General features: G+C 36.3%; 2 protein-coding genes across 10 annotated transcripts in view; both read right to left on the bottom strand.

Moving 5' to 3' along the window:
• LOC109727349 (tRNA(His) guanylyltransferase 1-like) overlaps positions 1 to 6,238 on the bottom strand; it is a 22,065-nt gene extending 15,827 nt beyond the window's left edge. For 4 of the 6 annotated variants that reach the window (XM_020257439.1, XM_020257441.1, XM_020257442.1 and 1 more), the window contains exon 1: positions 5,768 to 6,238. The gene's annotated coding sequence lies outside the window, so the exon portion shown is untranslated. Of the gene's footprint in view, positions 1 to 4,204; positions 4,288 to 5,767 lie in introns of all 6 variants that reach the window. The other 2 variants (XM_020257438.1, XM_020257437.1) reach the window with 2 other exon arrangements.
• Positions 15,980 to 50,748, bottom strand: LOC109727260 (SPX domain-containing membrane protein Os06g0129400-like). 4 transcript variants are annotated; one of them, XM_020257300.1, is made up of 11 exons: positions 50,319 to 50,748; positions 49,118 to 49,200; positions 48,355 to 48,475; positions 46,399 to 46,710; positions 42,191 to 42,295; positions 41,636 to 42,090; positions 40,368 to 40,672; positions 38,943 to 39,124; positions 36,156 to 36,346; positions 34,371 to 34,504; positions 15,980 to 16,541 (listed from the first exon to the last, which is right to left on the bottom strand). In XM_020257300.1, the coding sequence occupies exons 2-11, from the start codon at positions 49,168 to 49,170 to the stop codon at positions 16,303 to 16,305; spliced, it is 2,097 nt and encodes a 698-aa protein (XP_020112889.1). In that variant the 5' UTR covers positions 49,171 to 49,200; positions 50,319 to 50,748; the 3' UTR covers positions 15,980 to 16,302. The 4 variants fall into 4 exon arrangements, with proteins under 4 accessions (XP_020112889.1, XP_020112890.1, XP_020112891.1 ...); XM_020257301.1 differs by lacking the exon at positions 50,319 to 50,748 and adding an exon at positions 49,459 to 49,874; XM_020257302.1 differs by lacking the exon at positions 50,319 to 50,748 and adding an exon at positions 49,363 to 49,522.

Raw genomic sequence — 68,320 nt, 5'->3', positions numbered from 1 at the left:
CTCCTCGTCCATCTCCCACCTACCACCGGTGCGCGAGCCGTGCCGCGCCCCGCCGCACCGCGCGTCTTCGACCGCACCCGCGGTGAGGAGAAGGAGGTGGAGAGAGCGAGGGTAAGAGGGATGGTGGGGAGGCCCTCGGCCCGCGCCCTCCCTTGTCAGGGCGGGAGTCGCCACACGCGGCGCGCCACCACCGCCCGATCGTACTGGGAAAGGGGAGAGGGGGGGGAGAGAGAGAGCAGGCAAGGGAGGGAAAGAGGGGGAGAGAACTGGGGGAGGAGAGGAGAAGGAGAGGGAGAGATGGCTGGGGTCAGGGGGAAGAAAAGATGGAAGAGAGAGGGGGCCGCGCAAACCCGCGGGAGCGGGTCGTCACGCAGGGCGCGGGGACGGGCACCCGCCAGGCGCGGACTGCGCGCACGCCGGGGCGCAGGATCGAGGGCAGTAGGGAGAGAGAGGGGGGGGGAGAGGAAGGAGAGGTGGGAGGTGGAGGGGGCTGGGGATGGCGGAAGGGAGATGGGGAGGAGAAAGAGGAGAGAAGAGAGAGCCGGGTGAGGGGGGGGGGCGCGGGAGGTGCCCATGTGCGGGAGGCGACACCCGCGCCCCGAGCAGAGAGAGAAGATGGAGAGAAAGAAGGAGGGTATGGGGAGGGAGTGGGAGTGGGGAGAGACGAGCAGGAGAGAGAAGGGAAGAGACCAAAGAAAAAAAAAGGGGTGCCACCGAGCCTCGCAAAACGCGGGAGCCTCGGTGAGAACTCTCGATTTAATTTATCTATAGTGCCCAAGTGCATGTCGTCAGCGCCTATCTCATGAGAGCCCGCCCATACGATGTGCCCGAAGGGTGCCCTTGCGAGCTTGCATAAAAAAAATTTATTTATTTATTTTTTATTTAAAGATAAAGTGATGCGTGTTAAATATCCTATTATATCTATATATATATATTTATAGCTAGATATATATTATATATATTATATATATATATATAATATTATCTAACTATATTTAGAGTGAGGTCTATGCTTCGGAGCGGTGATATCTTCCTGTTCCAGCTCTGTTTTCGATTTGCGACTTTCGAATGTCGATCGGAGCCTCGTTAAAACTTGATCTAGAGTATTGGAGTATCTGCAAATATTTATTATTTTTTGATTATCATTTGCTAGTGTAAGAAGGCTGCTCAATAATCAACGGCTGAAAATAAAATCTTACAAAATGTAATATATGACATTAAATTTTAATCAAAGTATGGATCTTATTTTTATAGTAAAAATTTCTATCAAAAATTTCACATGATTTGGATTTTTGTACCCAGTTTAACTTGCAAACGGCTCATACGGTCATTGAATTTGTGATTTTGAGCATTGATCTCTAGGCAAATGATGTATCGAAATAATAAAATTTATTTTTAGGTACTCCAATACTCAGATCAGTTTTAACGGAGCACGATGATTCGAAAGTCGCATATCGAAACGGAGTTTGGTAAGTCACGAAGGTCCGTATTTCCCGATAGCATAGTAAGTCATCTATATATATATATATATTATAGCATGGCTTACTTATAGTATTATAAGTTTGGAGCCGACGTTAGTACTATACTTGTTTTCAATGATGGAGCTTTCGAATCGACGATCCACTCCGTTAAATATAATCTGAGTATTTGAAACTTCTAGAAAATAAATTTCGTAATTTTCGAATATAATAAAGTCCATTCAATGGGGATAAAAATGAAGCGGTCAATCGAACGACGTCCTAAACAGGGATGATCGGATCTTCAATTCAAGATAGATTATTGATCATTTTTATGTAGTGAATAGATTTTTTATCAAAATTCAAACAAATTTCGATTTCTTTAACTTACCCGTTAACTGCAGTAAAAAAATAGCCAAGTATTCCCTACGGCCGCTTAAAAATTGTCAAATAAATATTTGTGACCTCTTGAGCGATAGGTAAATGAGTCGAAAAATTATATTTGATTTAGAAGTTGGTTAAATGCTGTAAATAACGTTAACGGTGTGGATGTCGATTCGGAAGCTCTTCATCGAATAACAACTTATGAGTATGAGGGAGATCGTACTGATCATGTATAGTAGCCGGAGCCCATATATAATTATATATATGATATTATGCAGTCGGCTGTATGCTATCGATAGCACCAGTTGTTGGTGCTATCAAGTTTGTCTGCGTCAGATTAATTCTGTTGATTATTTTTACGTTAGATTATACTTGAAACAAGCAACACTAACCCAAGGGGCCCATTCATCCTAACCGTACCCAAGGACGAAAACTTAATAGCACCAAGTCATTGGCTGCTTTACTAGTATTCACATACTAGTTATTTATATAATATATTATATATATAGAGAGAGAGAGAGAGAGAGAGAGGCTCCTTCTTCGAAGTCGAAGCTTTGTGCTTGTAAGTTTTTTCAATGATGGGGACGTTCCGATTCGGCATCGGTTCCGTTAACATGATCTACGCTATTGAATATCTTAGAAACCAAATTTCATAATTTTTTAACTTCGTTTGCCTAGTAAACGAGTAGCTTCGAAATGACGGGGGCTGAAAAAAATCTTCATAAAAATCAGTGAGAATGACTCAATTCAAATCGGAAGTATTGTTCTTTACTCTTTGATATGTAGTAGATTTTTTTATTAAAGTTTCAATGTAGATAATTTGAATACTTCCACAATGTTGAATTAAACATTGCCACATCGCCATTAAATAGTCATTTTGAGATCTTTTTGATCGCTTAGTAATGATGTCGTGAAAATTATGAAATTTTGGTTTCTATTATGTTCTGAATAGTGTAGATTATGCCTACGAGCCGATCGCGATCCGGATGTCCTGTCATTTGAACAACTTACAAGCGTAGCCTCCCGTGACTTTGAAGCACGGGAGACTATCACACCACACACACACACTCTCTCTCTCTCTCATCTCTCTCTCTCTCTCTCCTCTCTTCTCTCTCTCTTCTTTCTCCTATATATATATATGATATTTATATATATTATATATATATATATATATTATAGTAGGGCTACTATACTCTTATGAGCATTGGGCCCTGTCGTACTCATAGTTACTTTCGATGATAAAGCCTGCATCGATGATCACTCTGTTAATATGATCTAAATATTGTAAAACTTCTAAAGCAATAATTTCGTTTTTCGATCATTATAAGGTCATCAAGGCGGGCATAAGAATATATGTGTCAAAATTTTTTTGAACGACGTTTCGCTCAAATGGTATGATGACGGATTCTTCAATTGAGTTGGTTATATTGATTGATTCTTTATTTAGCGGTAGTGAAGTAGTTTTCTATAAAAAAAATTCAACTGATTCCGGCATTTTTTACACGTTAAACTAGGCCAAGTATTTCATACGTCGGTAAAAATTAGTCAATTTGTAACTTTTGATTGATAGGTAAATGTGTCGAAATTTATCAATTTTGATTTTTCTACAAGTTTTAATGCTCGAGATTAATGTTTAGATGGTTGGATCGTCGATTCGGAAGCTCTATCATCGAAAACAACTTTGAGTATGAGGGCCATCGGTAACTCATAAGAGTATAGTAGCCGGACTCTACTATATATTATATTATATATATATATATGTATGACCAGCCATAGCATCAATAACTCGTGTGGGCCAACCACGGCCAAAATGCTTAAGCCAGTTATTATTACTAGTGTCTAAGTCTTTATACACCCAATGCAACCCCCTTCCCAATCGATGTTGGGACTATGGGGTGTCACAGACTCCCCTATTAAGGCGATGACGTCTCGTCAGTCCAATCCACACAGCCCAGATCACAGGCTATGTGAGACTCGTTCGCTAGCGCATCCAGACCTGCTCAGCAGACTCGCCAAACATGTCCGCTGTGTGGACGCTCTGATACCATTTCAGATCAGTTTTAGCGCTAACCATTAATCCCAAAAGCTCAGAGAAGCTGTTTAGAAATACGCAAACCAATTCACTGTAAAGTGTATTAGAAACATCGCGCCCACAGGTCCTCGATTGTTGACTCGGACCCCTGGTCTCACGCCACTAAAATATATATATATATATATATATATATATATATATATATATATATATATATATATATATATATATATATCTTGATTAGTATAGTAATTATATGTTATTAGAAATAATGATTCATGGGATTGGCAACAATAGTTTAGAAAATGGTTAAGAAATAAGAAACAATCACATTTGTGGCTCGAGAAGTGTGGAGTTTAGCCAATGCAAACTGGATAAGAATCAACCAGGTCCCATGTTCCTAATCCAAATGGCCTAGATAAATAGGATTCATAGGTGAGAATTAGCTTTGTTGACGTTGGAGAGCACAAGTTATTTCACAAGAGAAAGAATAAAGTACCATACTAGCATTCAATAAAAGAATGATCACAACTCAGTAATCTTGTTTTGCACATTAACAGAGATCAAACAGTAGGTGCTAAAGAGGAACAATTTATTGGTTATAGCAGTGGAATATGAATATAGGATTAGTGGATTACAGATATCATGCCCTTCTCTACTTTTTATAAACCTTTCCTTTTACAACCTACAATTGAAACAATCGAGTGATCCCAAAATGCACTGCAAATTCCTAAAAGTGTTGATCCATCTCTTTTATCTTGGAAACTCGTTTCCATCCCATGATCAAAAACTGGGTGACATCAGATAGGTAACATACACAAAAGAGCCATTGAGGTTGAGAGCTACTTTGATAACACAGGACGACTTTGATAACACAGGACAACCCAACTAGCGACCATCAATTGAAAGAACTCAATCACATCTTCCAAAATGCTCAAACTTAATCGAACCAACAACTAATACAGTGCTTTATGGAAGCTTTGACATTGTGTCTGTAATGTAGGAAAGCAGAACACAAGGCCTTTATTTTCTTTATAACTATTGCACGATGGCAGAGATGCATTAGTGAAATGACATTGGTATTTGGCCATAATGTATTGGTATGAAGGTATCATGCAAGCAGTGAGGAGGATAGGAAAATACATGTTAAAGAAATTAAATTGGATCATTCAACTTTGATGATCCAACTTTTAGTGGAGATGATCAATGATTTAAAACTTAAGAGCATTACAGTCTTATGGGATTCCATTTGCAGGACTCAGAAAACAACCCCTTGAGGAACTTGATTTGTTTGACCAGTGATCATCCAGTATGATAGTGGGCACTATATCTATTTTGTGTTATGTCGAGGTGCATACTAATTCTCTTTGTGCTTGGTGATCAACCCCAAAGAAAAATGTCCAACAGTTTTGACTTCCATTTGAACATCCTCAGGGATTTTTTTTTTTTCTTTTTTATATCCTTCCTCCCATCAATACCAACATACACAACTAGAAGTGAGAATTCAATGACAAGCATATTTCTTGGGATTCAACCTCGCAGTAATTTTTCCATGGAAAAATAAAAATAGGGAAACCTCAACAAATTAAACAAACTGATGGGGACAAAAAGGAGACTTTATATGGTTGGCGGCAAAAACGAACTATCAGATTTTTCATTCAAAAACTCAAATAATCAAAACAAAAAACATAGCAAGCAATACAACTATTAAAAAAAAAGAGAGAGAGATCTACGCTAAACCAAACTATGATAAGAGTAAGAAAAAAATGGGGCTTATTTAAGACAGATAGGAAGTCCTATGGTGGTGATATTGCAGTAATTGTAAGATAACACCTATTCGGTTAGGGAAATCGATTCAATACACCTCTAAACCATCGAAAAAGAAAGCAAATACCCCATTTTTAGCCTCAACGTGGTGCTCGTCATTGATGTTGCAACAAAGCCCCACTGAAATCGAAATCCTCAGCACAAAAGGGGCAGTTGAACTCCGCCTGCGAATCGTCGTCCTCGCCGTCCACCTGTTCGAACCCTAGGGACAAATCTAGGGCTCCAAAACCCCAATCGAAAGATTCAAACCACATCAATCAATCGATCGATTCGAAACGAACCATAAAGGAGGTAAAAGGTGGAAAATTCAGCATTGAAGTCGAAAGGACTCTGAAAAGCTCAGGAGAGGAAGGCCGCGCACTGCAACGGAGATGAACGGAGGCGCAGCGCGGTGTGGACGAAATGGTGGATGGGCCCGCCCTGCAGTTGACGTAGCGTGTGGCCGGAGCACTCGCTGGGCGGGAAGGGGAGCAAACCTCGACGGGCGGTGTTCTGCGGCAGGAGTGGAGGCAACCGTGCCCTAAGTTGTGGGAGAGGGGGGGGGATAACGAGCAAAATTTCAGATTTTGGGGGGAGAAGAAAACTAATTAGGGTTTTGATTTTTTTTTTTTTCCCCTCCAATAAATTTGAAGGCGGACTTCAAGAACCGGTAAATTGCACAGGTATCCTGTGAACTTTTGACGAAATTTTACTTTACATTCCAAACTTCTAAAATGAATATTTAACATTATAAACTCTATAAGGCACTGTTTGGTTGTGGGATAAAAGGGGAATAACTAGGGATGTCAACGGGTCGGATTCGGGGCGGGTTTTTAAAAATCCGAACCCGAACCCGACTACTAAATCCGAACCCGAACCCGATGGATTTTAAAAATCCACATCCAAACCCGAACCCGAACAAAAACCCGAAATCCAAACCCGAATCCGACCAACGAAACCCGATTCTAAACCCGAAACCCGATTCATATGTTGATCATTCAGGATGGTCCATCGCAGTAGTGGGATGAACGCGCAGTTTTGTCACAAAAGTTGAAAACTTGACTAGACTTTCCAAGATCCATAATTTCTTAGTCCAACATCCATAAGAACTAAAAGATTATTAATTAAAAAAAATAAAATAAAAAATTTTGCTCAAAAAAATCATAAGAAAAAGGGGGAAAAAAATGAACACACATTTTTGCTCAAAGAAACCATAAGAGAAATGGGGAAAAAAGATGAAAATAAAAAATGAACGCACATTTTTGCTCAAAAAAACCATAAGAAAAATGGGGAAAAAAAGATGAAGATAAAAAATGAACACACATTTTGCTCAAAAAAATCATAAGAAAAAGGGGAAAAAAAAGATGAAGATTAATGGAAGACGAAGAACGAAACTGCTGAAAGCCGCTGCTGGGAGTGTGCGAATGGCGACATTGGAAGAGCACGGCGTGCGCCACTGCCGGGGGGGTCTTCGCCTTTTCAAGCGTAGTCGCGGCCACAACACAGAGAAAGCAAGAGGCCCCTGTGCGTGAAGGTCTTTTGGAGAAAGGAAGGAATTAGGGTTAGAAAAAGGTGAAGTTAAAAGTTGATGGAATATTAGCCGTTAGATTTTGATCCAACAGTTGAAATTTTAAATATATAGGTGGGCCCTTTTATAAATAAGTTGGGCTTTAAGTTGGGCTAAATATTTTAAAAATAATAATCTATATTATTTATTTATATACAAATATAATTATAAAAGTGTAAGTATTTTTTTTTGGCCTTTAGATTCAGATCTAAAGGCTTGAATTTTTTTTATATATTATATCATATTAAATTTGTTCGGGTTCCGGTTCGGGTCGGGTTTGGGTCGAGTACAGTCAATATCCATATCCGAATCAATATCCGTCGGATTTTTATTTTTGATATCCATATCCAAATCCATATCCATTTACATCGGATAAAATCCACTCCGTTCAGATTTGCATTCGGATAAAATTCGGGTATCCATATCCATTTACATCCCTAGGAATAACCCCTTTTATCCCACTATTCCTGCAAACATGAAGAAATTTTTTAGGTTTAGGATATCCTCAGCTTAACGGGTTATTCAAGGATAACCCGTTAACCCTTATTCCTTAGGACCTGTGGAATAATGATGCAAAGGCGTTTTATCCCAAGCGCATTGCTTAGAAACTAGGTAGCATTTTTCTTCGTGTTCAACATTGCTGCTCCTACCTACCTCCAGCTTTTCCCATCTCCTCGATTTTGCTATTACCTTCCTCTTCTCTTTCCTTCTCACCTCCATACTCAACTACTGTAGTCAATGAAGGAGATCTGAGCGAGATCTCCTCTTCCTCGTTGACATTACTGCTCCAACCCACCTTCACCTGTGCCTATCTCCTCGATTCTATCGTCATCTTCCTCTTCTCATCCCCTCTCGTGTCCTTCCTTAAATACGGCTATTAAGGAGGAAGATCTGAGCTAATAACTTGCCTCTTCTACTATAACTTCTCTAATTTCTCTCATTTCTCGGTTCAGACACCTCCTCCTCTCCACTCATCTCGTCTCCTCTCTCAACAGCTGCTATCATTGAGCAAGATCTCATCCAGATCTATCTTTATTGCGGACGACCCTCTCAAAATCTTGCAGTAACCACTATTAATAGATTTATATTTGTGAGGCAACCCACACCTCTTTGGTTGCCTGGTTGTCTTATCAAATCAACCATTTACTGCTACTATTGGCTCTTCAAGTAAAGACATTGTTGTTCAAGTGCTTTCCCCTTATAAGGTCAAGCAAATAGAAGGTAACGCTTTTTTCAACTAGTTGCTCTGAAACTCCAGCTTCTTTGCCTCTAATACTATTTTCGTAGTTGTACTATTATTCTCTGTCGGTTATTGAGCATATTCTGTTGTGATCACAACAGATTTGAAAGGAAACTGAGGTGAGGCTTCTAGAGCTACTATTAATATAGATATATACATTATTAAAGCTTCTATCCTATTAAGATTACTTATTTGTTTATGTTAAAATTCTTAAATTTTTTGAAAATATTTTATTATTCTTGAAATTTCAATGTATTTGTCTCCAGTTGCAAGTTTTTTATTTAATGCCCCAATTTCGATTACGATCCATGGTATGGTAAGAATCAGAAAATAGCTGTAGGTTAGAAGATAAGCTAAAGAGAGGCGAACTTATTCTACTAATCAATTCAATCTTGATTGTGGCTGAAATAACTTTCAGTTTCACATGGGATAAGGAAACAATGGGCAAGCCCCGAATGATGATTTAGAAATTGTTGGTTTGGATCTGAGTATGTTTGATTCGATGGAAAGTTTATAAAAAAAGGTAATGAAATAGGGGCAGGGGATTGAGGGGTATCTATGGTAGGGTGGCATGTCTTTAAAACGATTGCAGCCGCTATGGTTTCATATTGAACCTTCCCCCTAAGCCTTAAAAAAAAGAAAAATCTCATTTGAGATCTTTCTTTTCTCCGCAGCATGTGTTTGATACATTTATAATCTAATAATTATTTTTTATTACTCTCAAATGGCTCCTCCCAAAAAGACGGTGCATCTTTTTGCTAAAAATAAAGCCCCAATAATCGATGTCCCCTCAACCAATAGCCAAAGTTTAGAGTGCCTTCTGCAAGAGTCATCAAAAACTAGAGTTTGATCTGAGAACTGTACTGAAAAAATGGATTCTGCAATGTTGAACTTAATGACAGAGGAGCATGCTCTTGAAAATTTTGTGAATGAAAATTTTAACCCGTTGGCATGGACTAGGATAGTTCACGACTTCAACTAAAGGACAAATTTAAGTTTTACCAAAGTCCATTTACAAAATCAGTGAAAGTTTTGAAACGTCAATATCTAACCTATCAAACTCTAGCCAACAAAAAAGGATGGGGGTGGGACTACACATGCAACATTCCAATAGCCAGTGACCCAAGTGATTGGGAAGCAATCATAGCAGTATGTTTTGTTATATTACAACCTCTTTTCTACAGGTATTTTTTTTTATTTTACTATAATATATTTATGTGCAAATTTATTTGTTGATTCAATAATATAGGAAAATCCGGCATATGCGAAATGTAGGGACAAGGCATTTACTGCATATCAAGCTATTGAGTTCTTATCTGGAAAGGCAACTACAACCGGAAAACATGGGTTTACTTCCATGATGGATGTCGAGGATGTTCGCAGCACCTTCTCGTCCTCACCGGCTACACAAAAACTTGACATGGAGAGCTTAGGAAAGAATTTGGAAGATATTAATGATACAAATTCAACTTTCCCAACCCCGACTCCGGCCAAATTAATAAGCCAGTACACTGATAGTGCCTCTAGCCCGACTTCATCGATGAAGAGGCTTCGTGTGTCATCACCAAATCCTATCTTCTCCTCTAACTCTTTTTGAGTTATCTTCTTCTCAGTTTCGGCCGGAATTGGCCATTCTATCTTCGATTTTAACCAAGGAACGGGCGATGAACGACCCGCTTCATGATCATTCCGCATCAGACGAAAGGAATTTTGTGGTTCCGTAGGTCGTCTTCGTACGTTCAACCTTAACCCTTTCGCTTTTTTATAATGTTGTCTTGCTTTGGCTTGCAATCTCTGTTGCCGACACTTCTGAGTTTTTGTTAACATCGGCCCATGCCATTTGGCCGATGGTTTCGCTTCATGCCATTGATTAATCGGCACGTTTGCTGGTACCTTCACTGTCCTGAGATGATTTCTCAAAATTTCTCTTCTTTTCCATGGTCTCGGCCAAGGTTGTATGCCGAGCTCATTGACTAACCTTCGACCGAGGAATTCTATATCCCCCTCGGTCATCCCCTCAAACTCCGGTTCAAGTCTCGCCCTGGCCTGATGTTGCCAGTTTGGCAGATATCCTAGAAATCTCTGTTTTGAGCCGAATGGTTTCTCTGGGTAACTCCACTCTTCTCTTCTACTATTGTAGTAATCATTCAAGACTTTTTGCATCAATAAGTCTTTTTTGTTTTTCATCGAGTCAACTTCTGGCTCGGATTCAGTGGAGGCTTTATCTGAGCCATTCTCTGACTTGTTCTCTGCTTCGAAAATTTCCTCCCATTCCTCCGGGAACGCCATGAATTCTCTCCATTCATTATGCGTCTTTTTCTCGTGGATAATTACTTCCCAATCTTTCTTGATCATTTCAGCCTTGCACCTTATGCAAAGCCGAAGTGTTCTCTTGGTGTAGGCAATGCTTTCGTTAGTCTTCTTATCCGCAATTGCCTTCCCTTTGATGTCCACCATATTGACCTGCGATGGAAACGGATTCTTGTCAATCTCCATATTTTTATTTTCTTGGTCGACAAATATGAGCCAACCTTCGTTTATTTCTTTTTGAATCTGCCTTTTAAAGGCAGTGCATTCATTTGTTCTATGGCTCCATGAATGGTGCCATTTACAATATCTTATCATTTTCAATTCCTCTCCAGGAGGTATAGTTTGACCCTCCTGCAGCTGAATTCGCACATCTTTTAGCAACCGATCAAAAATTAAATCGGTTTTAGAAACATCAAATGAATAAGTGTATGCTAATACTCGTGTTTTTGCCTCGCTTGATTTAGCAGGCTTTAACAGGGCACATTTATATGGCTGGCGGTTTTTCACTATCTCTGCCACATATATTTCGGCTTCGTCAGCCGAATCCTCTGTTTCTTTTAATGTATTCGGCTCCTCTTGAGCCGAAGATTCTTCAAGGAAAGATATATTCTTCTTTTTTTTCTTTGCTGTTTCGGCTCCATCTGGGCCGATCTTCATTGTTTCCTTTTCGAAATTGCTCATATTAAGCAACCCGAACTCCCAAATCAAAAAGATTTGGAAAATATTTGTCTTCAAAATGATCTTTAATTTTGAAGTATAACCAATTAAATACCATCTTGGCAAATTCTAATTCCAGCATTCTTACAAAACAACGGCTCCTTGCCGTCTTAAATCGGTTCAAATACTCTTCAACCGATTCTCCTATTCTTTGCCTAAATTGAGCTAGATCAGCAATCGAAAGTTCTGGTTCTGATCTATAAAATTGTTTATGAAATTTTTTTTCTAATTCGTCCCAATCTCAGACAGAATTAGCTGGTAAACTTATATACTAAGTAAAAGCTGTTTTGATTAACGAGGTATTAAATAATCTAAGTTTTAAGAACGGATCTGCAGCAGCTTCTCGGCATTGTGCCGTAAACCACGCAACATGTTCGACCGTGTTTTCGGTCTCATCACTAGAAAATTTATCAAACTTCGGCATTTTTCAATTTGCCGGATAAGGATGTTCTGTATCTATATTTGCAGGATAAGGAGATCTAAACACAGGCCGCATTGCCGGACTTGCGCCAACTCCGAAAGTATTTTGGATGGCTTCTTCAATTTGAACGTATATTTCATTGTTGTTCCCCTGCAAAGGAACTGGTACCTGTGCTTGCACTTCCTGGTGGTAGTCTGAAGTTCTGCACAATAGGGTTAACCCCTTGTATATTCGGAGCCTGCCCCCCAGCCCTAGCTCCTATATTTTGGGACTGATATCCACCATTGGTGGGGGAGGTGGTAACCCCCAGGCTATTTCTGGTTGTTGACCGACGTTTGCAGCAACTGGTCTGTAAATTGCCTGAAATGGTGCCCCCTGGTGTTGGGGTTGACCGCCTGCCGGTGTTACAAGATTTTGTAACACCGGTGTAACTACAGGCCCTTGCAGACCTGTTACAGGTTGTTCATTACGAGTCAATGATTGCCCTATTCGGGCAGCATTCTTGTTAGAGGCCGTGATTGTGGCCAGTACTGCATCTAAACGGGCAGTATTTCTATGACTATTTTGGTCTAGTACTTGTAAGACCTGTGTATTTGTCCAAGCGCTTGAGCCAAATTAGGCTCTTGTTGATCAGATTGACCACTAGTCTCACCTTCAACTGGCAAAACTGCTTGGCGTTCGCCAACATTATCTAAATTACTAGGTTGATCGTTCCTGGAATTTCTAGGAACGACCCTATTGCGCAAATTCATGGCATTATCACTGGCCATAACTTCAGTAAGAAAGTAAATTTACCTAGACTGGTGTCCCACCGGGCGTGCCAAAAAATTGTTAAGAGCCGAATTCCCTTCTCTTTGACCCGATCAAAGATCTTTCTCTGGAAGCGTGTCGGGATACGGAACGGCTACGATTAGTGACCCTCGAAGTTTGCGCCCTTCGACTGGATCAAGCGATTCGGCTGATGAGGGATCGGATCAGCCGAGTTCAAAGACTTTTATTGTAGACTCGGTTCAGCTGGATGAGCCGATTGTACAGAAAGCACGGGGTTTTGGGTCGGCTGATGAGCCGAATGCCTTTATATATTGGAATTAATGTGCAAAAACAGTACAAGGGACGAGTGTGCCTGAGGGCATACAGACTCGGTTGATCTACCTTAAATTTACTCCTAGGAAAACGGTAAATGCGGGAAAGTAAAAGATTACAAGTAGACTACTCCTAGAAAATGCAAGAAAATTGCAGAGGAAATAAAGGTAGTTTTCTGTTCTTGGAAAAAAGACCACTTTTCTAGACGTTATTTGCCTATTTATAGATCGCCCCTACAGATCCGTTATTCCCTATCCATGATCGGCCACTACTATTTTTTCGGGCCATTTCCAGCCGATCAGAACCGCTTGTAACCACTCGCAGTTACTATAACTTCCCTCGGTTATACTCGGTGGTTACTCAATATTATTGTTGATGCTTCCGGTGCACATCAAAATCTTTTTTAATCCTTGCTTCTTAAAGATTAGGATTGAGTGGAGCACCAGCATACCACCTGGCCGCACATTATTGGCCCAACAGAGATGTTATCAGATGTAATTGCAAGTTTCTTCTATTATGTTGCATGTTTTTTTTTTCGTTTAGTGGGGAACTGAATGTTTTTTAAATCCTAGAACTTTGGACCAATAGTTAGTTAAAGTTACAACCTGCTTGCATTATTTTATTTATGCTTGAATCATGTGTAGTTGTAAGTTTAATCTACTTTTTCATCGTTACTTTCTGTCATGTGCAACTCAAAGAAATTTCATCTCTAAATCTAAGTATGAGTCAAATGTTAGGTTGCATTGTTCTTTTGTATAATATTGATTAATAATTTCCATAATTTATTATGAAATAGAATTCATATTTCATAAATACAATGCAAGGGCAAATTTGGCATTTTAAAAATTTACCGATCATCTTTTTACACTATTCTCCACTATTCCATAACATCAACCAAACACAATTTCATTTCATCAAAAAAATAACCGTTTTACAAACCAAACACAAATTTTTAACTATCCCGGAATAGCAAGCTATCCCAGGTATAAAAAAATTAATACATATATTCTTTATACCCGAACCAAATGGTACCTAATATTTCATTTATGTTATCTTTTTCGTCAGTTTTCAATTAACGGAGCTTTATAGGGGGTAACAGTGCAATTTACCCCTTTAAAAACCATCTCTAAAATGCCTCTAATGTAACACAATCGTCTCTACATCCACTATTTTAGGGCATGTTTGGTTGGTCGAAAATAAATCATCGAAAGTGGTACTTTTAAAAAGTGACATTTTATCAGTTATTTAGTTTGCGAAAGTGATATGCAAGTTACTTTACAAAAGTGGGCTTACTTTTTTGACTTCGGCTTAAAAAATTTAAAGTTACCAAAAATGTGGAGCTTAGCTAATAAGTTATATTTGGTTTTAGCTTTAATCTTTGAATTTATTTTTAAAGTTTGAAGTAAAACCATGATCACATTTTGAATTATATTTGTAAATTCAAATTCAACATAAAATTTTTGAATTCAAATTTATGACTTTATATTTAAATTTAAAATTTAAAATTTTTATTTTATTTAAATTTGAATTCTAGAATTTAAATTTAAATTCAAATTTTAGAATTTAAATTTTAATCAAATTATATTTAGCTATGAAGTTCAATTTGAACTTTGAATTTAAATTGTTCTAAATATAAATTCAAATTATTGACTGAAATTTGAATTTAAAATTTAAAATTTTAAGTTGAAATTCAAATTCAAATTTAAATTTGTTATTTATATTTAATTTCAATAATGAGTTTCAGTTTGAACTTTGAATTCGAATTATGAATTCAAAGGTTCAGTTCGAATTGTGATTTAAACACAAATTTTAATTTTAATTTAAATATTAATTCAATTGTGAATTCATATTTGAATTCAGAATTTAAGGCCAAAGAGTAAATTAAAATATGATTCAAATTATGAATTCAAATTTGAATACATGTTCTAATTTCTTTATTGAACTTTTATTTTAGAATTTAATTTCAATTATGAGTTATAACTTAAACTTTAAATTCAAATTGTAAATTTAGTCTTAAATTTTAATTATAAATTCAACTCAGATTTAAGTTTAAATTTAAATTTTAAGATATAATTTTGAATTATGAATATAAATATAAATTTAAATTTAAAATTTTAATTTAAATTGCGAGTATGAGTCGTTTATTTATAGTTTCACTTCTTTATATAGAATTAAAGAATAAAAAAATGACAAAACTAGAGTTTTTCATATTTCACTTTATAACCAATCAAACAATTGAACTGAAAATCACTTTTGTGAAAGTTACTTTTGCTAAAAGTGACTTTTTTTTCACTTGAGTCACTTTCGGCCAACCAAATATGCTCTTATAGTATCGTGCTCTATGATTTCAAAGCGTGTAGGTGATTCTTTGATGCTGCCTCATCTTTTAAAAACAAGAAGCAGCCTCAGCTTCTCTAGCCAATCTTGCTCCGAAACACAGGCTACCGCATCGCCATCGAATCGAGTTGAAACCCCTCGGGTGAATAGGGATGCTATTCTAAAGGCCTTAGTACGAAATAATCGGGTGTGGAAGAACATCGGCTAACTTTTCTAATGTTTTTGGTAGAACTCTTTTTTTTTTTTTTTTTTCCGATCTGGGCAGCATTTGAAGAAAAACCCGAAGAGGGCGGCGAGACCACCGTGCAGACTGATCTCCGTCCTCCTGACGTCGGAGGAAAGATGATAGGATAAGTGGTGCACTAAGGAAGAGCTTCAGCTAGCAGTTTTACTAGTTAACAATAATCACATTATTCGTCCATCAAAAACAGTCTGATTAAATTTGATAGAGTGTGACCTGATTAAAGTAGAAATAGAAGCCCCGTATCACGATTGCAGAGCAACCCAAACAAAAACTTCACAATAAAATTCAATTATCAATGGTCTAATTAATTAATCTTACACACATGAACGGAAATAGAAATCACCAACCATACATCCGAAATACCAACAGTCAAGACAGGAATTAAACCCATAGACAAGAGCCATTTATTAGAATTCCAAACTTCTAAAGCAACGGGACCACAGACTGATCAAAAGGTGCCGCCGATCCAAAAGAACAACCCCAACATCCAGAGTCCTTCGGTAAAATAATTGCAGATACTTCAAAACTTAATGGAACAAAACGTCAATCAATTACAAGTTTTTGTAATTGAACACAATCAAGAGCTTCCGCGAGGGCATCACAAAAAAATATTTCAAACTTCTATTGGACATGAATGAATCAAATCGATCTTATTCAGAGAGCACAAAGCTAAGCTAAGCTAAGCTAAGCTAAGCTGCCTTTCATTAGAAAAGAGAGTTGTATGTACAGACTGTGGCGACAATTGAGGCCACACAGATGACCAAGGACGGGAGCAAGGTGACGTTGAGGAGCTTGTCTTCACCCAAATAACCAGCCAGGGTGATCGTGCCGTCTGCTACCACTCGAGCAAAGGTTCCAGCTTCCGTCGACAGAAGCCCGCCGTTGTAGGTTCCGCGTGCAAGGCGCGATGACATAACATTGGAGAGAAGGGAGAGATTGACACCTGCATTGGCCAATATATTGTATTTTATGGGGAAGAAAATGAATCCAAACTTCATTCGAGCAAATCAATTCAACGAAGAACATCCTGCGAAAAATATATATTTAGATACATTGCTCACCAATTTCTAATTTGAGAAAAGGGTATAGGCAAGGTTGTCTAACCGTCGCCATACCATCTATGTAAACTTCAAAGTCTCAAGGAGTTCAATACAAGTTCGAACAAAGGTAAGCAAATATGCAAAAGTTTTTGTATACTTTATTTTACCTTATCCTGTTTTCTCAAATTAGACATTATGCAGCAATAGACCTCTTGTGGGTCATATTATCATATACACATAAAGTTCCTTTATTTTGAGGTGAAGGTAACTCTGTCGTGTCGGGACACAACCACGGTTAGATTTGAATCTTTCTAAATAAAATTAAATCCAAATCTAATTAGCAAAGGGAACCTCCAAATGGTTGCAAACCCAGCTGAAATTCAAATTATTACTTTGCTATCTGATATATGCACTATATATATTAAAACCTAGAAACTAAGTTATTTCTGTTAGATGTATGCCCTAGAAGCCAACCAGGCCGACACATATATTCTTTCTAGGACATAAATTTGTATTTGACTTTTAAATATTATGAATAACTTTGGATTTTTATTTCCATTCATGTTATGTATGTGTCCATGAATCGTCCAAGGAATTAATAAGATGATGACATATATTCTCAAGAGTTGAGAATTTGAGACATGTGTCATTGGTGGTTAATTCCTAAATACTCCCGATCAATGGATCATCACGGGGACGGTGATTGATCCAGTGAGATTGGTGCATAGGTCGCTTCCCTTTTGGGTAGACGAGTCTCGAGTCGACAGTGTGGGGACACTGAAGCGAATATGCAGGTGGTTGTTAGAGAACAAGGGTACCGAGCGTGACCAATGCGAGAAGTCACTTGGATGTCTACTCACTCGTCAGTGACTTACTCGAAGAGATGAATACAAGGTACAGAGAGAGAAGAGAGTCTGGCTACTTAATTTATGAGTCACGATAAGCCTTGTACTAATTAAGCTTGTTTTCGGTGATAGAGCTTCCGAATCGACGATCCATTACGTGTAAACAGTTTATAGAGATCGATTAAACTCTAAATAAATTTTATAATTTTCATGATATTCATTTTACCTTACGTCAATAAGCTCACAAGATTGACAATTTTTAATAACAAATATGGGATACTTAGCTAGTTTGACGGATGTAAGAATCGAATAGGTTTGAATTTATTGATTAGAAAATATATTCGAACTAATTAGAATAATGATCAATAACTACGTTAAAGTTAGGATCGATCATGCCATTTTTAAAGGATGTTCGTTTCAATATTTAACATTCATTTTATACAGCATTTGACTGGATGGTTATAATGAATTTTCGAAAAATAGCGAACTTTGAAATTTTTTTGGTTTCAATTACCTAGATAATGTTGGTAACGGTGTGGCTTTCGTTCGTTCGGAAACCAACATCCGAAAACAACTTATGGAGTCTACGAAGCGGTCCTATATAAAGAGTATGTAGCCCTACTAATATTATCTAATATAATATATACTTTATAGTCATAATAATATATATAGAGTAGCGCGCTAGGGATGCTTAATTATTGGAAGACGGGGGGCTCCGGTGCATTTTCACTTTGTTTTTCGTAGTTCGGACTTATCGACCTCGAACGATCGGCTTATTAAGACTTGGTTAGAGTTTATTTGAAGATAATCGTAGAAAATAATTTGCAGATTTTTTCGACCTATCATTTGCCTAAAGTGACCGAAAGTGGCTCAAAATCAACGGTTGAAAATAATAAATCCTTACAAGAATATTGATGATATGACTATTAATATTTTTTAGATTAAAGTTATTGATCTTGTTTTATATGGTATAAGATTTTCTATTTTCAATTTCATGATTGATTTGGATATTTCTACACCGTTAACTGCAACAGGTCACCGGGCCGTTAGTTAAATTATTTGTATTTTTGAGCCCTTGATTACTAGGCAGAATGATATCAAAAAATCGCAAAATTTTTTTTAGGTATTAAATACTTCTAAGAATCAACTTCTAACAGGAGCACGTCGTCGATTCGAAATAAACATCGAAATTATAATTTGAAGCACGGAGCGCGCTCCGTGATTTCCTAAGCAATACCAGCCCCTCTACTATAATATTCTATATATATATTGGTCGAGATATATTGTGATTAATAGCACGAAGCACTTTGTGTACCAATTTTATCCGCGTTAGAATATACCTTTTGATCATTTATCTACCCATATAGATATACTATTTCACACAACTACACTCAGACCTAGGGGGGCCCACTGCATCCCAACCGCACATCTTTAATCCAATGACAAAAACTTAGGTAGCCCAATGATTGGTAACTTTGAATAGTATATCTAGCCTAGTTCTATATAATATTATATATATATATATATATATATATACTTATATATATTATTATATTTATATTGATTAGTTAGTAATTCATGTTTATTTTAGAAAATAATGATTCATGGGATTGCAAATTAGCTTTAGAAAAATTGGTTTAGAATAAGAAACAATGCCATTATGTGGCTCGAGAAGGCTCGAGGTTTAGCCAATGCAAACTGGATAAGATAAAACCAGGTCATGTTCCTATCAAATGGCCTAGTATAATAGGATTCAGTAAGCGTGAGAATTAGTTTGTTGCGTTGGAGAGCACAAGTTATTTACAAGAGAAGAAATAAGTATACTAGCATTCAATAAAGAATGGAATCACAACTCGTAATCTTGTTTTGCCCAATTAACAGAGATCAACAGTTAGGTGGCTAAAGAGGAACAATTTATTGGTTATAGCTGTGGAATATGATATGTTATGTGTTTAGTATCATTTCCTTACTTTATTTTTATAAAACCTTCGACTTTTACTACAATGACATCGAAGTGATCCCAAAATGCACTGCAAATTCTAAAAGGTGTTGATCTCTCTTATTTTATCTATGGAAATCGGTTTCCATCCGTGATAAAACTGGGTCGCATCGATAGAGTAACATAACAAAGAAGCATTGAGGTTGATGAGCTACTTTGATAAACAGGGACGACTTTACGATAACACAGGATCACCAACTAGCGACCATTCAATTTGAAGAAAATCATACATTCTTCCAAATGCTCAAACTATAAATCGAACAACAACTAAATACGTTTGCTTTTGGAAAGCTTTGAAATTGTGTCCTGTAATGCTGCAAAGACAGAACACAAAGGCCCTTTATTTTCTTTATAACTATTGCACGATGCCAGAGATGCTTAGTGAAATGACATTGGTTTGGCCTATGTAATTGGTATGAAGAGTATCATGCAAGCATTGAGGAGGATAGGAAAATACTGTTAAGAAATTAAATTGGATCATTAACTTTTGTGTCACTTTTTAGTGGAAGATGATCAATGTATTTAAAACTTAAGAGCTTACAGTTATTATGGGATTCAATTTGCAGGACTCAGAAACAACCTTGAGGAACTTGATTTTTTGACAGTGATCATCCAGTATGATAGTGGGCATTATCTATTTTTGTGCTTATGTCGAGGTGAATACTATTATCTTTGTGCTTGGATGATCAACCCCAAAGAAAATGTCCAACCGTCTGACTTCCATATTGAACATCCTCAGGGATTTATTTTTTTTCTTTTTTTATATCGTTTACTCCATCAATACCAATACACTGAAGTGGAATTCAATGGCAGACTATTTTTTGGGATTCAGCTCGCAAGTATATTTTTCCATTTGAAAAAATAAAATAGGGAGGAACCTAAACAAATATTAACAAACTTGATGGGGACAATAAAGGAAGACTTTTATGATGGTGGCGGCAAAAAGCGATACTATCAATTTTTAGTTCCAAAACTCAATAATCAAACAAAAACATTGCAAGCAAATCAACTATTAAAAAAGAGAGAGAGATATTTACGCTAAACCAAAATCTTATTAGATAAGCAGATAGAAAAAAATGGAGGCTTATTTAAGATATTGAGAGTCCTTATGTGGTGATATTGCAGTATATTGTAGATAAAACTATTCGGTTAGTGAGAAATCAATTCGAATACACCTCTAAAACATCGAAAAGAAGCAAATACCCCTGTTTGACTCAACGTAGGTGCTAGTCATTTTGATGTTGCAACAAAAGCCCATGAAATCCGACATAATCCTACAGCAAAGAAGGGCCAGTGAACTCCCGCTTTGCGAATCGTCGTCTCGCCGACACTGTTTCGAATAGGGACAAATTCTAGGGGCTCAAAACCCAATCGAAAGATTCAACCAAAATCAATCAATTTTCGGAATCGATTTTCGAAAACGAACATAAGGAAAGGTAAAAGGTGGAATTCGATTGAAGTCAGAAAATGGAATCGTGAAAAAGCCTCAGGAGAGAAGGCGCGCCTGCACGAGATCACATGAACGGGAGGACGCACGCAGGTGGGAACTTTAAATGGTGGTGGGCCCGCCTGGCGTTGAGTAGCGTGTGGCGTGAGCATCGCTGGGCAGGGAGCGGTGAGAAACTCGACGGCGGTGTTCTGCGGCAGGAGTGGAGTGCAAACAGTGCCCTAAGTTGTGGGTAAGAAGGGGGGGGATAGGGGGGGGGGATAACTGAGCAAAATTTCAGATTTGGGGGGAGAAGAAAGTAATTAGGGTTTTGATTTTTTTTTTTTTCCACATCAATAAATTTGAAGGCGGGACTTCAAGAACCGGTAAATTGCACAGGTATCTGTGAATTTTGACGAAATTTTACTTTAATTGAAACTTCTAATGAATATTTATAAATTATAATTATAAAGGCTACTGTTTAGGTTGTGGAGATAAATAGTGGTTTAATAACTAGGATGTGTAACGGGTCGGATTCGGAGCGGGGTTTTTAAATCCGAACCGAACCCGATTCTAAATCCGAACCGAACCCGGCATTGGATTTTTACAAATCAACTCCAAACCCGAACCGCAACAAAAAAACCCGAATCCACCGATCGACCATCGAAACCGATTTCTAAACGAAACCCCGATTATATGTTGATCATCAGATGATGGTCCATCGCAAAGAGTAGTGGAAATGAACCGCAGTTTTTTCGTACAAAAGTTTGAAAACTTGACTAGAACTTTCAGATCTATAATTTCTTAGTCACATCCATAAGAACTAAGTATTATTAATTATAAAAAATAAAATAAAAAATTTTCTCAAAAATCATCAGAAAAGGTGGGAAACAAATGAACACACGATTTTATTGCTCAAAGAAACATAAGAGAATGGGGACAAAGATGATAATAAAATTGAACGCACATTTTGCTCAAAAAAACATAAAGAAAAATGAGGAAAAAGATGAAGATAAAAATGGAAACATTTTGCTCAAAAAAATCATTAGAAAAGAGGGAAAAAAAGATGAAGATTATGGTAAAGAGAAGAACGAAACTGCTGCAAGACGCTTGCTTGGGAGCTTGTTGGAAATGGAACGACATTGGAGGCACCCGGCGTGCGCACTGCCTGGGGGTCTTCGACCTACCCACCCCAATTTTCAAGCGTAGGTTCGCCGGACCGACAACACAGAGAACAGACAAGGTCCACTGTGCAATCCGTGAGGTCATTTTTGGAAGAGGAAGGCCATTAGGGTACGAAAGGTGATGTTAATGTTGATGAGATCATTAGCCGTTTAGATTTCGATTCAACCAGTCTTTGATTTTAAATATATAGGTGGGCCCTTTTTTTATAAATACGTTGGGTTTAGTTGCGGGTAAATATTTAAAATAATATCTATATTATTTATTTATATAAAATATAATTATAAAGATGTAAGTATTTTTTTTTGGCTTTTAGGACTTCAGATTCTAAACGGCCTTGCATTTATTTTTAACTATATTATATCATATTAAAATTTGTTCGCGGTTCCGGTTTCGGGCTGGGACTTTGCGGCTCGAAGCATACAGTAATCTCTATCGATCATATCCGTCGAGACTTATTTAATTCTTTGCTTATCAATATCCCATTCCTATCCGATCCTTAATCGCCGTAATCACTCGTTCAGTTGCATACTTCGGTAAAATTCGCGGTACCTCCATATCCATTTCACTCCCCTAGAAATAAGCCCTTTTTATGCCCACCCTATTCTGAACATGTAAGAAATTTTTTAGCGTTCTGGATATTCCTTCGCTTAAGGAGTTATTCGCAAGGCTACACGCGATTACCCTTATTCCTTAGTAACCTGCCTGGACAATACATTGATGCAAAAGAGCGTTCTGTATTCAAGCGCATGTTAGAAATCGGTCAGCGATTTCCTTCTTCGTGCTTCAAACATTGCTTGCTGCTACTACCTCGCTGTTTCCCATTCACCATCGAATTTTGCCATATTACCTGTCCTCCTTCTCTTTGCCTCTGCTAACTCCATTACACTCACACTACTGGGTACGTATGAAAGGAGATACTGAGCGAGATCTCCTCATTCTCCCAGTTGACTTACTGCTCCAACCACCCTTCACCTCGCTGCCCTCTCTCCTCGATCTCTATCGTCATCTTCGCTATTTCAATCCCCACTCTTCTGTGTCTCTTTCCTTTAGAACCTCGGGCATATTAAGCGCAGGCAAGATCTGAAGCTTAAATCAATTGACCTATTCATCTTAATTCTCTAATTTCTCTCATTCTTCGTTCAGGGACTCCTCTCTCACTATCACTCTCGTCCTCTCTCCTACCAAACAGCCTGCTATCCTTGAGCAACGAATCTCATCCAGCATCTATCTTTATTGCGGTAAGACCCTCTCAAAATCTTGCAGTAACACTTATTAATATGATTTATATTTGTGAGGGCACCCAACATCTTTGGTTGCCTGGTTGTTTATCAAATCACCATTTACTAGTACTATTTGGTTATCAGTAAGAAATATGTGTTCAAGTGTTTCCCCTTATAAGGTCAATGCAAATGAAGGTAAGCTTTTTTTCATAGTTGTCTTAAACTCCAGTTCTTTGCTCTAATATATTTTCGTGAGTTGTTACTATTATTCTCTGCTCGGTGTATTGAGTATTTGTTTGTGATAAAAATTATTTTTGAAAGAGGAACTTGAGGTAGGCTTCTAGAGCTACTATTAATATAGATATATACATTTTATTAAAGCTTCTATCTTTAAGATTACTTATTTGTTTATTGTTAAAATCTTAATTTTTGAAAATATTTTTTATTTCTTGAATTTCAATGATATTTGTCTCAAGTTGCAAGATTTTTTATTTAATGCCCCAATTTCGATTTACGATCCATGGTATCGTGGTAAGAATCAGAAATAGCTGTAGGTATAGAAGATAAGCTAAGAGAGGCGACTTATTCTACTAATAAATTCAATCTTGATTGTGAGCTGAAATTAACTTTCAGATTTAAATGGGATAGGAAAATGTGGCAAGCCCCGAATGTGATTTTAGAAATTTGTTGGTTTGGATTCTGGGTGTGGTTTGATTCGATGGAGAAGTTTATAAAAAGGTATGAATAGGGGCAGGGGATTTGAGGAGGTATCTATGTTTAGGTGGTGTCTTTTAAAACGATTGCAGCCGCTTGGTTTCTATTTGAACTTCCCCTAAGACTTAAAAATAAGAAAATTATTTGAGATCTTTTCTTTTCTGCGCGATGTGTTTGATATTTATAATTATAATTATTTTTTATTACTCTCAAATGGCTTCCTCCGCAAAAAGACGGGAATGCTATCTTTTGCTAAAAAATAAAAGCCCAATAAATCGATGATCCTCACCAAAATAGCCAAAGTTTTCAGAGTGCTTCTGCAAGAGTCATCAAAAAATGAAGTGTTGATTAGAGAACTGATACTGAAAAATGGTTCTGCAATGTTGAACTTTAATGAAGAGGAGCTGTTCTTGAAAATTTGTTGAATGAAATTTTACGTTGGGCATGGGACTAGGATAGTTCACGACTTCAACTAAAGGACAAATTTAAGTCTTATACAAGTCACTTTACAAAATCAGTGAATTTTGAAACTGTCATATATTTTAACTATTCAAAACTCTAGCCAACAAAAAAGGTGGGGTGTGGGATACACATAGAACATTCCAATAGCCAGTTGACCAAGTGTTGGGAGCATCATAGCAGTATGTTTTGTATATTACAACCTCTTTTCTCAGGTATTTTTTTTTTACTATAATATATTTATGATGCAAATGTTATTTGTTGTTGTTCAATAATATAGGAAATTCCAGGCATTATGCGAAAAATGTAGGGCAATGGCATTTACTGTCATATCAAGGCTAATTGGTTCTTATCTGAAAAGGACTACAACCGGAAAGGCGTAGGCATTATACTTACATAGATGGATGTCAGAAGGGGATGTTCGCAAGCACTTCTCGTTCCTCAACGGCTACACAAAATTGACATGGAGAGCTTTTAGGAAAAGATTTGGCGAGATTATTGATACAAATTTACTTTCTCACTCCGACTCCGGCAATTATAAGCAGTACATGATAGTGCTCTAGCCGAACTTTATAAAGATGAAGAGGCTTGTTGTGTCATCACCAAATCCTATCTTCTCTTAAACTCTTTTTGGTTATCTTATATTGCTCAGTTTCTCGGCCGGAAATTGGCATTATATCTTCGATTTTAACCAAAGGACACGGTCGATGACGACCGCTTCATGTCTTCCGCAATCATACGAATAGGATTTTGTTGGTTCCGTAAGGTCGTCTTCGTAGTTCACTTAACTCCTTTCGTTTTTTTATATGGTGTCTTTGCTTTGGCCTTGCAATCTCTGATGGTGCGTAAATTTTATGGTTTTGTTACATCGGCCATGCCAATTGGCGATTGGTTTCGCTTCATGCCATTTGATTAATCGGACGTTTGCTGGTACTTCACTGTCTGAGATGATTTTTCTCAAAAATTTTCTTCTTTTCAATAGGGTCTCGAGCCAAGGGTTGTATGCGAGCCATCATGACTACTCGTCGACGAGGATTCTATATCCCCCTCGGTCTCCCTAAACTGCCGGTTTCAAGTTCGCCTGTCTGAATGTTGACGCTTTGGGCAGATATCTAGAAATTCTGTTTTGAGCGAAATGGTTTCTCTGGGTACTCATTTCTTTCTACTATTGATAGGTAATATTAAGACTTTTTGCCATCAATAAGTCTTTTTGTATTTTCATCGAGTCAATTTGGCCTGGATTCGTGGAGCTTTATCTGAGCCTTTCTGATGTCTCTGCTTCGAATTTTCTCCATTCGCTCAGATCGGACGCCATGAATTCTCTCCTTTCATTATGGTCTTTTCTCAGTGGATAAATTATTTCCAATCTTTCATTGATCGATTTAGCCTTGCCACCTTATTCAACGCGAAGTGTTTCTCTTGGTGTAGGCAATTGCTTTCGTTGTTTTCTTAATACCGCAATTTGCCTTCCTTTTGTGGTCCACATATTGAACTGCGATGGAAAACGGATTCTTTGTCAGATTCCATATTTTATTTTCTTCGCGTCGACGATATGATGCAACCTTAGTTTATTTCTTTTATGAATCTGCTTTTTAAAGGTCAGTGCATCAATTTGTTCTATGGCTCCATGATTTGGTGCCTTGTACAATATTTATATCATTTTTCAGTCCTCTCCAGGAGGTATAGTTTGACCCTACTTGCAGCTGGAATATCGGCCTCTACTTTAGCAACCGTATCAAAGATTAATCAGGTTTTTAGAAACTCAAATGGATAGTGTATGTATACTCGTGTTTTTTGCTCGCTTGATTTACAGGCTTTAACGGGCACATTTTATGGCTGGCGGTTTTTCACTATTATGCCACATAGTATTTGGCCTTCAGGTCAGAGCCGAATCCATCTGGTTTCTTTTAAATGTATTTCGGCTCTCTTTGAAGCGAAGATTCTTCAAGGAAGATATATTCTTCTTTTTTTTCTTTAGCTGTTTCGGCTCATCTGGGCAGATTTCATTTGTTTCCTTTGAAATTGCTACATATTAAGCACCCGAATCCAAATCAATAAGATATTGGAAAATATATTGTTCTTCAAAATTGATCTTTAATTTTAGAAGTATAAGCCAATATAAATCCATATTGGAATTTATTCCGCATTTTACAAATCACGGGCATACTTGCCGTTTAATCGGTTCAAATAGCTCTTAAACCGATTATCTATTCTTTGCTAAATTGGCTAGCTATAAGCAATCGAATTTCTGGTACTGATCTATAATTGTTTATGAAATTCTTTTTTTATATCGTCCAGATTCAGACAGAATTCGTGATGGTACTTATATATAAGTAAGCTGTTCTTGATTAACCGAGGTATTAAATAATTCTAAGTTTTTAAAGAACGGATCTGCAGAGCATTTCGGCATTAATGTACGATAAATCCGCACAATGTCTCGACCGTGTTTTCCAGGTCACACTAGAAATTTTCACTTCTGGCCATCAATTTGCGGTAAGGATGTTAAATGTATCTATATTTGCTGGATAAGGAGATCTATAACACAGGCCGCATGCCGGACTTGCGTGGCCACTCGAAGTCATTTTGGATGGCTTTTGCATATTGAAGTTATATTTCATTGTTGTTCCCTGCAAGCGACTGGTACCTGTGCTATGCATTCCTGGTGGTAGTCTGAAGTTGCCATAGAGGTTAACCCCTTGTATTTCGGAGCCTGCCCCCCAGCCTGCTCTAATATTTTGGAAATGATATCACCATTGGTGGGAGGGAGGTGGTAAACCCCAGGCTATTTCTGCGTTAGTTGACGCGTTTTCTGCAGAATGGTCTGCTAAAATTGCTGAAATGGTGGCCCTGCGTGTTGGGTGTTGGGACGCTGACCGGTGTTACAAGATTTATGTTAACCAGGTATGTAATACAGGCCGTTGCCCCAGATGTTACAGGTTGTTATTTACGAGTCAATGATTGCCCTTTCGGGCAGCATTTTGTTAGAGGCCGTGATGATTGTGGCAGTACTGCATTAAAACGGGACGTATTTCTATGACTATTTTGGCTTCAGTTTGTAGACCATGTGTACATTTGGTCACAGCGTTGAGCACAATTAGGCTCTTGGTTGTATCAGGATTTGACCATAGTTCACTTCAAGTTGGCAAACTGCTTGGCGTTCGCCAAATTATCTAAATTATGGTTTGATCGTTCTGGAATTTCTTTAGGAACGACCTATTGCGCAAATTATGCAATTATCACTTGGCCAAAGTAACTTCAGTAGAAAGTAAATTTACCTAGACTTGGTGTCCACGGTGCGTGCCAAAAAATTTGTATAAGAGCCGAATTCCTTCTCTTTGACACCGATCAAAGATCTTTCTCTGGAAGCGTGTTCGGGATTAGGAACGGCTACCGATTTAGTGGACCCTCAGAAGTTGCGCCTTCGACTTGGAGTCAAGCGATTTCGCGCTGATGAGGAGATCGGATCTAGACCGAGTTCAAAGACTTTTATTGTAGACTCGGTTGCAGCCTGGATGAGACCGATTGTACAGAACCAGCACGGGTTTTGGGTCGGGCTGAATGAGCCGAATGCTTTTATATTGGAATTATGTTGCAAACACATACTAAGGGATCGAAGTGTGCTTGAGGGCATACAGACTGGTTGATCTCCTTAAATTGTACTCTAGGAAAACGGTAAATGCTGTGAGAAAGTAAAAGAATTACAAGTTAGATACTCCTAGAAAATGCAGAAAATTGCAGAGGAAATAAAGGTAGTTTTTTCTGTTTGGAAAACAGACACTTTCTAGACGTTATTTGCACTATTTTATAGGATCGTCCCTACAGTCCGTATTCCCTATCCATGATCGGCTCACTACTATTTTTTCGGGCCATTATTCAGCGATCAGAACGCATTGGTAACCACTCGCCAGTTCTATAGTACGTTCCCTCCGGTTTATACTCAGGTGTTTCTTCAATATTATTGTTGAGCTTCCGCATGTGCACATCAAATATCTTTTTTAATCCTTGATTCTTATGAGATTAGGATTGAGTGGAGAAGCACAACTACACTGGCCACATTATTGGCCAAAGAGATTATCAGATGTAAAATTGGCAAGTTTTCTATTAGTTGCATGTTTTTTTTTCGTTTGAGTTGTGGGAGAACTGAATGTTTTTTTAAATCTTAGACTTTGGACAATAGTTAAGTTAAAGTTACAACCTGCTTGCATTATTTTTTTATGTTGAATCATGATCGTAGTTGTAGAGTTTAATCTACTTTTTCATCGTTACTGTTCTGTCAGTGCAATTCAAAGAAATTTCATCTTAAATCTAGAGTTATGAGTCACAATGTTAGGTTGCATGTTTTATTTGTATAATATTGATTTAATAATTTCCATAATTTATTATGAAATAGAATTCTATATTTCCATAATACAATGCAAGGGCAAATTTTGGATTTTCAAAATTTACGATCATCTTTTTACCTTTCTCACACTATCATCCTATACATAACCAAACACAATTTCATTTCATCAAAAAAAACTTAAATTACTAACGTTTTACAAACAAAACGCAATGTTTTAAATGTAATCCCGGAATTAGCAAGCTATCCAGGTATAAAAAAATAAACATATATTCTGTTATACCCGAACAAATGGTACTAAGTTTTTCATTTATGTTATTTTTTCGTCAGTTTTCAAATTAACGGCTTTATAGGGGGTAACAGTGGCAATTTACCCCTTTAAAAACCATCTCTAAAATGGCTCTTAATGTAACACAATGTCTCCTAATCCCTATTTTAGGGATGTTTGGTTTGGCCGAAAATAAATCATTCGAAGTGGTACTTTTAAAAAGTGAACAATTTTATCAGTTATTTAGTTTGCGAAAGTGATATTGCAAGTTACTTTACAAAAGTGGGCTATTTTTTGACTTCGGCATTAAAAATTTAAAGTTACAAAATGTGGAGCTTAGTATAAGTTATATTGGTTTTAGCTTATCTGTTGAATTTATTTTTAAAGGTTTGAAGGTAAACGACATGATCACATTTATGAATTATATTTGTTAAATCAAACTTCAACATAATAATTTTTTGAATTCAAATTATGACATTTATATTTAATTTAAATTTAATAATTATTTATTTTATTTAAATTGAATGTCTAGAATTTAATTTAATTCAAATTTTAGAAATTTAAATTAATAAATTATTATTTAGCTTAATGTTCATTTTTGAACTTTGAATTTAAATTGTTCTAAATATAATTTCAAATTATTAGACTGAAATTTGAATTTAAAATTTAAAATTTTAGTTGAAATTCAAATTCAAATTAAATTTGTTATTTATATTTAATTTCATAAATTGAGTTTCAGTTTGAATTTGAATTCGAATTATGATTCAAAGGTTCAGTCGGAATTGTATTTAAACACAAATTTTAATTTTAATTTAACATATTATTCAAATTGTGAATTATATTTGAATTCAGACATTTAAGCAAAGATAATTTAAAAGATATGATTCCAAATTATGAATTCAAATTGAATACATGTTCAATTTCTTTTATTTGAACTTTTATTTAGAATTTAATTTCAATTAATGAGTATATAGACTTATAACTTTAAATTCAATTGTTAATTTGTTCTTAATTTTTAATTATACAATTAACTGCAGATTTAAGTTAAACATTTAAATGTTAAGATATAATTTGATTATGAATATAAAATATAAATTTAAATTTAAAAATTTTGAGATTTAAATTGCGATATGAGTGTTATTTATAGTTTCACTTATTTATCATAGATTAAGCAACTAAAAAATGACAAAGACTGAGATTTTACATATTTCACTTTATATAACCAATCAACATTTGAACTGAAATAAATCACTTTTTGTGAAATTACTTTTGCTAAAAGTGACTTTTTTTTTTCACTTAGAGTCATTTCGGCCAACCAAATATGCTCTTATAGTATCCGTGCTCTATGATTTCAAAGCGTGTAGGTGATTCTTGATGTGCTCATCTTTTTTAAAAACAGGAAGCAGCTCGACTTCTCTAGCCAATACTTGTCGCGAAACACAGGCTATATCGCCGCATCGCCATCGAATCGAGTTGAACCCGTCGGGTGAACTAGGGATGCTATTCTAAAGGCCTTAGTTACGGAATAATCAGGTTGTGAGAAACTCGATGCTAACTTTTCTAATGTTTTTGGTAGAACTCTTTTTTTTTTTTTTTTTTTTTTCGCGATGTCTGGCAGCATTGAAGAAAACCGCGAAGAGGGCAGGCGAGACCACCGTGCAGAGTGATCTCGCGTCCTCTGAACGTAGAGGAAAGATGAATAGGATAAGTGGTGCGCACTATAGGAAGGCTTCAGCTAGCAGTTTTACTAGTAAACATAATCACATTATTCTCGTCCATCAAAAAACAGTTCTGATTTAAATTTGATTATGAGTGTGACGCTGATTAAAGATAGAAATAGAAGCCCCGTATCTACGGATGCAGAGCAAGCCCAAACAAAACTTCACAATAAAATTCAATTATCATGGTCTAATTTAATTAATCTCTACAACATGAACGGAAAATGAAATCACAACTTACATCCGAAATCACCACGTCAAGACAGGAATTAAACATTAAGGATAAGAGCATTTATTAACGAATTCCAAACTTCTAAAAGCATACGGGACCACAGACTGATCAAGGTGCGCTGATCCAAAGAACAACCCCAATCCAGAGTCCTTCCGTAAAATAATTTGCAGATACTTAACTTAATGGAACAAAACGTCAATATTACCAAGTTTTTTATATTGAACACAATCAGAGCTTTCCGCGAGGGCATCCACAAAAAAATTCAATTCTATTGGACATGAATGAATCAATCGACTCTTATTCAGAGGAGCCAAAGCTAGCTAGTCTAAGTAAGCTAATGACTTTCATTAGAAAGAGAGTTTATGTATCGACGACTGTGGCGACAATCTGAGGCAACAAGATGACCAAGGCGGGAGCAATGGTGCGTTGAGAGTTGTCTGTAACCCAAATACCAGCCAGGGTGAATCGTGCCGTCTGCTACCACTCGAGCAACAGGTTCAGTTCGCGACAGAAGCCCGCGTTGTAGCGTTCTCGCGTGCAAGGCGCGTTACATAACTATTGTGAGAGAAGGAGAGATTGACACTCTGCATTGCGCCATATATTGTTATTTTATGTGGGAGAAGAATGAATCCAAACTTATATCGAGCAATCAATTCAACGATAGAACATTCCTTGCGAAAAATATATATTTAGATACATTGTCACATTTCTAAATATTGAGAAAAGGGTATAGGCAAAGGTTGTCTAAACCGTCGCATACCATCTATGTACAACTTCACCAAGTCATAAGGAGATCAATACAAGTTCGAACAATAGGTAACAAATATGCAAAAGTTTTTTATGTCAATACTTATTTTACTTATGCCCTGTTTCTCAAATTAGACATTATGCAGCATAGACTCTTGTGATGGTCATATTATCATATAACATAAGTTCTTTATTTTGAGTGAAGGTAACTCTTGTCGTGTCGGCACAAACGGTTAGATTGGAAATTTCTAATAAAATTAAATCAAATCTAATTACAATAGGGAACCTCCAACATGTTGCAAACCAGCTGAGACTTCAATATTATTTGCATATTGATATATGCACTATATATACTACTAGCACCTTAGCCCAAGAGAACTTCGGCGTGTGCGCAGGCCGGAGATATCCATAGGTGTGCTCCAAGAACTAAACTAGCTACAGGAGTGGCCCCACGATCGAGGGAACGTTTTCCTGCAGAAATTGAGGCAAGAATTTATCCGCGAAAAAGGTAATGATTCGATCTTACTTTTCTCCTTTAATCTTAAAGAACATGAGGGATCCTAATTGCGTGGTTTTTGAGATTAGATCTCGAGAGTTTTTCAAAATCAAATTTGTTTGATTTCTTTTTCCGCTGCGTTTTACCGTACGCAATTTTCTAACAATTTCACCGACCGTCCCTAGAGCAAGTGGCAAAGGGCTTGGTGGTTGGTACCCGAAACTCAAGTTCGAATCCTAGTTGATTCACATTTCCAGCTAAGTTTATTTCTAAATGAAATAAATGAAGCGGGTAGCGTGCTACCTATCTCTCAAACAAAAAAGAAAAAAAAGAAAAAAAAAAGTTATTTCGGTAGCAAATAGTCTACAAGTATTCAAGACCTGAACCTATAAGATTGTATTCTGCCGATAGATTGGCTAGACATGCTCCTGCACAAAATATAAACATAAAGAATAGGAGAGAGAAAAACCAATAGCACACATCTTAACACAGTACTGAATAAGCAAAATAAAAATGTCCTATTTATGCACTCAACAACTGCTTAATTTGGGGGACACAACAGATGAATAACTCAAGTTAGCCCTCTTATTCTGCCAAATAAACACAAACTCAAAGAAAGGGAAAATAGCTTTTGTGGTCAAACATTGCTACTCTAAGATACCATAGGAATCCAATGGAATAGCCATATGCTTCGCTTTATTCCTCATTATCCTCATAACTATTATAGACTACAGTAATCCCCACAATTACATGCATCTCTGGCAATCATTAAATTAATCAAATATGACCACAAAACTGGCTTTTCTCCGTTATCCTCGAGTAGCGGAATAACATAGAATGTATATAAACTTTGTCCTTGAAGAAAATGTACCGCAGATTTCTTGGCTAACAAAGTAGTGAGTTAAGTAAAAGCACATGCTACCTGGTGATGAGTAGAAAGATTTGTTCCAGCAATTTTCTGGGCGGTGAATTGATTAGGAAGACTAGTAATCCATTCTAAATGTACAAAGCGTAATAGGTACTACTCTTACGTCAAACTTAGATAGTTACTACTCCTCTTAGTCTTCTTTTGTCTTATTTATGTCACAATAATTCTAGCAATTAAAATTGAAACATGCCTCCAAATATGAATATGATATCTAAAACTACGGACAAACTATAATCATTGCAGCAATTCTTGCCTTGAGTATTTTGACTCATAATTACACAATTCTTAGAAAGCATGTTCTACAAACTTATCATAGACGGATGATTGAAAATAATAAATAACATATATTTTCCTTATTTGAAATAAAAGGGAAAATATTAGTGGCTTCTGACGACCGAACGCTATATATATATATATATATATATATTAGGTCTTGTATGCTATTAGGAGCATGGAGGCCTCCGTGCTCCTAAGCCGTTTTCAATGATGGAGCTTCCGAATCGATGATTGGCTCCGTTAAACTTGATGTAGCGTATTTGAAGTATCTAGAAAATAAATTTTGCGATTTTTTTGATATCATTTACCTCGCGATCAAAAGGGTTCAATATTAATGGCTGAAAAAAAAAATCTCACAAAGAGTGGTGATATAATACTAAAATTTCTCATCCAATAGTATACTATTAATAGTATATATAAAGTTAAGCTAGAATACTATTAATAGTATTTGCCCTCTTTTGCTATCAAGTTTTTAGCCTTTGGATCAATTCCTTTGATTATTTATAACCATTGAATTAAATATTATAACCTAGTAGGGACCACTCAATCCTAGGAGGACTACTCAACCTTAAGGGACTAATATCATCCTACTCCTACAATTTCTCATCCAAGGGTTAAAAACTTGATAGCAAAAGGGGTCAAATACTATCAATAGTATTCCAGCTCAACTCTCTCTCTCTCTCTCTCTCTCTCTCTCTCTCTCTCTCTCTCTCTCTCTCTCTCTATATATATATATATATATATATATATATATATATATGGGCTACCTCATTTAATGGTGGTAAGTATACAATAATTGGATTTCTATAGACAAGCAGAGAAATAGAGAAACTCAATCCGGCAAATAATATTACAGACAAGTAAATAATTCATATATTACCTTCTAGAACTTCAGCTGATACAAATGTGATGAGTGCTGATGTCACATATTGTGGAACTGTATACGAACTTGTGACATGGAAGCTGAAGATAATGCCTACAAGAACCATAATCTCTGATGCTAGCAAGATTTGCCTGCAAAACATCAATAATCAAGTATTAAAAATAAGTAAAAACTACACTCAATAGATATTGTGAATACTCCAGACTTTAATTATTGACAATCAATATCAAATCAAAATATATGACATGTACAAACACGAGTTGTTTTTGAAATTGTAAGAAGTAAATGAATGAAAAAGGGCAAAAGGGAGCAGCAATATTCTAGATGACCAAAGAAAAAATGCAGTCATACATAACTGACCTGTGGGCAAAGCTTCGATGAGAAAATAGTAATTTCATTGTAAATTTGCATAAGACCACTGAAACTAAATCGTAAATAGATAGCTTTACGAGTGCTATAAAAGTCTATTCAAACATGCTAGTAAGCAAATCCAAGAGGGATTATAGTTGTAGAAGAAAACTTAGGTGAGATATGGTGTTTTGGGATGCTTTAGAAAATTAGCTACATTTTCCAGTATGGTTATTTACTTGTCTTCTTAGAAGAGAGATGATTGTTCTTATATATGTAATTAGCAACTTTCGAATTGTGAAGTTCCAAGGGAACAACAGTATAATTATATGTCATTGTATTCTATTAAGAATTCATCAGCAGCCATAAAATTTCTCCAACATGAAAATTATATCAGTTGAACTTTATGTTAGAATCTCCAAATATATGTATTCATCTCCAAATATACGTATTCCCTGATTATATCAGTTCTATCAAAACAGTGATAAAATAACTATGGAAGTTTAACATACTAACATCCAATATTAATTAATTGGAAATGCAGATTAATTGTAAATTGAGGCTTGACATCAGATATCATATTTCTGATCATAGTATTGAGAAAAAGAAAGGTTCAAAAATTTCTATCCATCACTATTATGGCTCAAATGAAATACCAAAAGTTTTCGTTGAGGGTGTAATGAAACTACAGTAGTGATTACAAGTGCAGTTTCAGGATTAAACATAGCAGCTAGGTAAACACTAAACTAGTGATAGTCCAGTAATAAACAAAAAACGCTTGTTATTTTTTGCCAGATATATTTTTGGCAAACTATCCATTGTTACTAATTTAATGCTTCCATAAATTCTAACGAATGAAAAAAGATTTACATGTGTACTGGTTCCTTGATTATTTGACACTAAGTAAACTTAGCATCAGTCATTCTGAAGCAAATAAATTCATAATCTATAAATATTTTCAGAGTTACCATAGGGTTCATCCGAACAATCTCTATTAACATCTTAACGTACATCATAGTGTTCATATCACCATACAATTTCTATATATATGTAGAACATAATGCAAGTTTTTCTAGTTCAGTACTATGACTGACTAAATAGTAGATGTCAAACAGACTCCAAATTGGGGTTTAGCAGTAATGTAATTGACAGAAAAATAGACACCAAACAGATTCTTAATTTGGATCCACTCAGTGAGAAACATAAGCATTAAACATCTAATTTCTTCTTCCATAAGGGTAATTAGTTTGATAATGAATCTTCAAATGGTAAAGTAGTAATGCAAAAGAGATCCAATTGCAAAAAGGGGAAACATTTAGAAAGTAATCTATCACACAATCCATTTTGTGGCATGAATAAGACTATTGTGGCATGATAAATCATAAGATATAATCAATAATAACATCAGTGAAGAAAAACATCACCGTACCCTACCTATCTTCAAACATGTTGCTTATATAGGTCCCAACAACAGCATTAACAGGAAGAACTGTTAACCCAAGGACTGCTAGAAATATTGCCACTGAGCTTGTAGTCCAACGAAAGTAATGACCGGTGATGACACTTGATTCAGAAAGTAAAATCTCCATTGCATATTTAAGCATGAAGTATATCAATAACTGGACCTAACAAAATGAAAACAGAGAGAAAAAAAGTAGATTAGAGAAACTATTCAAAGCCAGAAAATTCCTGAATTCTGCCTGTTACTGTTAAGAATATACTGGAAAAAGGATCTGATTTTCACCAACAGATAGAATTATATCTATCAAACAGAAAAAAGTAAGACAATCATGATTCCTTTGTAGTATATATGAGAATGGTACCAAAGTTATATTAAGTTATTCTAGTTGCTCAATTAAGCAAGTTGCAAGCATCCATGCTTCCTTCAAAAGAAACAAACCATAATCAAGCACGGGCGCAAGTCTTTCATTCTTGTTTACCAAGCAGTCTATTTTACTTAGTAAGCTTTTTCTCCTACTTCCCATAGGTGTATGCAGATAGTTTGACTTAGTATGATAGTTTGACTTAGTATGCATGATGGGGGGTGGTTATTTATCAACAAAATCAAGTCTACAGAAAACTGATCTAGTTGACAGAAAAATGTAATAAACTTACACACGCATGCATGAGATCAGACATAATCCACTAGATATAAAACCACTGGATAATTAACTCATACAAAATGCTGGGCATCAATGAGGTTGCCGGCATAGTAGAAAATGGAGGAATATATAACCCTTTATTCCTAGTTTTCTTTTTGATATCTAGTTAAATAAACACATCTTTAATATACTTTGCTTAAGGCCAAAGTTCTCACACATTAGTGTATATTTTTTGGTGAATTTTAATCTCATAAAGGTTCTCACCCCAGCTTTTAATTATTATATTCTGGTTTTGGCCAGGACTAAACTAATTTAATATAAAAACCCAAACTGGCATATTTTGAAGCAGGACATACCAAACCCTATCCCTTTTTGCTGTAGTGGATCGGTTTCAACCGTAAGTTTAAACCTTGTTCCTCATCTATGTAACCCTACAGATTGGAACCAAAAGTCAGAGCTCCAACAGTGACGGTATTTATTATTTTAGTCAAGTGATTCACTAATGCTCTACCTCAATCAAGTCCTCATTTACTCAAAGCATCTCTAATCTTTCCCATGACTGAAAATGCACCTTTGCTTGCCTCCCAATCTAGAGTTCAGCTAGATAATTCATTGATTGTAGCTCAAAGCTTCTTATTAGCTTGCCATATTTGTTGATATATATCACCAAAACCACCTTGAATAAACTATTTGCAGGACGGACAAGAGATTCTTAGTTTTGTTCTAGAGAGAAATAAACAAATTCATAGTTTCATTCTCGAAGCTTTTATTAGCACCTCATATTTGCTTCTATTATATCTCACTGAAATCACATTTGATAAATAAATTGAGGGTTCAGAAACAATGGTTCGCCTATTGACTTAAATCAGACCAGCAATCACCACAGGAAGACAATTTCTTAACTTTTACCGGCACTGCAACATGAATCTCTTTTTAGAAAAACCATATCAGAAATTCCTTTTCCAGCCTTCCAAGAGAATCTTAACTTCTTTAATTAGCTTCTACCAACATCCTTCATAAAAATTGTTCATTTAATGTACATTGATTGTTCCTGTACTGTTGAAAATGACCATAAGTGATTTGTTATATTTTCCATTCTCAGCATTCTATCCTCAGAACTTGGTCAGTATCAGAAGCAGTACATGGTATCATGTCATGAGTCATACACAGAAAGCAAATAGAAACTAATTACTAGGATTGTGACTAGCAAGTGAGCATCCATTTATAAAGCATTAATGTGCAGTCATCTCCTTGACTTGCCAACAGATACTGGCCTGGCCGATAATGTTAAGTAGATTTAATTCAAACCACCATACTTCACTACAACATCAGAAGTCCATCTTTATACTATCTCTATCACTAATATGATAGATTGGCAATGAGATTTTGGAAGTTGAAATTCAATTCAAAATTCTACTGAAAAAAGAAATTCAATTCAAAATCTGCCAGAAATTTTTAAGATTAAAGTGGAGCTGCAAACATAAAGCTTCAAAGAGAGCCATGCACCACTATGAATGGTATTTTCTCTATGAAGTAGCTGCTATAATAGTGTTGATTAAGAATAGTAGTTACATAACAATCTTGATATACGAGCTCTGTGAGTACTGTACGACTTTGTATGTTCACCCATGGAATAGACTATAGGATTACAATGAGTTGGTCAGAAAATTGCAACAGGTGCAATTGATCCAATGAACCTTAGGTAACATTCCAAACCTTCAGGTCCACAGATAGTATAACCAATATATAGGGTAATTGAAGTTGCAAGATTTACCAGAACATTTAGAAGAAAGTATAAGAATTTAGTAAATCAGAGCAAATGAGGGTATATGAAGACTACATAAAAGGTAAAGACATAATTTCAAGAAACCATGCATTATTTAAGAACAACAACATCTATTGTTAGATAAGTTATTGAACTGTGAAAAAAAAAGAAATAAAGAAAGAAAGAAAAGTTCTACACTAACATACATGTTGATGTAAAATATCGATTTTGAATGCTAGACTTTATGCTCATGGAGTAGTAACAGTACTTAATAATCTTAATACGTAAAATAAGTCGGTCAATAACAAAAAAAGTACAATGGATTTGAGAGATACTTAAAGTAACATTTCAAACCTTTACTGATGGTGTAAGCAATCTATAGGCTGATCTAAGTGAAGTTGCAGGTTTCCGAGAATCTTCTGAGGCTTCTTCACTTTCATCAATATCATGGTCATCATCTTCATTTTGTTTGTCTTCAGAGCTTAAGAGCAAAGGTTGTGCAAGTCCATTTTCTAGTTCATCAGTTACAACATGTCCTGCTAACACAAATGCACCACTTTGTTAAGAATTTAGAAATAAATGCTGAAAGTCACTAACTCTTTGTTCACCTCAAAAGAATTTATGAAGCACGGCATGATATGAAAAGATCAACAATGCCAATCGACGAAAAAATAAACTTGACCCCTAATTTACGGCTGTGTCATTGGAGTGTCCTAAAGATATATTGCAAATCATCAAACACCTATGGTTGACAAGAACTGCTGCATGTGAACAAACAGTAAGGGCATGCATTGAACTAACGAATCAGCAATCTGGAACTTAATTTGCCACTTTACTTTCTTTCAATCATTTCTTTTGTTCACAGTCTACTTAGTTTTGCTCCAAAAGTTCTTAAATTGAAAATAGTGGCTGATTTTGAATTAGGTTCTTAAGATTGAAAGTTGAAACAAGGAAAATCTGCATGGAAAGGAAAATTTTGACTTCTTGTGAGTTGGACCCTCAATTTTCTAATAACAAAGCACTAGACTATCAATAGCTTTCCAACTCCTGCAAAGGGTACTAGACGACTCGGATTAATCAAGCGGGACTTTTCATTGCCTAGAAATGAGTATTATGATTCAGTTATGCTGTTGATTCAAAAAAATTAAAGTTGATTTATAAACCTTCTAGAGAAACAATGTTTCTCATAAGTGTCAAGTAATTAATAAGGAAAAGGGCAACAAAACCAATCAAAAGTAAAGGGCATAGCATTATATGAAATTATAGGCTCGCTTTACAGTATAGTATACTTTTGATTTGGTACACTTTTAGCTCTTTACACATGTTCTAGCATAAACCTTTGCTTTAGGTTGAATTTAACCATGTTATAATTGCTTATGGTGCCGTTCAGGAAATGATGGAGAGATGAGTAAAGGCCTATGACATTGCAAAATAGGATCAGAATTGGGTCAAAAAAAAGGAGGTTCTTTATTGCTGTTCTTAGAACAGTTCAAGAGTTGCCTTTAAAAGTTTTATGGACCAATTTACTCGGCAGCCACGCTAAATAATTACGGCTTATGAGGTTAAGATATCACCGCCAAAAGGCTTCCTAGCTTTATAAAGCATGTTGCATTATAAGCTATACGAGTGACACAAAACAAAATTCGGGTAGCTGTTTGCTTCCCAGACATCAGACCGTCAAAGGACATTCATGACATCCCAAGTTGATTGGACAGTACATAACATTGCAATCATTATTGCATAGTATATAAGAGGATGGTTGGGCAAATTCTAACATACCAGAGCCAGAGCCAGAACCCTCTGGAATGTTCACTTCGGTATCTCGTACTGGCTCTTTGAATGAAATCCACAACCAAATTAAGTATGCAAGCCAAGCAAATGCCATCACCCAACCAGGTAAAGTGTCCTCATTGAAAGTAAAAGCATACAGCTTGAAGTTAGATTGAAGCAAACCAGCTAGCGCAGGACCACAAGCCATGCCAAGTGCACTTGCACTAACAAACCCTGCAGAAGCCTGCATGCGGATTTTAGAAGGCACGCAGTCACTGATGTATCTACGGTTGACTGCCCTAGCAGAACCCATCCTGCATACAGATATGTCATTAGTTTATGAACGTAGAACTAAATAGTGTCATAGTAGAGTAACAATCTCAATCTCATACTGGCGCGAAAGAGAGGTGCAAGGTTATGAAATTTATGAGAAGTTATTCAGAATAATTATGACCTACAAGGGAACTAAAGGATGTCTGTCATGAGTAACAACAGCTAACCTATGAAGTAATCATCAAGACTAACATGCTAAGTGTATCGTCTTATCTTGCAACTATAGAACTATTGCCCTTTTGTGATTACTTTTGAAAGATACAAACAATGCAATTTGATTGGAAGGCCTAAAAGAAAAAAAAGGGGGGGGGGGGGGGGGGGGGNGGGGAGGGGGAGGAAGGAAGGAATAAGATTAAGAAAGACAACAAAACACAAAAAGAGATGTGTAGAGATACAAGGAGATGAACATGCACCTAGCACAAATTATGGATAAAGGGGGTAGTAGAGAGCAGGAGGGAGCAGAGATACAAGGAGATGTTCATTTCATATTGATAAGCATACGCTAATAGAACCAATTGATAATAAAAACTACAGCCAGAATTGATCAACTACTTGTGTTATAGTCCACCAATCAATCTATAAACTAATGAAAGCTTCTCAATGGCGGAAATTTACAGCTTTCCATAGACTTGAGATTTTCTATTCACAAGAGAAAACAAAGTCAATACTCAGTATTGACCTTGAAAACTTCCAATTCCTCTTAATAGGCCTACAAATTCTCTTCTAGGAGCTAGTTCTTCATTGATTTAATCTTGCCACCTTCTCTATATGAGTGAAAATAAGAAAACTTTTAAGATGCAACCTCTAATTATTGCTACCCTTTCTGATATCTGAGCTTATGACTTGTCAAAAGTATGCCTTTTCATAACCTTACAAAGTTTCAAAATACATATATCAAAAAAATAAACAAAGTATTACATAAGAGAGATGCCATTATCACTTACCCACACAGTAGACGGCCAATAAGGAGAATCACTATGGAGTTCATATCATAAGCCAACGCATATAAAACGTTCCCCAAGAAAAGCACTATACTGCTAAAGACAAGTGGTCTGAAGTATGACTTATTTGACCATGCACTAAAGTAAACTGAAGAGAAAATTTGTGCAACAGCCATTGACCCAATAATCACACCGCAAACTGTGGCAGGAGCCCCAAGGCTCACTGAGTAGTCATCAGCAGTTGGAACGATGATGTATGTGTTGACCATATAAAGGAATGTGTTCACCAAATTTAAAAGAAGAGAAATAAAACTGTATCTCTGCTCCTCTATTTGTTCTTCATCTGCACTTGGAACCTCTTCTTGGGTAATAAGGGCATGTTGTCCCAAAAAGCGAAGAAAGTTTGTTGACCGTGTTAGCTTATCTACTGATGCATTTATTACATCAATAATAGGGTCCTGCAATGGTGAAAACATGAGTATGTTTACTGATAGTTTTACCCTGATAAAAAATTTCCGAGTAATGGACAGGGAAAATAACAAAGATGAAATGTGAGACCTTTGGCGTAGCAGATGGTTGATCATAAATGGATAAGTAGCTTCCTTGACACTCTTGGAGATCTGCAAGGTTGCGTGACAAGGCTCCTACAACAGCTCCTAAACCCTGTTGAATTAAATTAATGCCTTGAAAGATGCATCAATGTGAAAGACGACCCTTTGATATCATAAACAAAATAAAACATGCTGCAGAAAGAAATACAACCGGAAGAAATGTTATGAAAAAGAAAGCAAAGATAAAGCCTAGTTTGGGATTGTGTTGCCAGATGCTTCTCCATTCATGGTTCCCACCACCATTTCATAGCACCGGCAGAGAGAAGCTTGAAAGCATTTTCAGGTTTTTTTTTTTTTTTTTTTGGCGCTCTAAAACATCGAAACTGATGCATTTGGATAACTCAATCCCCATGTAGGCCTATGTGCCTGCATGGCCTAGCTTTCACAATAACTTCTCTACTCAGAAAAATAGCAGCTAGGCATATGGCAAGCTTTGGCTCTGGCTGGAAGCTGAGATTAGCATTTGAACCCCAAATACATAAGCTCCAACTTGAAGCTTCCGCTTCTCCTGCAGTCAGGGTGGAACAAGGATTTTCATGAACGGAGGGGCAAAACTGAAATTTTATTCAATAACAATATCATAATTGGTGAATGTTGTTTGACTCGTGATGTTTTTGTTAGGCTTGAGTAAAAGATGTTTCACTAGAAGTGATATGTACAAATAAAGTTTAATACATAAAGATTTCTAATATAGAAAAGATGATACTATTTATCAAAATATAAATATATATATATATATATATATATATAGAGAGAGAGAGAGAGAGAGAGAGAGAGAGAAAGAACGGCTTGTGTGCTTTTGAAAGCACGGAGGTCTCTATGCTTTCAAGTTATTTTCGATGATGGGACATCCAATTCAATGATCGACTCAATTAAACATGATCTATACTATTTGAACTATTTAGAAACCAAATTTCATAATTTTTCAATATCATTTGCCAAGTAATCAAATGGTCTCAAAAATAGCTATTTTAAAGGTCATGTGGCATGTTTGTAAATTGTAAGTTCACCGGTTAGAACAATCCAAATTAGGCGAAATTTTAATAAAAAATTATTTTTACCATCGAAAGGAAGATTAGTACTTCCTATTTGAAATTTAAGTCTTCTACCACTGTTTGCTATAATATTTTTATTTTCAGCCGATCATTTTGAGTCTATTCGTTCACTAGGCAAATAAAGTAAAAAAATTATAAAATTTGGTTTCTAGATAGTTTCAATAGTGTAGATCATGTCTTGGGGAGCCAATCGTCGACTCGTGGGTCCCATCATCAGAAACAACTTGAAAGTATGGAGATCTCCATGCTTTTAAAAGTATACTAGCCTATATATATATATATAAGGCTACTATATTCTTATGAGTACGGAGGCCTTCATACTCATAAGTCGTTTTTTATGATAGAGCTTCCGAATCGACAATCCATACCGTTAAACATAATCTAGAGCATTTAAATATTCTAGAAACAAAGTTTGATAATTTTTGACATCATATACTTTACGATCAAAAGGTCTCAAAATTAATAATTTTAGTGGTCGGTATAGATTGTTTTCTAGTTTAACAGTGTAGAAGAATTGTGTTAGAATCTCGAATTTCAAAACCACAAGGTTTTCTAATCCTACTCTGTTTTGGTTATCCCATTAAGTTTAGAATATGCCTAATCTTATTGAGATTATTTCCAATCTTAGTGGATTTGTATTCCTAATTATATTAGGATTTAGTCACTACTATAAATATACCCTTTATTCTATTATTAATTTGATGCGGCAGATGAGAGGGATTATGGGTGTATTTTTTGGAATTAGAGTTTTATGAGAGAGGCATATTTTGTACACCATTTTAATTATAATGAAGATCTCCACTGCATCTTTGCCTATGGATGTAGGCCAGTGGCCGAACTATGTAAATATTTGTGTGCTTTATTTTTCTTCTCTCTTTCTCAATTCTCTTTTGGTATTTTTACCCCCAATGAACTAGATCTTTTCCGCTTTTGTAATTCTAATCTTGAATTAAAGAAATCAATACTCTATTTCTAAGAGATTGTTTGATTTTGACCGTTCATTTTATACCCACTTGATGGGCTTTACTATAAATTTGAAAAATCACAAAATTCGGTTTCTAGATACTTCAAATGCTCTAAATTATGTTTAATGGTATGGATAGTCAATTCGAAAATTCTATCATAAAAAACGACTTATGAGTATAAAACTTTGGGAAACTAATAATTCGTTTACTACAACTTTTGAACTTTACTAAACTTTAAACTAAAGATTTGTGAAGTTCACCATAGTACAAGTTGCCACGGGTAGCAACTAAACCTCCGAGATAGTAGCTTTTGTTTACCCACCGTTACCTCGGGCAAACGATAGCTATCATAAGCTCGAGTTGAGAGAGAGAGAGAGAGAGAGAGAGAGAGAGAGAAAGAGAGAGAGAGAGAGAGAGAGATATATATATATATATATATATATATCTAGTTCTCTCTCTCTCTCGCTCTCAAGCCGATGATATGATAATAATCATACTAGCGGAAGANCGTTCATTTTTGTGTCCACTCGATGGATAAGAGAACAATATCGAAAATGTATGAAATTTGATTTCTAAACACTTCGAGTGGTATAGATCATGTTCAACGGTGCCGATCGTCGATTTAGAGGCTCCATCATCGAAAACAAATGGGTAGCAACAAAGCCCGTTTGCTATCGATAGTATTCTAGCTCAACTCTCTCTCTCTCTCTCTCTCTCTCTCTCTCTCGCTCTCTCTCTCTCTCTCTCTATATATATATATATATATATATATCAAATACTGCATGATAAAGCAATTTGACGTGCATAGAGAAAATATAATTTATAATGCACAAGTGCACACCAATCCCACCAATAGAAAAATATTCTAAAAGCATTCTTTTTTAGTAGTCCAGCCTTCTAGTCTTAAGTATTCCTTTTTATCTTCTAGAGATGGCAATTCCGCCGCGCCCATGGAAGCAGTCCCAAAGGCTGTGGGGATGGGAATGATTTTGCCCTTAACGAGAAAAGAAATAGAAAAAACTTTCTCTACGATCATGGCGATGGGGCGGAGGAGTGGATAGTTCNATCCCAGTCTGCGTGTCCCCACCCATTCCACCCCCCAACCCCAACCCCAACCCCAACCCCAACCCCTCGGTGAAATCCCCTGCTACTGCTACATAAAAATTCTAAATATATATTACATATGTTGTATGTATTAATTCATTGATATGAATAATTTATCAATATAGCTTTACTTTCTTAACAATTTCTTTTTATCACATGTAACTAGAATATTTAGTTAATTATATAGCAAATAAGTTATAGAGGTAAGTTGATGTGTTATAGCTAATATATTAGTAGTAAAAATGGAACAAACAAAATTATTAGATAGAAAATAGAATGATTCAAATGAATATTCAAATACTTAAATAAAAAAAAATTAACTCAACATATTTTTTGGAAACTCCACAGGGATGAAAATGGGTGGCATTCTATCCCCATTAGCTGGAATAGGGTAGAGACGAGGCCCCTATATACTTACCGAGGGGGTTGACGGGAACGGGCCACCCACACCCGCCTTGCCCTGCCCCTTTGCAATTTCTACTAATTACCTAGCTATCCTCATTTACCATATTTAGCAAAAGTTAGGGGGAAAAAATTAAGCAAAGAAAATCCAAAAGAAGATCTGTATTATCTGTTGAGAAAAACTGCAACGATTCAAAGAAGAATTGTTCATTATGGTCAAGTTTGTGAGAATCTTACTCCTTTCTTTGATTGTCATAGCATGATAGGTGGAAATTTTTCGAAAGTTTAAGGGGTAAAAATAAGGATTGAGATTAGATTAGTTACTAGCTTTGAAATAGGCAAATATAAAAATAGATCTTGACCAGAGGATCTAAAAAATATAAAGGAATTATCGCGACTATTTGCAGGGCCATTGACTTTGCTTACCTCCATTAGTTCTACCCATATGATTTAATGGGAAGTTGTTGGAGAGTGTAATCAAAAAGCTATTAGTGTTTTTTCCAACAGCTTTACTCAACAACATTCTCTGCAAAAGCTCCAGCCAACCCAAGCAAGTTCTTAAATAGAAAAATTCCTTATTCTTCAAGCAAAGAAAGTTTTGACATGTAGATTTGGATTCAGTACATTACCACTTGTTTGAAGACTTGTTGCAATTGAGAATATGGATGATTTGATCTACTGGTCAAATAGTAGTCTGTAAATCTATAGCCAAAGCGCTTATCAAACTTCTTCAAAATCTTTCGAATACCAGTGGCATTCAAATCGACAAATCTAAGAAGCTTTACAAGATCCTGCCCAACTGCTCTATAGGCCTCTCGTAGTTCGGATATCCGAGATATATCTGGCTGCTCGAATAGAATTGCACGCTGCTTCCCTAATTTCTCTATCCTGCTCGCTAAAAGCCCTTGTTGTTCCAAAAGAAAAAGAACAATCTTTTCGATCTGGAACAAAACAAACAACAAAAGTGAAATCCTCATAGAAGTTATTTCATAAAAGAGCTTCAAGAAATGAGCACTTCAATATCCTGATAAGTAAAAACAAATATGATAAATTGATCTAACAAGCTATCAAGAGGCCTAAAAATAGAACACAACTAAGCAAACGTTGTTTCTGTTCTAATCTATATATGACTTTTAATCATCAATGTTGTCTGTTTTACTGCACCAATGATGAAAACTTTGAAGAACTAAGAAGATACTCTAAGGACACAACTTTCATTTAGCAATTTCAAACGAAAAAAAAAGAAAAAAAAAAAAAACACTTGAGTGTGTTGGTTTACATTAAAAGATAATGAGAGTATGGACATGGTAAACAGGCAAGGAGATTTGGAAATTCAAATTTAACAATGGTAAATGGCAAACTAGTTACACTTGCAGGGTTGACATGCCAAACTCAACTTCGAATAAACAACCTAGAAGAAAATCTAAAATTCAAGCAGAGACATTTAACCTAATATATAAAGGAGCAACACCAATAATACAAAGACAATTAATAGCCCTTATCTATGAGTGATGGGTGCATTCCCAATTAAAATACATTTTTTCTGCATCAAAGCAAATCATATTATTGACAAAAAGTTAGTTCACTTTCAGTCCCGGAAATTTGGTTAACTACCACTTTAGTCCCTATACGAATTTAGCCCTTTACTTTCAGACCTTAGAACTAAGAGTCCAATTTTCATATGTATAACAATGAAGTCCTATATTTTGAGAAGAATAATTATCAAGTCTTTCTATAATTCTTCATCTCTAGAATAAAATGATAATACCTAACCGTCCATGTAAGCATCCAACATGATCTAGCAGGTACGAGTCTGTCTAAATCCCACATAACAAACAAACGTGTCTCTAGTCAGGAACATTACATTGTCAAGAACTTTCATTAGCAGACTGTCCTTTAAGTTAGACGTGAATTGACAGGTTTAATACACAGATTCGACCCTCTAGGCCACACCGGATACTCATGTGGATGCTTTGATTCTAGCGAAGGAAAGTAATGGAAGAACATGAATAAAGCACTTATTAAACTAAAAACGAAATGATTTGTTGATTTCCTGGAGACTATATCTGCAAGCAGTGTTTTATTGAGCACCTTCTCATTCTCAAGAAGATAGCTTAAGCCATGATAAAAGATAGCAGAATCAACCACAATAAGGGATTGAGGATAACCTTTGCTAGATGCTAAAGTAGGCAAAATTAGCTAGAACTACTCCGAAGGTCATAAAGTTCAAACAACAATTTTCATAGATAGCAAGGTGAGAAAGGGGCATGGGTCATGAAATGAAATGATTTTCACCAAATCAACAATCACGTTTCATGATTTTCACCAAATCAACAATCAAGTACTTTTGGGCAAGTATACAAACCCGTGAACATCTTTCAGCAAACCAAACAACAAACAAATTGCTACATCAACAGAATCAGGAAAATAATGTGTAATTCTACACTGACAAAAACAGCATTATTACTTATTATAATGGGGAATCACAGACGAGATCCAGCTAAAAGTTTCAGCCTTTTGATTGCAGTAAGCATGCAAAGGAATTTGTACTGTCATGCCAAAACATAGCTTATATTCCCAAATACCTGGTCATCAAGCATCCTCGAGAAGTCTTTGAGAATCTGTCGGCGATTTTTTCCACCTTGTTGAATTTGTTGGGCATATTGCTTTACTCTTTTCTTCATCAACTTGTAGTTAATATAGTAGCTGGAAACATCAACATGAGAATAAAAACAACTGCATAAGAATTCAGGCCACCAAATTGCAAATCAACAAGCACATAAAATCTCGCCAAAAAAAAGGACCAAGCCTGAAGCAGAACTATGTTTTCTTCTGCTCCAATCAACTTTAGCAAGGTACTCTAGGATCAGGGGCATCAAATGATAGATGACTAGCTCATCCCGTGCTAGCCGAAGTTTATTGAGCCTGAATAATAACCCAATTATCACTACAGTCGACCTATTCCAAATGTCATGGGATGTTGGTATGTTACCAAGGCTTCTCTTCTCCACCTCCTTTTCTTCTTTTTCTTCTTGAATCATCTTTATTCTTTCTTGTTCTTCTACTACACTGTTTTTGATATAGCCTCATATGCTAGATCAAAAGAGGAGAGAAAAAAAAATGTATGGAATGTGCTAATAAGGCCTACATAGTGTAATCTTGGCATCGACAAAAATAGCCGTAATAACCACATTAACAGTAACGTCATAAATTAGGATAGATAAGGTATAAGCAGAAAAAGTGTGGAAAAGACTGTGATACACTGCTAAAGATAACATAACAATTCACTGCCCATGCAAAAAATGATTGCAGAGAAACAACAGGAACGATTTGAGCCGCCAACAGTACCCTTTCCATTCTTCAACTTGATCAGACATCAACTTCTTTCCAAAATTAACCATCTTGACTTCCAATATTGTGAACCCCGCAACCTGCAATACAAAAAGGAAACAGATGAGATCACAGAGTACGACTAGATGGACATGAAGAATCGAACCACATGATCTCAAATGAAGTAAGAGCTAGTTATCAGTCAATCGAATCAGAAATATATTCGCTCCTCCGTACAGATCTAACAGATAGCTGTAACTCACCACGATTGCAATATTTTTGTGACATAAAATTTACTTTCGAGTACTACTCTTGATATGTAATGTAGCATAACAAAGTTAAGAGATAAGAGCACTTTCCTACAGAATAATCAGCATTCAATAAGAAAGTTTAAATCTAGGAACTCATTTTCCGTCATCAATACGAAGGCTTCGATGCGAGTTAGTGATGCTTTTATTTTATCTTCTCTGGCTGATCTGAAATTTTGTCATTTTCTTATAAAGTTCTGCAGGGTAAGTAGACAAGTAGCTTGAGCTCATCATCACATGCTATTGTTGTAAATAACGCCAGAAAGCATCATCTACGGCCAAACAGAATCTTCCGTGTAAATCTGCCGACAACAGGCTAAAAAAAAACAGACAAAAACCCCACCGTCTACACTTCCATTATTACTGCCAATTTGAAATAACAGATCAAGAAGGAACAAGTAATTGTGATAATCTTTCATTCTCTATTCTCTATCTAGCATAATTTTCCATAGATTTGATATTTCTGTTTGAGTTGATTTGCAATAATAATAACCGAATAAGCAAAGAACAGAAATATCAAATCAGGTCAAAATCCTTTAAAAAGAGAATTTCTTAAAATAGTGAGCCTTCCCATCAAATGATTTCCCAAACAGTTCCCAATATCCTCAAACCTGGACATAATTAATGTAAAATTAACGTTAGCAGCTTTTTTTTTTTTTTTTTTTTTGTTGTATCAATTTGCGAAATATCAAAAAGTTTCCGGGAATCACCCCACGGAAGATCATTTCCTCTCAATTCTCTCCATTGAAAAGGAGTGTAAAAGAGAACCCAAAAGCAATGAATAACAAAAAAGAATCACAAGAAGAATAGGATAGTTCTGGCCAACGATCCTCATTCATTCTCTAGAATTCAAGCCCATCTCACGTCAAATAAAAGCAAAGCAAAAACCCATCCACAAAACGAAAACGCACCTCAAGATTTTGATTCTTCCTCTTCTCTCTCTCTCTCTCTCTCTCAGATCAACTGAGACGCTAGGAAAAAGAAATATATATATATATAAATATTATCTATGATCCTCCGATATCGACCGAAGTTGGGCCGAAAGTAGAAAGCGAATAAGACGAATCCCCGAACGACGAGGAGATAGACACGTGGGACGATTAAGATATGATGAGAGAGAGAGAGAGAGAGAGAGAGAGAGAGAGAGAGAGAGAGAGAGAAAGAATGGTGGTAGAGAAATTGGGAGGGGGGCGTTGCGTTGGAGAGGCGATAGGCGGTGCTTCCGTCCGCCCGTCCGCATTTATAGGCTGCCGTTTTGGGAAGGGAGAGCAGACGGGCCGCCACTCGGTGTTGCAAGCAGTGCTGCAGGCTGCAGCACAATTCTCTCTCTCTCTCTCTCTCTCTCTCATTAAATAAGTGCTTAACGAACTGCGACCTTTCAATTTTTTTGACAGATGCTCCAACGTTTTTCTTTCAAATGAGAAATTTTACTTAAACATCCCAAAAGTAGTAGAGTAGCTTTTACAACCCTATCGTAAAGATCAAAAAAATTTAAATGATTTTTAGCAAAAGTAAAAAAAAATAATATATATTTTATTTCGGAATGTACCGATAGAATTGCAAGCAATCTCAAATGAGTCGTTCCCTCTTTTCTTTCAATTAAAGGTATAAATAAATTACATGGTTATTTCAAATGTTGGAAAATCCTATTTATTTTATTCTGACTCATGATAAAAGTAACGAAAATAAAAATAAATTATGTTCTATTTTTTAATCACGAAACAAAATTATCATAAACACAGGAAAAAAGGTAAAGTTTTTTATATTATAATGTTATAAAAAATTATGTGTAAGGTATGTGGTGAAAACTGCTGATTACTAACTTTGCTTAAGAGATTGAACTAGTAAATTATTTGATTCAATTGGATGAGTCTAATTGTTATAATAAAACTTTAAAAAATTCATTTGTATTTTTTTTTCATTTGAGAAATACTATATACACACTCCAAAAGTGTATACATATCTTACGCTCTAGACATGCTAAATTGAAGATAAGTCTACTAGTCACTTGATGTGACTAGCGAAGAATATCTTATCCTGAACTGTACCTCTTACATCTAATACTTCCTAATGTTAAAGTTTACTGGTTACTTGAAGTAAATAGTAAAAAAACATCCCACCCTAGACCCACCCTAGATTAGATGGGGTATAAGATTAGATATGTAAACGTATCAAATTTGGGGTGAATTTTTAAAAATCCAAACCTGAACCTGACTCCATATCCAAAATCCAAATCCGACGGATTTTAAAAATTCATATCCAAACCCGAACCCGGCTAAAAACCCGAACCCGAACCTGAAAATTCGAACCCGAAACAATTATTTCTCTTTTCAATATTTTAAAATATATTATATTAAATCTAAATTTTTAAAATACAAATTCAAAATATCACATCAAATTTTCATATACATATTATATATAATATAAAATAAATTCATATTCGGGTCGGGTTCGGGTTCGGGTTCGGGTTCGGGTTCGAGTTCAGGTCGGATACAGTCAAAATCCATATCCGTACTCATATTCGTCAGGTTTTTGCTTTTGATATTTATAATCGAAAACATATTCATTTAGCATCGTATAAATTCACTCCGTTCGGATTCGGGTTCAAATAAAATTTCAGATATCCGTATCCATTGACATCCCTATATACACCTTTTAGGAATGTATAGAGAGCATTTACTTTATGAGGAATGCTACACATAGCAATACCATGGGTACGCCCCAAAATGGGATGTACATTTTATACCCATTTCATTCCAAGGCTATTGTTACTTTATTTGTCACATTAATTTTGTTTTATTTTTATTAAAAATTATTTGAATTTTTATTAACTCTAGAATGGGAATATAACATTTATATTTTCTTTTCGGGTGTATAAGATTTACGTTCTTCATATACTCTAGGATGGGAGCATAAGGAGTTTTTGGGAGTACAAGATTTATAAGATTTATTAACTTATTTATATTTATAATAGTCGGCATAAGGAGGATATCGTATTGCTTAACCCACGGGGAGTTCAGCTGGGGATAGCTTATTCCAGGGTGTAAAGATTAGCTGGGGAGTGCTCATTACAACCTGGATTAGTCCACCACGTCAGGTGCGGTCCGTGGGACCACACTATTGAATAGGTAAAACTTCAAATACCACTCCTGTGGTTTCGCACTTCCTTACTTTTAGCATTTTGTGATTTAAAGTGTATCAATTTAGTATTCTCTGGTTTTACTTTTCTCTTTTCGTCAACTCTATCGTCAAGATTTCGTTAAATTATATACAAAAAACTTCAGATGCTTCATCTAGATTTATCGAATATTCACTTTAGTACTTTTTAGTTTTAACTTTATTACTAATTTAATAAAAGAAAATTAGTGAATGGACTAATAAAAAAAGAAAAATAAAACCATATGGTACTAAATTGATACACTTAAACCACAAAATACTAAAGTGAGAAAGTGCGAAACCACAGGCGTGGTATTTGAAATTTTTCCTTAAAAATATATGTGTGTATATATATTTTAAAAGGAGTCCGGCTGGGATACTATTGATAGCACAAAATATTTGGTGCTATCAAGTTTTCTGCCGTTAGATTTATCTCTTTTATCATTTTCATTCGTTCGATTATACTATTCAACTAACCACCCACTCAACTCTAGGGGGCCCACATCATCCTAACAACACATCTTTTAATCCAATGGCAGAAAACTTAATAGCATCAAGTCATTTGTGCTATTAATAGTATTCCAGCCTAGTTCTTTTAAAAGTGATATTTACAAAAGATACTTTTTAGTTTGATTATTTGGTTGGCTATAAAGTAAAAAAATAAAAAATATATATAGTTTTATGATTTCGATAGCTTGATTATTTGATTAGAAATAAAAAAAAGTAAAAATATAAACAAATGATTAATGCTCGTAATTTAAATTTAAACTTATATTTGAATTTCAAATCCGTGTTAAATTTATAATTTAAATTTAAGACTTGCAATCAAATTTGCAACTTAAATTTAAAGTTTAAGTTATAACTCATAACTGAAATTAAATTCTAAAATTCAATTTCAACTTAAAAGTTTAAATTTGGAAATCAAGTTTCAATAGATAATCTAAGTGTTGGCTTAAATGGGTTAGCATCCTGCCCTATGGCGGAAGACTATGTTGGATCGAGTCATGTTCGAAATGACGTGATGCTAGGTTAGGTCGAGTCATGTTCGAAGTGAAGTGAGGCTGGTTAGGCCGAGTCACAATCGAGACCCGTGGGCGCTGTATCTGTACGCTTTAAGTGAATTGGTTGCGTATTTCTAACAGCTCGAGCTTTTGAGATTAATGGTTAACACTAATGATCCGACACTAAGTTTAGAGTTTGAAGCAGTTTGAATTTAAAGTTTAAATTGAAGTTCATAACTAAAAATAATTTGATTAAAATTTAAATTTAAATATTTTATTATAATTTAAATTTAAAATTTAAAACTGTAATTTAAATTGAAATAAAAATTTAAAACTAGAACTTAAATTTAAATATATATTTGAGAATTTGAATTTTAAAAATTTTATGTTGAATTTCAAATTGCAAATAAAATTGAAAATGAGAAATTAAATTCATAATTTTAATTTTAATTTAAGATGAAATTTAACTCTAAAAAGAAATATAAAGATTAAAGTTAAAGAGCAAATATAATCTTTTAGACAACCTCTTCATTTTCGGCGACTTCGAAATTTTTTAGGCTGAATTCAAAAAAAGTAAGATTTAGTTAAAATGACTTTTATATTCACTACAAACCAAACAATTAATAAAACATCACTTTTTGAAAGTATTATTTTCCGTGCTTCATTTTTTGCCAACAAAGAAAGAAATTGTAATTTCTATTAATTAGAAATATATTTTGAAATGACGGTCAAAGTCAATGTTACCATACAATTCTTGATAAAAGGCTCTATGTGAAAGTATGAATATTTTATTTTGTATAGCTCTTTTATTTATTTAAAAAGCATATAATATTTGATAGATGGTTAATGTAATCAAATGTATAGAATTAAATATTATATTTAATTTCTTGGTTATATTTTTAAGATAAGACAAATAATTTTTGAAGTGAATTATGCTATCGTATCAAGCGGTGAAAATAAGAACCTTAATTAAACTTCTATCTTTCAATCATACAAAAAGAAAAATAATTATAACATGTATTTTTAAAAAAATAAATTTAACTAAAAATGTAAAATAACTAATTTTTAAATTTAAAATTTTAAATACTAACTATTAACTATTAAGTCATTTGGAACATGCGCTAGAGACAGTCCAAAAAAACTCTTAATATTCAAAAAATCTTAAGACAAGAAAATCTTATGCCAACGTCAAATGGGGCGACAGAATGTGAAGAACGTACCAAAAGAGTGTAATTAACTATTGCTCTTAAATCAATGCGTCTAATAATTTCATCGTAAATTTAACGATTGATCGACCCATCCCTCAAGGAAAAATTTTAGAATGCAACGGGTATATTGGTGACCTGGCATAACAAACCAATCAAATATCTTCATTTAGAGCTATATGTCACGGACTTAACGATTTGATTCGCAAAATCCGTGCGGCGCTCGCCTTCCTTCGCGAAGTGAGCAAGTCTGCCTCTCTGCTTGTCAAGTTAGGACCTCATCGCCCTAGACTAGTACAAGAGAGATATGAAGAATCCTCTCTGCTTGTCAAGTTTCACTCGCCCTAGACTAGTACAAGAGAAAGACAGGCTTGCTCACTTCACGAAGGAAGGCGAGCGCCGCACGAATGTTGCGAACTAAATCGTTAAGTCCGTGACATATATGTCCCATCATGATTATAAAAAAATATTTTTATTGTACTTTTGTTTGAAAAGAAGAAATATGATTGGCTTGCTATTGATGACGTGGTACAAGTGTGACAGTGTAGAATTTCTCTCCCTCGAGGGCCTATTTGGTTTGTAATTAAGTAGCCAAGTGTAACCCAAGTTCTATTATTTTCAATTTTTTTTAATATAAGTCAAAAAAGTAATATAACTTAAAATTATTTTTAACTTTTTTTTAAAGTGCCGAACTTAAGTTTCACCGCACTTAATTTTTTCTAAAAAATTTATCAAATATTAAAATCTGCACTCTACTTCATTTCAAATAGATTGAAGTTATTATATATATATATATATTTTTTTTACAATGAGTTAATATTGCTTCCAATAATAATGAAGGATTTAATTGTTTAATAGGTTGAATTTTATGGGAGTTACTTTACTACTATAATTAGGAGGTAATAGGTATCCACTTAATTACCTACATCAAAACTTTAAAATAATAAAACTCAAAAAACTAATTTTACCAGAATTAAGTTACATCAAAATAAATAAAAAAAATGATTGAATTTAACTTTCAAATAGTATGAATTACATTAAAATAAATAATAATAAAATAATTATACTTGAGAAAAAAAACTCAAATATTACTTGCATTTGAATTAAATGGGATATATATAATACAGATTCGTGAATCCAAACTTCCCTAACCAGCAGGGTTTAGGGTTGGAGCTCTCTGGATAAGGAAATGCGCCAGCAACTAATCAGTGGCCGGTGGAGCAATTGCCCGTCTGCATTTAGGAACGTTTGTGATTAGTCATCGATCATCATCGACTTTCTATTATGACTTTTTTTTTTTTTTTTTTTTGGTTCTTGGTTCACGCGCGCATGAAAGCAACACAACACACGTGATGACGACAACCTTACACATTTTCTACCAAGAATGTAGTAGGGACTAGGGAGGGCAGACGATCCTTCGCCGGCCCCTTGTCAGTTTCATTTCTCACCTGTAACTTTCATCCCTCCTCCCTCTTTTAATTCCAACGAGGGAGAAATTAATGTCGTCTTCTGGCACCGGCAGTCGAGATTAAGATGTTACACTGAATGCAATGTCATTATCTAGAATTACACGCGTAGGGCTGTGTGGTCTCTAATTATATTGTATTTGAAACTACAGCCACCTATCGACCTCTAAAAATGAGTATTTAGTATAAAATATTCAATGAAGTTGGCGCGCATTGAGACATATATTTTCTCGCGACAAAACACATAGAACTTACCGACCATTTCTAGAGCAAGTGGCAAAGGACTTGGTGGTTGGTATCCGAGACTTAAGTTCGAATCCTAATTGATTCACATTTCTAGCTAAGTTTATTTCTAAATAAAATAAACGAAACGGGTAGCGTGCTGCCTATCTCTATCTCTCAAAAAAAAANTTTTGTTTGAGTGCGTAGACTCTAAATAGCAAAAAAAAAAAAAAAAAAAAAAAAAAAAAAAAAAAAAAAAAAAAAAAAAAAAAAAAACACATGGAACTTATTCTTTTTAAGTTTATGAAGACAATTTGAGCTTGTCGACAGAAGAAGAAAGAAAAAGATAAAAATAAAAATAAAAACAAAAACCAAGTTTGTCACGGGGAACGAGCTCGATCTGATTTGTTGACCTAAGTATGTTAATTGGTTTTATAATTAAATAGTTGGAAGTACAAAGATAGGAGAAGGTATTATTAATTATAAAAGCAGATAAATAAACATGTAGACGTGTACATATCAATCAGGGAGAGACCACAAACTATTTCAAATTTTGTATACACATTTTTGACGTGCTAATACGGATGATTCCCCGGCATATTAGGGCAGTAGTCAATGGTGCGAGAAGAGTACGTTGACACAATCAATCTAATGGCCTTTCCGATAGTGATTGAGATCAACGAAGATTTTCGGAGGCGCCGCCTTTGATTTAAAAGAAAAATCAAAACCAGAGTAAGAATTGAAGTATGGAGCAATAGAAAAGAACAATAAGAATCCCTTTATTTGTTTGACTCGGAATATTAATCAGAATCGAAATTTTTAGTTAAGTTGGGTTAGGATTTGATTAGATTTGTAGTTTATTTTCTAGTTTGGTAAGAATTAATATTTAAATTTATTAAAAATATATTAAGATTTAAATATTAATTAGAGTATAAATCTAACTAGATTAGAATAAATATTTAAATCTATTGAAAATAAACTAACTATATAGATTTAAATATTTCTTAGAGTTGAATCCTAATTATATTAGGAGTTGGGTACGTTTTTGTGGCCGCCATATATATATATATATATATATATATATATATATAGAGTAGCATTAAGGAGCTGAAGAGGCTGTGAGAGAACATACGGCAAATGAGAACGTACGGCAAATGTGAAGCCTGCCGGTAGATGGTCCATATGGTAGACAAGAGAGAGAGAGTCTTGTACGTCTATGAGTAGTTACATGCATCTTATAGTGCACGGATGCATGTGAGAGAGAGAAAAAAATTATCTTCTTGTGGATTTATAGAAGATAAGAGAAGAATAGAAAAGATTCAAAAAAAATAACTCAGGTTGTAGTTACTCAGTTGTAGAAAAGGAGTCTTGTACGTCTCTGAGTAGTTACATGCATCTTATAGTGCACGGATGCATGTGAGAGAGAGAAAAAAATTATCTTCTTGTGGATTTATAGAAGATAAGAGAAGAATAGAAAAGATTCAAAAAAAATAACTCAGGTTGTAGTTACTCAGTTGTAGAAAAGGAGTCAGATGTAATCTTCTCTTATTTAATAAATTTTATTTATTCTTTTTTATCTTTTTTATAATTATATCAGTTTTTGTTAAGAAGACGGGTTTATAGTAAAAACTTCATTTGACGCTTGCATTGCGAAATCCCAAGTCCCCAACAATCGGTACTGGATACATAACAGTCGGTATCGGAGTAGGTTGTGGATTCTCAAAATCCGACACCGGGATGAGTACGAATTCCCGACAAGTTGGAAGAGTAGGGGTTTAATTTGCTTCGCCATAAACATATTTAAGGTTGTAGAGCACAACAGAAGTTTTGATTTGGCCTCGGTAGCAAAAGCATGTCTGATCTTTTTGGCTAAGTTGGGATCCATGTGAGTTCATTTACGCATCCTCTAGCTCAAGACGAAGATGTAATATATTAGACTTTGCTAAATTGGAAAAGCTGCAGTTTGAATTGTTAATCAGCATGTCTTCAGAGTGCTGGATCAAGTTAGGACCATTTTGACGTGAAATTGATGTGAAAATATGTTTCAGAATTGAACTTTGGATGATTTTGAGCTTTTGGAGACTTCTCGGACGCTGGAAATACGTTCTAGGCGCCCAAATGTACTGTTTCAGATTGATCCGGCTTCGGATCTCACTTTGCACAGCCTTTGATTTATATTTTGAAACATCGTCTTTTACAATGCCTTACATAAGATACGAAAATGAGAAACTAGAAGGCAAATTGGAGAGGAAGCTTGCTTTCTCTACTACAAGGTCTTGCTCTTTCAGTTTATGGGAGATATGGAACACTCAAACATAGTTAATTCGGATTCAGTATATTGGTGACGGACCGTTTAATTCAAATTTTCAATAATTCGCGAATAATTCGTGAATTTACTAACTAGGCACTCAAACGGGACGTCTTTCTTGATGAAGAGGACGGTAGTAAAAAATGACTACCCTTCATCTAAGAGCATGTTTGTTTCACATAAAATAGTGGGTGAAGTAACCCACGGATGCATATTTTTGTTGTTTGGTTTATCGTAAATTGATTCCCACTTCTTCTAAGTGTTGTATTTGACTTGGTCTGGATGGTGCTGAAGTACTCAATTATGAAAACAAAGCAAAAGAAAAAATAGTAAACAAAAATTAACTACTGTAAGTCTGTAACATTCTTTTATCATCTTAATTATATGCTAATGTGAGAATGTTTAATAAAATAGAAAAAAAAAAAATGTACAGTTCTAAACCACCGATTTTCAAAATGACTTACACTCCGATTGTCAATTAAACAAACAGTGGTGGAAACAAAAGTTTTACAGTTCTCAACCAATGGTGTGAGAATATTTACAGTTCTAAACCACCGATTTTCAATCAAACAAACAGCGGTGGAAACAAAAGTTTCACCTCAACTTCAATTTAACTAAAAATCAATTTCAACATGAAATAACTTACACTCCTAAATTATATATGCTATTGAAAACAAGAATTACTAAGAACTGCAGCTAAATTTTGAAAATTTTGAAAGCTTGTATTGCTGATTCAAAATGATTCATAGTTTAGATAAGTTCTGGACATTTTTTACTTAGAATATTAATAAGTAAAGCAATGTACACTATCAAAAGTTTAAAATCTATAATTTACATTTTATTATAGAGTGTATGGGTATCATTATTATTACATTTTCCTTTGATTTTCGAATAAATCGGGAAAAACAAAAGTTATCTTCTCTATTCTGCCAAATACTGTAATAAAAGAAGAATAACAAGAATATTTAAAGGAATGGCAATATTCTCATGCTATGTTTAGCTAATTGAGGGTAATTAAAGTAAAATACAAGTAATGATTATATATATTATTTAAAGATATATTAAAATATCTTATAATATATAATAATAATAATAATAATTATTATTATTATTATTACTATTATTATTATTATTATTATTAGTAGTAGTGGAATAATTACTAGTGCCTATTATTATATTATATTTATTATATATTATATTTTATAATTTTTATAAATTTATATTATATGTTATCTTATAAAATACCATACAATATAAAATATTATAAGATAATAATTATATATATATATATATATATATATATATATATATATATATATATTATATATATATATATATATACTCTAAATATATTTATTTAATTATAGACTATTATTTTAAAGTATTTTTATATATTATTATTGAAGCATGTTATATAATAAGATTGAAGTGTTTATATAATAATATGATTTAATAGTATTGTATATAACGTTATAAATTATTTTATTTATATATAATATATATATATATATATATATATTATATAGAAGTCCGGCTACTATACTAGAGTCGGCTACTATCTATTGATAGTACCAAGTCTTTGGTACTATTGAGTTTTCTACCGTTAGATCTATCCTTTGATCATTTCCACCCGTTAGATTATACTATTAAACCAACCAACCACTCAACCCTAGGGGACCACTATCATCCTAACCGCACATCCTTTCATCCAACGGCCAAAAACTCAATAGTACCAACGGCTTGGTACTATTGATAGTATAGTAGCATAATGGGAAGTTGCCAATGTCCAATGAAAATTTGGGCGCGTCAATTGCATCTAGCCGGACTCTAAAATACGCATTAAAAATAAATTTATACTATAAATAAATTATTTAAATATTTTATATTATATTTTGTGAATTATTTAATATGCTGTGCGGTACATGGAGTATTAATATACATAAGTTGCAAACAAAGATTTATCCTTTTTCTTTTTTGGATCAAGTGTATTTATGTACATCACTACATCCTTAAAAGCTTTTTAATAGAGATTTTAAAATCTACTTCATTAAATATAACTTAAATTATTAGACTTTGCATGTCACGCCCCGACACCCGCCTATTTGGTCGGATTCAGGGACGCCAATAGATCGCCGAACGGATAGAGTCTCCCCTATACGTTCAAGGCGTCGCAATCAATACAATACAAGAAATTCCAACTAGGAACAGTATTCAAGCAATGATTGCATAAGGAAGTATCAAACAACATAAAACAACTAGCTATTACAAGCATTCACATTAGATGCATTTTTACATCACAATTACATATTATATTTTACAACTTCCAAATACAATCCGAGTTACTACAAATTTATTACAAGTTTGTTTCTTTCATCTCTAACCCCTAAGTTAGGCCACTTCGGGGTACCACTATCTCTGGTTTCGGGGTAGGGCGCTATCTACGGAGTTACGCTCTCTCCTCGCGTGTGAACCTGTACCCCCAAAAATAACATGGGGGTGAAAATTATATAAATATAGTTTCCAGTGGGTACGGCCACCCAAGGAAAAAACTCGACCCACCAGGTCTGAAGGAGGCACTGCAATATGTTAGTCCAACAATATCCACAAATATATAATTTATGCAACTAACAATTACCACGTTCATGCATCACAATATGTAATATGAATATAATACAATTATGTAACTATGTAACCATCTAGTAAATCAATTGATCCTACTTTCAATCCTACTGTCCATAACTCATATCAACTAGTTTTAAGGTTTCTACTACCTTAGTTCCATAGCTCAAGTCCAACTAGCATCTAAGGTCTCTACCGCCTTAGATCTTGCCATTTATCACTAGCCTTTAAGGTTTCCACTACCTTAACCAAGCTATCCACCCGACTCGGGCTCGAATCAATCATCCGCGAACTACCGCGCACTGGCTGCATCACAGCCTGGCTGCTATCACAGCCCACCGTACTCTTTGGCTTTGACATCTGGCGGCAAACACATCGCACACACCTAACAATGGCTCAAGTCAATCCTGGCGGCATCATCCAATAAGCTAAATGGGCGAGGAGAACCACACATACCCATTTCAAGCTTATACCGGGCGAGGAGAACCACACATACCCGTTAGATCACTGTTCTCATGGCGTACCGAGCGAGGAGAACCACACATACCCGTTGAATCATTGCCGGTCGAGGAGAACCACACATATCCGCAGTTATGATTCTAAATGCCATCTATTGTATTCTGCTGCAAGTTTCCACCGCCTCTTCTGCGGCCACATCACTAGGGATTCCGGAATCCATTTCCATTTCTCAAGGGTCATCTACAACCCTACAATGTCGACCTATCTAGGCTCAACCCACAAACATCCTAGTGGCTGCTACCACTATAGTCACAACCTAGGTTCAACCACGCTAGATTCTATATCATCTATACCTAGATCTCGATTTCTAGATTCACTTGTTCAACCTATGTTTACTAATACTAGGTTTAATGCCACTCATATCCAACCTATGTTCACAACACTAGGTTCATATCCAACCTATGTTCCATAACACTAGATTCAATACCACTCGATCTAGTTGATATTCTACTTGTCCACATCAAGCATTATACTTGTCTTCCAATGTCGAGTTTTCTAACCATTCAAGAGTTATCGGCATGCATATGTTATTTAACATAATCCACAATATACCAACATACATATACATCAACTAGCATCTCATCTAATATAATATGAATTATGCATTCATCACTATTATCAAATTGTAGTCTAACATAGTATTCATCTCATGCATTCATATGTTCTACAACTAGCTACCATTATATGTATTAATGATAAATAACGCTCCACTTCGACATGGAAGTGAGCTAAACACTTCGGTGAGTACAACCCACCTCAAATCGCTCTCCGATTGCTTGTAGTCACTTACAATCGGCCTCCCGCGGTATTCGTTGTCCGGTTCGGCCCGATTTTGTAAATGATCACTAACAGTGTGTCAATTCGCGGCCTCGGATTTTAAAGGTCTATAACTTGATGCCGTGATACTAGGAATCCGTTTTTGTGATTTTTAGACGCCGCATCGGCCTTCCAGGCGGAAACGAAGCAAAAACGTCCTTTTCTTCAATATCTTCGCGTAGGCTCGACGAATCGCCAAACCGACTTCGCCAACGCGTCAGAATACCTAGCAATTAGGTTTACATGGGTCCAATTTAGATCAAACTCTAGCATTTACAAAAATCCCATTTGGAAGCCCTAAGATGCAATTATTGCAAACTACTCCAAATCCACTCAAGATTTAAGCAATAATCATCTCATTAGTATTCTAGGGTTTCACTAAAACCATTCTTAGAGCATATAAATGAAGCTCTAGTGATCTACCGTTAAAGCCCAAAAAGCTTACCTCAAGGGCAAGCTCCAATGGAGAGAAAGAAGATGAATAAGTAGATGATCCCTCCTTCAAGCTTCTTCTCCACCTTCTCCTTCTTCTCCTTCTCTTGCTCCACTTCTAGAGAGAGAGAGAGAGGGTTTCTGTGACGCACTGGACCTTTGCAAATTGCGAGGTTCGAGTGTTTGATCTGTGTGACGAGCCATCTCAGACTTTCTGAAGGGTCGTAGACAGTGTTTCGACCCATGGTTCGAGTCCCGAGAATTGTGGTTTGAAACGGTGTACCAAAATCCAAAAAGTTGGATTTTTGGTTAGCTCTCGGGTTGCCTTCAGTGGGCTGCGTACCGGTACGGGTCCGCTTGCTGTACCGGTACGTGGTCGATGGCTGTACCGGTACGTGGTGGTGTACCGGTACACAGACCATTTCCCCAGCAAACCCGAGGCTCGGGTTTGGCTTTTCGTGGGTGGTGTACCGGTACACAAACCCGTGTACCGGTACACAGTGCAGAGTGGGCTGTTTCCGTGGAGGGGTGTTTTTGCAATTGTTGCAACCTCTTTATAAACAACCCCAGCCCCTTTGAGAGCTCCTTTGAGCTCTAAACCTGAGGAGACAAGGTAAGAACTCCCTCTCTTAAGTTCTCTTCCATTTTTGATGGATTTTGGTAGGTTTTGATCTTCTCCTCCTTGCCTTTCTTGCTTCTTTTTGGGTTTCCTCCATGAGAGAAGCCTTGAGCTCGGGATTGGAGCTTTGTGGAGGGAGAATCTTCAACCCCATTTGGATTGGGGCCTAGTTTGAAGCTTCTAAGAGGTTAGTAACTAGATCATTTCCTCTAGATCTAGTTTTTGTTGGATTTTACTAGATCAAACCCTAGATTTTGGATTTTAGGGTTAAATTTGGGGATTTTCGTTTTGAGGGCTTTTGTATCAAATTGATGGGTTTAGAACCTTTGTTTAGGTTAGATTGGAAGGACTCTAGCTCCCATTTGGAGATTGTGAGAGCTTCCTTCGCAATCGGTGAGTCTTTCGTCAACCCTAGCCCTATATGCTTAAAGATTGAACTTAGCGTCGTTTGTTTCGACTAGATGACACTTGTTCTCGTACCTTTAGGGTACTAGGAGTGTGGTGGACGCCTTCGTCGTGGCAAACGAGAGCCTTCGTTGATGACGGTGGGTTTGGCTTCCTTGAAATCGGAGGAAATTCCTCCTAAGTGGTTAAATGCTTTCATTCTCTTCGAATTCATGCATATTCATGTTTAGTAGCATTTATGGGAATTTTTGAATGCTTGGAACTCATATATTATGCATCAAGAAAGTTACTCTATATAGTAGAGAGACAAATGTGCCGTGTTAGTATGCATGCGACGAATATTCTATGAGATGATAGGAAATAAAGTTTCATGCTTCGATTTTGACTAGAAATTATAAGTTCTTGAACTTAGTATCCATGTTGGGACAAAATGAGCCATAGTGTCATAAAGAGGCACTTGGACTAGAGAATTATTAAACTGCAACATAGAGACTTGATAATAGGCCACATTGACAACAACTATATTCCATATTTGAGATATGATGAAATAGTGACTTGGCCACGAGGACATTTGCTATATACCATGTTACTGAACATGAGAATTTGGTACTTGCGACTGATCGTTTGATTACTTGCCATTGTGCTCATTCGCACATGCTTGTGAGGGTCGCTCCCTACAAGCCGGCACTCCGGAGATAGCCATCGCGATTCATATTCGCCGTGCGGGATTGGGCGCCGAAGTGGATTGCCGTGGGACAGGCTCATTCCTAGGGTGGGGATGTTGACTACCACGGGGCCATTAGGCTCGGCACCGGCCAGACAGCCTTCGGGTGGGTCTCAGGGCCATAGACAGCCTTCGGGTGGGTCTCTTCAGATTCGACTTGAGTATTCATTATGACATGTGGACAGATGATGACTTAGTGTACTATTTGGACATTGACTAGAATAGTAAACCACGGAACTTTACTATTTCGCATTGTGAACCTTATGAAAGTTGGAGACTTTTACTTCATGCATAATCGCTTCGTACTTATGCTATTTATGCTAAGTAGAAATATCATATTGTAGTAAGTTACATTTTACTTACCTCTTATTTTTCTACATTTATAGTCACTGACCTCCTCTTCTTATAGCTTTTGGGCCTTGTGGCGTAGTTCACTGAAGTCAGTAATTGCCCACTGGGAACTATTTTGATAGTTCTCACGCCCCTGTTTCTATGTTTCCTTTTCAGAGCCTTCGGCACCGGCGGAGGCACGGGATCGCGGCAAGGGTGTCGCGTAGCTAGCTCGCGGAGAGTTCTTTTGCCTAGGTGGTCTACTCCTCCATTTTATATTTTGAGAGAGAGTGTGAGGCTTTTGTATCCATGTATAGAGACCACCTGTGTACCTACCTATAGCACTTGTATTTGGGATCCCTATTGTACTTACTTTATGTTTTAATCAGTGGATTTACAGTTTATCCTTATCCTTTGTGGTAGCATTTAGACATTTATTATGCTCTGATACTCCTAGATGTCTCTTATTATTGCTTTTATTATTGTTGTTTTTAGACGCCTTGTATGTTGTAGACATATGGCGGGTCTGGGCACGCGCCGGGCAGGCTTCCGCTGGGTCCCGGGGCGTGACATGAACAGAGTCACGATCAAGAACAAGTACCCACTACCCAGAATCGATGACTTGTTCGATCAGTTGCAGGGGTCGTGTGTGTACTCGAAGATAGATTTACAATCCGGCTATCACCAATTGAAGATCCAGCCGGAGGATGTGCAGAAGACTGCGTTTCGCACGCGGTATGGACACTACGAATTCACGGTTATGCCCTTTGGAGTCATGAATGCTCCAACGGCATTTATGGATTTAATGAACCATGTCTTCAAGAGGTATTTGGATCGATTTGTCGTGGTCTTCATAGACGACATATTGGTCTATTCCCGCAGCGACGAGGAACATGCCGAGCATTTGACGATAGTGCTTCAAGTCCTTCGGGAGGAGAAGCTATATGCTAAACTGAAGAAGTGTGACTTCTGGCTCCGCGAGGTCGCCTTCTTAGGGCATGTGATTTCCGCGGGTGGAGTTTCTGTAGACCCGAGGAAAGTTGAGGCAATTAAGGATTGGCCGCGCCCGACGAATGTCACGGAGGTCCGAAGCTTCGTGGGCTTGGCGGGCTACTATAGGCGGTTTGTGGAAGGCTTTTCAAAGGTAGTGATTCCACTTACTCGTCTGACCCGGAAAGGCACCAAGTTCGTTTGGAGCGAAGAATGCGACCGGAGTTTCAAAGAGTTGAAGCAGATATTGACTTCAACTCCGATGCTCGCTCTACCGGTGCAGGGCGAAGACTTCGTGGTCTACAGTGATGCCTCCTATCTTGGATTGGGGTGTGTATTGATGCAGAACGGGAAGGTGATCGCATATGCATCCCGTCAGCTGAAGAGCTATGAGAAAAACTACCCCATCCACGATTTGGAGTTAGCGGCGGTGATTTTCGCCTTGAAGTTGTGGAGGCACTACCTATATGGTGCCCACTGTGAGATCTATACCGACCATAAGAGATTGAAGTACCTGTTTACACAGAAGGAGCTTAATATGCGTCAGCGGCGATGGTTGGAGTTGTTAAAAGATTATGATGTTGATATCCTCTACCACCCCGGGAAGGCAAATGTGGTTGCGGATGCACTTAGTAGAAAGTCGGCAAAGAACCTCGCATTCGATGTTACCCAGCAAACACCCTTGTGGCTGGATATGGAGCGATTGGACCTTGAAGTGGTCGCTCCCGAGGTCCCGACTCAGTTGATGGCACTCGTTGTCCAACCGACCTTGTTGGAGAGGATTAAAGATCTGCAACCTGCGGACCCAGAACTCCAAAAGGTGCGGCGAAACATCGAGGAAGGACATGGCGGCGATTTCAAGGTAGACGCCGATGGTACGCTTCGGTTTCGAAACCGATGGTGTGTGCCGAAAGATGGAGAGCTTCGTGAATTGATTCTACAAGAAGCACACCGATCTCCGTATGCCGATCACCCGGGCGACACCAAGATGTATCAAGGACAAAAAATGCATTATTGGTGGGCGGGAATGAAGAGTGACATTGGACGCTTCGTGGCGAAGTGCCTAACATGCCAACAAGTAAAGGCCGAGCATCGATTTCCAGCGGGAAAGCTTCAAAGCCTACCAATCCCCGTTTGGAAATGGGAGGATATATCCATGGACTTCGTGGTCGGCTTGCCTCGCTCATGGCGGCACTGATGCAATTTGGGTAAATTGTGGACGATTGACAAAGCGGTCAATTCTTGCCGATCCACGACCACGTGGCCGGGTGACAAGTTTAGCGCGGGTGGTATCTTGACGAATAGTGAGACGCATGGGTGCTAATCGATCGTGTCGGATCGCCGACCCCGCGTTCACTTACACTTTTGGAAGAACTTACAGGAAGCCCTTGGCACATCGGCTCGAGTATTATGACACCGCATTTTCAATCCTCAGACCGATGGCCAAATCAGAGAGAACTATTCAAACCCTGAGGCACATGTTGGGACGGTGTGTCATTGAACTATGAAGGAAAGTTGGTGACCATCTACCCCATGGCGAGTTCGCCTACAATAACAGTTATCCCTAAGGGGAATGGCACCGTATCGAGCTTCTACTACGGCGACGTGTCGATTCTCCTATACACTGGAGTGATCGTAGGCGAGCGTCTGAGTTCGGCGCCTTAAAAAATTGTGTTGCGAGAAGCAGAAAGAGAAAGTCCGCGCTTGCTCGGCAAGATGATTGCTCACGCGCACGTCGAGACATGTAAAGCTATGCAGTAGGCGCCGTCGAGATATATGAATTCGCGGGGCGACGGTAATTCTTAAAAGTCTCACAATGCAGGCTGTGAAGCGGTTTGGAGCATGCGGGGAAGCCTAATCCCGATATTTTGGACTATATGCAGATATTAAGAGCTGAGTCGGCAGCGGTGGCCTAGACCTGACTTGCTCTAACCGCCGAACTTGCGAAGTACATAATGTGTTTCCATGTTCCAATCTCCCGTCAAGTACATTCACGACCCACCGAGCAACAGCGATGCTGGTATGAACGCCGGAACTGTCAAGGAGACTTGAAGCTATGAAGATTTTCCCAGTGTCATGCCCCGGAACCGGCGGAGCAGTT

Source organism: Ananas comosus, linkage group 22, assembly GCF_001540865.1.
Source record: "Ananas comosus cultivar F153 linkage group 22, ASM154086v1, whole genome shotgun sequence".
Taxonomy (NCBI): domain Eukaryota; kingdom Viridiplantae; phylum Streptophyta; class Magnoliopsida; order Poales; family Bromeliaceae; genus Ananas; species Ananas comosus.
This window is presented reverse-complemented; position numbering and strand designations above follow the sequence as displayed.

Bases quoted from the DNA above. Each gene is read 5' to 3' on its own strand.
- LOC109727260 (XM_020257300.1), bottom strand. From the start codon at position 49,170: ATGGTTAATTTTGGAAAGAAGTTGATGTCTGATCAAGTTGAAGAATGG. The intron at 48,476-49,117 runs GTACTGTTGGCG...TGATGTTTCCAG, and splicing joins CAAGTTGAAGAATGGAAAGG to CTACTATATTAACTACAAGT. The intron at 40,673-41,635 runs GTAAGTGATAAT...ATCTGTATGCAG, and splicing joins ATTGGCCGTCTACTGTGTGG to GATGGGTTCTGCTAGGGCAG.